The 72089-nt window shown below is 41.3% G+C and overlaps 4 protein-coding genes across 5 annotated transcripts; 3 read left to right on the top strand and 1 right to left on the bottom strand.

The window, feature by feature from the left end:
• The first annotated feature begins 14573 nt into the window (after window positions 1-14573).
• dtx3l1 (deltex E3 ubiquitin ligase 3L1) lies at window positions 14574-20697 on the top strand. Its single transcript, XM_010899035.3, has 5 exons — window positions 14574-15095; window positions 15464-15602; window positions 15736-15890; window positions 19983-20194; window positions 20364-20697. The coding sequence occupies exons 2-5, from the start codon at window positions 15527-15529 to the stop codon at window positions 20431-20433; spliced, it is 513 nt and encodes a 170-aa protein (XP_010897337.1). The 5' UTR covers window positions 14574-15095; window positions 15464-15526; the 3' UTR covers window positions 20434-20697.
• A 16128-nt stretch (window positions 20698-36825) lies between these two features.
• On the bottom strand, window positions 36826-44293 carry LOC117593604. The gene is made up of 5 exons (XM_034289274.1): window positions 43689-44293; window positions 43083-43191; window positions 39826-39945; window positions 39405-39483; window positions 36826-39163 (listed from the first exon to the last, which is right to left on the bottom strand). The coding sequence occupies exons 1-5, from the start codon at window positions 43790-43792 to the stop codon at window positions 39072-39074; spliced, it is 504 nt and encodes a 167-aa protein (XP_034145165.1). The 5' UTR covers window positions 43793-44293; the 3' UTR covers window positions 36826-39071.
• Window positions 44294-44703: 410 nt separating this feature from the next.
• On the top strand, window positions 44704-49514 carry LOC105027111 (metalloreductase STEAP1). Of its 2 annotated transcripts, none has more exons than XM_010899036.5 (6): window positions 44704-44931; window positions 45500-45644; window positions 45817-46165; window positions 47476-47642; window positions 48130-48294; window positions 48553-49514. In XM_010899036.5, exons 2-6 carry the CDS (start codon window positions 45540-45542, stop codon window positions 48838-48840), a joined length of 1074 nt encoding a protein of 357 aa, XP_010897338.1. In that variant the 5' UTR covers window positions 44704-44931; window positions 45500-45539; the 3' UTR covers window positions 48841-49514. The 2 variants fall into 2 exon arrangements, with proteins under 2 accessions (XP_010897338.1, XP_019897204.1); XM_020041645.2 differs by lacking the exon at window positions 44704-44931 and adding an exon at window positions 45299-45391.
• A 2085-nt stretch (window positions 49515-51599) lies between these two features.
• LOC105027113 (STEAP family member 2, metalloreductase) lies at window positions 51600-66663 on the top strand. Its single transcript, XM_010899037.5, has 6 exons — window positions 51600-51839; window positions 55508-55938; window positions 56064-56222; window positions 58305-58832; window positions 63577-63741; window positions 63931-66663. Exons 2-6 carry the CDS (start codon window positions 55558-55560, stop codon window positions 64213-64215), a joined length of 1518 nt encoding a protein of 505 aa, XP_010897339.4. The 5' UTR covers window positions 51600-51839; window positions 55508-55557; the 3' UTR covers window positions 64216-66663.
• The last annotated feature ends 5426 nt before the right edge of the window (window positions 66664-72089 follow it).

Raw genomic sequence — 72089 nt, 5'->3', positions numbered from 1 at the left:
GTCTTCATTTTGCCTGAACCTCTCTAACAGCCTGTGGGTAATCAGAGACGTCTGAGTTTAACCCGGTCTCTGTCGTCTCAAACTTTTATGTTGTTTAGACATAATCCCCATCTATCCCAGTGTCTCGGAGGACCTGCAGAGGACTGACCAGGTTGTGTATGTGTAACACCACAGCGCCTCTAGATAAGGACATGGGGGGAGGGGGGTTACCACTTGTATTTTGAAAACAGCCTATTCTTTACAGGCACCAATTGCCTGATGCTCACCCTCTGTTCTCCACTCGCGGACTCCACAACCCAAATGTAAACTGCTATCCTTTTCCCTACATAGAGCATTACATGAAGCCTATGGGCCCCAGTCACAAGTGGAGCACTATATAGAGAATAATGTAATTTGGGACCAGGCCTCCCAGTGAGATAATGAAGGCAGACCACTGGAAAGCCACAGGAGCTCCGTCGCCTGACAGACCCAAATCCTCCCTGACATTGACTGATCCGGGCGGGAACAAAAACACGCAGCAAAAAACTCCAATTACCCTCAACGGCCGGTTCCCCTCTCTGCCCTCCTCTTTTACATGGACGGAGAGAGGTGGAAAGGGAAAGAGCAGGCTGTTCGTCGGGAGATTGCCCCCCATGTTACACTTAGGGAGAGGGAATGGAATGGACATGATCGCCTGTGGCGAGGCTCTGCTGCAGTTAATGTGACTGCGACCAACTGTTGAAGGTGGGAGGTGTGACTGAGTAATGGCACGGTGTATTCTTACTGTATAGGTGGATCAGGCTGTGTAATTTGGCCCTGTGTTATTGGACCATATTGCCTACCCAATCCTCTGTGATATCTACTGCACATTCAGATGCAGGTGTGTAAGATATGCAGCACAACAAATAATCAGGCCACGGTGGTGATATCCACCATGAACAGGTTTTATGTCAGCGATGACAGACACACACACACACAACCAAAGAAACACCCGTAGCCTTTTCCCGGTCTTAAATTAACTAGGTAGCAAGAGGCAGAGAGGTTGAGAACATTCATGTGATGAGAAGTGACAGGACACTGTGAAACTATTTGGACGGGGATGTGATTCACTTCTCCCCTTACTGATCAAATCTCCCTGAGAACAGACTATTAACTCCAAGCAAATTGTGCCAAGTAGCTTAAAGGGCCTCTTGTCTCTTCTAATATCTTTGATATCTCCATTTGTTGTCAGGGTGTAAAACAGTGCTGCTGCAGATTTGTTAGGTACAGGAATTTGATAGCAAAAAGCACATTTGTCATGGCCCCCTTCATCACCTCGGTACCTCACTCTGTCTCTTTCACTGTCTCTCCCTCTCTCTTTCTCTCCCACACATAGCACACTCCATTGCACGCACGCACGCGCACGCACGCATGCACGCACACACACACACCCTCAGATGGTTTCCTGCAGGGGACTGTTTGCTGCTGGGACTGAAGTACTCTTCACATTACATGGGTGTATGTTGACATTGTTGTGAAATTGTGAACACAGGTTCGTTCCAATTCTTTTTTTCTTTCAAAATAAGCTGTCTATTGTGGAAGTACCGAGAGGACATATGAATAAGAAAAAATCGTATTTATTTTTTTATTTTTTTTGTTGAATCTTTTATGATCCCCCGGGAGGTTGAAGGAACTGGGGTCAGGACGGAAAGCAGAAGCCCCTTGTCCTCCTGCCCTGCCCCAACCACAACAGAGAAATTCAGCACATGGACCACATTATCTAGGCCCTCCTTCCACTGGTTAACAAGTGAGCTATTAGACACGACTTGTCCGTAGGTTGCTGGGAAGGAAGCCTCATAGACCTCTGCTACAACCTGCTTCAACAGACAAGATAATCAGATCCCCACTCCCTCTCCCAGCCCCTCCACTGATTTGGTCAATCTCTGCATCGTGGGCCCCTATCTCTGAGCACCCTGCACTCAGCAGACAATGTTTGTGACTGTAAAATGGGATTATAAAACAGTGGTTCTTCAAACAACTGCATCCCTAATGGATGCGCTGGCCTTCCGGGATGTTGAGAAACACTTGCCAAGTATTGTAGACAGTGAGAAAGGAGTGAGAGTGTGCGTTTGTGTGTACCAACTTACATTGCTAGATATGACCGCTTGGTCGACCTGGTAGCTATTGAGTGAGACAGGTGGTCTTACCAAAAGCCCATAATTTGGTTTACCAGGATCCTGTTTACATTCGGATGATAATGTGTTTTCTAGCATGCAGAAAAAGCCAGATATTGTTGTTGTGGGTAAAGGCCAGAGGTGCTGATTTTGGCAGAGGGCTGCTTATTTGACTATTCCTCAAAGAGTGCTTCACACACACCCCTGAAATACCCGGCCCTCATAATGTAACATATATGATTGTAGCAGGCTGGCAGTACTGAACATTTTGGCATACAAGCCTTTCTTGTAACAAATAGCAAGTGTTAACTGACAACAGAATACACTGAACATATAACACAGACACTTCAGTGATGTTAGGTTACCTCTTTCCTTTTTGTACACAATTCCTCATAACTTATGGCCACCTGATATTGGTGGTTGATAGAATTTGTTCACCACGCCAATATACAAATGTATATTTTGGGGCCATGTATATCCAAGACAGGGGAAGCCACCACCCAAAACATAAATGCACTTTCTCCATTTAGTCAAAGGCTTTATTAAGTATTAAATTGATTCAACTATGCCAACATTTGTCCTTCACATGCCTTTACCTGTATATTTACAGATATATAGGTACATTTGGATCCTTCTTCACATTTAAACTTTGTATTTGCATGTGTGTTTGTATGTGTGTGTGTGTGTGTGTGTGTGTGTGCATGTGTCCATGCTTATGCCATCTGCCACCCGTCCATCTGGGATGAACCTGTCACACACACACAAGCCTTGGATGTCTATCACTGTGGAAATAAGACCATGTATATCCAGGCAGGAAACGAGATGGCAGACTGAGATATTTGAATTCCTCAACACAAACCAATTCTGACACCAACAACACAAGATACCAGTGGACAGTGGAGAGCTGGAGAGCTCTGCCACATAAAGGTGGAAACAAAAAACATGTCCATCTGGAAATATTATGTAATCAAAGATTTGGAGCATGTCTCAACTAAGAGGCAGAAGGAACGCTAATGATCTTATTACTTTTTATAACACTAACATGTTAAGGGCCAAAGAGTCCTGTATGGAAAGGGACCATTGCTCAGTTTGGCATACCATACCAAAGATAAGATTGTGTTTGTCAAGTCCAGGAACAACATGGTAGGGAAGCATCTGAAGCCCCTTACTCCAGTTCACCCAGTAGCCCCATTATGTCACCATGACAACAACGGGGGGTAGATGTAATGGTAATGGTAGAAACAAAGTTGAGTTCATGGTCAACCTTTAGATAAAGATATGTCGACAATAGTTGTTAGTAGGGTTGAGAAGGGAAAAGAGAGGAATAGAATTCAAAATATCCCAGAGTGAAAAAAAACTACCAACATGAGTGATTGTTACCAATGGTCCATGTTTATGAGGAAGAATACATCTCACATAGATGTGTTATGTCAATGTTGTAGTTGTTATTGTGTAGTAAATAAGGAGGATATTCACACTATTCACACTAACAGTGGAAATAAAAGCTTAGTCATCAACACTGAATTAAAGATGTCTTCACTGGGAATCAAACATTACTTGAAGGTTGGTTCACATGTGGTCACAAAGAACTCAAAATCAAGAATCATCAACAACATGTGATTTGGACTGATAGACAAATAATATGTTGCACAAATGTATTTGCCCCCAAATGTATTTGTTTGATTATCTACATTTTAGTATATTTTGACAATGAAAATCATCAGATCTCCAACCTAATATTAGATAAAAGGGACCCTGAGTGAACAAAAAACACAAAGAGACATATTAATTGAATATATTTTTGTAGAAAGATTTGCCACACCTAATATTCCACCTAATGTTCCACCTAATGTTCCCAATAGACAATAACCACTTACATCACCTTGAGCTGCAATAACCGCAACCAAACACTTGCTGTATTGATTAGTCTCTCACAATGCCTCTGAGGAATTTTGACTCATCCATGCAGAACTTCTTCAAGTCAATGATATTTGTGGGTTTTCGTTCATCAACTGCCACAACTCAAAAGAGCTTAGGATTGGTCTAGACTAGGCCATTTCTAAAGCTTTCAGTTCTTCAACCATTCTGATGTAGATTTGTTTGTGTGTTTTGGATCATTGTCTTGCTGAATGACACAGCTGAACTTCAGCTTTATCTCAAGTACAGTATGGGTGGCCTGACGATCTCAGGTAGAATTCTTTATTACAAAGCAGAATTCATGGTTCTCTCAATAATGACAAGGCATTGAACAATAGAGCAATGCATGTCCAAACTCTCACACGGCCTCCACCATGCTTGACCGCTGGTATGATGTCCTTAAACCCCTTTCCAGATTGACTGTCATCGACAACTGAAATGTATTTTGTTTATAGCAGAATGTATCTCTAGAACCTGTGTTCTGACAACTTCAAATCTCAGTATTGAGGGCCAAAAGTTGGTCCGATGATTATTGGCAGGGCTGGCCCAAATCAAGCCTGGTGGTTAACCACAGCACTCAAACAGCTGACCCTAATCATCCCTTTAATTGAGTAGAGTTAACTGGAAAGGGACACACTATTTCTCACTCGAAGACATCAAACAAATGAAAGAAACACGGAAGTTTGGTGCCATTTTACTTTCCACCATCCACTCAGCCTGTTGCTTTGACATGAACAATGTTACCTCTATGTTACAATCAGAATCCGCCTACAAGGCAAGTTATTATTAAAAATGGATGGCCCGTAGTTTCCATTGGTTTGCACATGAACGTCGCCTGGGTACAAAACCTAAACCCAGAGGGCATTGCAGCCTTATGACGCAATAGTGGAAGGGTCCATGGCAGAAGAATAAAAAAAACCTGCCAAGGATCACAACTGCCCACCCTCTTTCTCACCTACTTTCTCAGCAGAAGTCTAGAAATAAAATCGCTGCTTGCGGAAGGAAGACAGATCAATTGTGACATTTCTGGATGGAGCACAAAACATTTAATTAGTGCAAGCAACACTGGTGAAAGCTTGAATCACTCGATAAATCAGCTGCAGACGATGCCTGCTTGGACCTGGAGCAGCAAGGTGTCGGTTGAGAGGAAAAGGAGCAGAGAGAGCTGACCATTTATTTTGCACTTTACCCTAATTCTACACAACACGAGCCAGTAATACTTGACAGCAGTTAACAACTAATTGCAGCCTGGCTGGCGTCTTGATGAAATGGATAGCTGATTACCTGCAATGGACTTTCTAAAATAACCAATTCCATCAGTTAAATGTAACCTCTATCTCCTTGACGTATCCAATTAATCCAGTGCATACAATTTCAAGACACTCAACTTTTAAAGTAATGGATAATTGTAAACTATATCAAGTGAAAGACCAGCGTAGAAAATTAGCCATGAAGTACAAAATGATGTTATCTTTAAGTCTCATCGTTGATCTAAGGTCAGTTTCTCCCTTTTCTTTCAAACATTGAAGGTTCTAATTAGGGTACAGTGCTCACATTTGCTCAAATATTTCTACAGTATTCCCATTATTTTCCTTGAAGTACATTATCCCTGAAAGTTTTTATGACAGTCAATTGGATGCAATATGATCTCTCCAACAACATTTTCTCCGAGAGACATTTGTGTAGCTAGATGTAAGTTCTTAGAGCATCCATGAGGACCATTTAAGGACGTTCTCAGGACGTTCATTTCAACAGGTCTTTGGACATTGCCCAATGATCCCAAGTGAACATTTTCAAGGGGACCACCTTTGTCTAATTCCCTGTTTGTTAGCCTTGTCCCCTGAGAGACAATACCTAAAGGTTATCCATATTTAGTATCTAATCGCCAGTAAGATTGACATAATTGCTCAACACAGAGATTTAAGCAACATAGGTATATCAAGGATTAAAAAGTTTACCATTGTAACTAATCCCATTGCCCAATATGTTCCTTGCTGAAATTTGACAGAATAACATATGTCATGAACATTATGAAGGAATAAATACATAATACAAATGTTGGTATTCATCTAAAGGTAATCTATGGCTTATGGAAAATCCATACTGGGCCCAATAAATGTATCATAAAACAGTACAGTACATAGGACAACAATGTTAATGGTAAATCTAACAGCAGATGTAGCTAGCCAGACTCAAACAACCTCATGACAATAGCGCAGAATGTTTGCTCTTTATCTCTGCTTGGGCGTGTCCACCATAATCTCACAGCCAATACAGCCTGAGCCAATACGGGGAGAGATTGTCAGTTACCTTGTGGCTGGACACTAAAGGTAATCGTTTACAAAGCTCACTTATGTTGTTTTCAAACACTTAGGGTGAAATTAAGCTCATGAATAGTTTGACAATTTACCTTTTATTTTCTGCTTGGTATTTGTAATTAATTCGGAGCAATTTGCAGATTACAATAAAATGTGGAAATTCCGAGTGGGGGAATACTTTTCAGAGCCACTGAAGGTGGGACAACAACACAACCCAGTAATAATAGGTATATTATAGTCAGTGCTACAAGAAAAAGGAAATACAATTACACAAAACAATGCAAGCGATTGATTATTTTAAGTTCTTAAGAAAATGGGCCGGGATTCTGTTGCTTTAAACTTGAAGTGGGGGTCAACATCCAAGCAGAGCACCCCGAAATTAATGGTTGAACCTAGGAAAACAGGTTCAAAATCAGCTTGGGCAGTGCCAAGATCCACTTTGAAATATAAGAGGGTGGTCTTGGTTTAGGGACAATGCTTAAAACCTGACTCATTTAGGCAGAGGGGGTTCATCTGATTTAACTTAAAAAACAGAGAAGGACAATTATCCATTCCTGGAAAGAGTCATCCCAATGACAGTGAATGTTGAGTTCATGTTCCAACCTGTCCCTACATGAACACAACTGGTTCACGTCTGATACAAAGACGAAATCTGAAAATCTGAAATCTGAAAACTGAACACATTTCTTACTGAAAATAATAAGAGGTGATATCTGCCTCTGTCTGCGTAATCAAGTACACAGCCATTGAACAGAAATGTAACTGCTGCTCTATCTGTATGTTTGTATTGTTTGTCTGTATGTATGATATAAACATAAACATTTAAATGTTTAATTTCTTCATGCCACTCATCAGAGAAACACACAGGCCACATTAATTGTTACAAAACATTCATTTTAGTTCAGACAGCAAACCCGATCAACCAATTACTTAACTGGTGAAACTATCCAGGAATAACATTTAAAAACTATAGCTGTTGCACATAACTATGCCTTATTCACTCAACATCATGCAGGTAGACTGAAAAAGAAAAACACTGTTTCATGTTGGACTTTAAAACAATTGTTTTCAACAAGATTGAATTGTTTTCATAGTCAACACACATAGTATACTTCAATATAGTTAAGTTGACATTTCAGGCAGTATGTGTATTGGTGACTGTCTTATTGGTAGTCTCACATGCTGACCTAAAATATGGCCTCAGTTTAACCTGCCTGTCCATACAGGCAGCAGGGAACACCAAACTGTTATAAATGGCAGGGAGGGACAGAAACAAACCTAACAATTCTGCTTTCCAAATGGCACCACATTCCCTGTGTAGTACAACAGTTTGGACCAGATCCATGTGCCCTGATCAAAGTAATACACTACACAGGAACTATTGTGCCAATTGGGCCAAGATAACAAAAGCAGATCCTGTGTCAAGGATGAATGACCAAATTGGTGTTACTGCCTCCCAGGCCAGTAAGTGGTGGCTTTTAACAGGGCAATAAAAAAAAGGCCTTAAAACAAACAAGTTGTCTAATCTTCTACCTTTGCTGAGCTCACAAGGAGTTGCTAGTTGATGCTACAACGCACAAGGAGCTGAGCCGCCACCAGGAGTTGCTACAACGCACAAGGAGCTTAGCTGCCACAAATAGATGCTACAACGCACAAGGAGCTGAGCCGTCACAAGTAGATGCTACAACGCACAAGGAGCTGAGCCGTCACAAGTAGATGCTACAACGCACAAGGAGCTGAGCCGTCACAAGTAGATGCTACAACACACAAGGAGCTGAGCCGTCACAAGTAGATGCTACAACGCACAAGGAGCTGAGCCGTCACAAGTAGATGCTACAATGCACAAGGAGCTGAGCCTCCACAAGTAGATGCTACAACGCACAAGGAGCTGAGCCGCCACCAGGAGATGCTACAACGCACAAGGAGCTGAGCCTCCACAAGTAGATGCTACAACGCACAAGGAGCTGAGCCGCCACCAGGAGATGCTACAACGCACAAGGAGCTGAGCCGTTACAAGTAGATGCTACAACGCACAAGGAGCTGAGCCGCCACCAGGAGATGCTACAACGCACAAGGAGCTGAGCCGCCACAAGTAGATGCTACAACGCACAAGGAGCTGAGCCGCCACCAGGAGATGCTACAACGCACAAGGAGCTGAGCCTCCACAAGTAGATGCTACAACGCACAAGGAGCTGAGCCGCCACCAGGAGATGCTACAACGCACAAGGAGCTGAGCCGTTACAAGTAGATGCTACAACGCACAAGGAGCTGAGCCGCCACCAGGAGATGCTACAACGCACAAGGAGCTGAGCCGCCACAAGTAGATGCTACAACGCACAAGGAGCTGAGCCGCCACCAGGAGATGCTACAACGCACAAGGAGCTGAGCCGTTACAAGTAGATGCTACAACGCACAAGGAGCTGAGCCGTTACAAGTAGATGCTACAACGCACAAGGAGCTGAGCCGCCACCAGGAGATGCTACAACGCACAAGGAGCTGAGCCGTCACAAGTAGATGCTACAACGCACAGAGGCAAGTCAACCTTATTTGAACCAAAAGCGGATGTTGCTGACCCATCATCTGCGAAAGGGATTCAAACCCTTGTCTTGCAAGTACACACCCAACTGTAGTGAAAACTTTTGTTTTCTTCATTTATTTACCCCCTCCCTTCATCACTCAGAGAATCTGAAATCCTTGATTATACTTAGTAGAGCTAATCATTCATGAATCATTCATTTCTTCCAAATGTTAATGAGATCTGATCGCTGTACCTCTGGATTCAGTAGTGACGTGATGATATGAGTGGGCACGGATCTTTTTGCATCTCTGTGTGTCTATATGTTTTTCCTAAATGTAATTTAGCTTTGTGTGTTTGTCGGTGTATTCCATTTATATTCCAGAATTGTTGGTGTGTGTTTGAGTGTTCACAGGTCTGTGCATGTGTGTGTGTTGTTTTAGTGCAGCCTTACTGTAATTTGTATTTGCAGTGTACACTAGCATTGCCCTTTATCCCTGGGCTGTGAGGCTGGGTCAACAAGGGGTTTGATATTCCCCAAAACAGAATGTATTTTTACCTAGAGTTTAAATTGCTCTAACCCTGAGTAACTGGATAGCCCTAAGGTGGGTGGCTGGGAAACTCAATTGATGAAAGGCCATTTGAGAAAGTGATCCCCAGAGATTATAGCCATGCATCCCAATGGCACTTTAAGAAGTGTGTTTGTTTTGATCAGAGCCCTAAGTTCAGCTGGTAAGTAAACATATAAGAAAGGTAAGCTTCCAGCTTGAATCTGTTATAATGTATTATTTACATAATCTTCAACGCTCATGAAGGGAGCTGAGTGTTTTATTAAACAGTGTTCATCTACCTGTTCATCCACAATCATTTCTGCCATGATTTATCGTATATTTAAGTAATTGCATGTCTGTCTGCCTGCCTGCATGCTTGCCTTGTTGTGTGCCTGCCATCAAATGAACCTTCCAGTTGGAAACTGACCGAGCAAACCCTCTTAACCTTTTAGAAAAATAAATAATTTGACAGCCACATGGTGTCTTTCCATCTTTTTTGACAGAGTGAAAATGGAAGAGTGCACTTACTGATATACAGTTTTAAAGATAGGGAGCACCAGGAATAAATGAAAGCGAAAGAAGCCAAACACAGTTGGGAGGACATGGTTATACAGATGGAAAGTACCAACAAGGACGAGAGGTTTGGCATGCTTCTGTGTTAAAAGGAGCTCAAAGCATCACCACTCAGATAACAATTCTACTCCATTAGAGCCAGGCCACCATCCATCCACCCATCTATCCATCCACCCATCTATTCATCTATTCATCCATCTATCCATCCACCCATCTATTCATCTATTCATCCATGCATCCATCCATGCATCCACTCATTTAGATCTGTACACCCATTTATCAGTCTATCCACCCATCTAACCACCCATTTAACCATCAATTTATCCACCCATTTATCCATCCATCTATTTATCCATCCATCTATCCATCCACCCACCCACCCATCCACCCATTTATCCATCCATACATCCTCCCATTTATCATCCATCTATCCACCCATTTATACATCCATCCACCCATTTATCCATCCATTTAACCACCCATCTATCCACCCATCTTTCCACCCACCTATCCACCACCCATCATCCATTCCAAGTCAATTAATCTGTGTACATTACCGTTCAAAAGTTTAGGGTCACTTAGAAATATCCTTGCTTTCCATGAAAACATACATGAAAATTGTTTGAAAAGGAAATATAGCAAAATTAATGGGAAATATAGTAATTGGCCGTTTATCAATCCGCGTTTTTGGTCCGTTCTTGTGTTCTTGTGAACTCGTTTGACGTCATATTTCATGGCCCAAGTAAGGTTCCAATCCAAAGAACGCAAGTTAACAAGAACGACTAAAATGCCCGGATGTGATCCGCCTCTTTTATCGAGGATGCATGGGTTGGTGACTTGTTGGTCCACTCTTGCACCAGATACTGACTGGTTTTCGAATCCCCCTAATACAGTGAAACTGCACATTTTAGAGTGGCCTTTTATTGTTGCCAGCCTAAGGCACACCTGTGCAATTATCATGCTGTCTAATCAGCATCTTATAATGCCATACCTGTGAAGTGGATAGATTATCTCGGCAAAGGAGAAGTGCTCACTAACACAGATTTAGACAGATTTCTGAAATAGGCCTTTTGTGTACATGGATAAAGTCTTAGATCTTTGAGTTCAGATCATGATAAATGGGGGCAAAAACAATAGTGTTGCGTTTTTAATTTTGTTCAGTGTAAGTCATTACAGTACTGGTAGAGAGGGACAGCTTTTTTAGAACTGCAGTTGATATTCACTTTCAAAAAAAATTATATACAAATGTCATACATCATATGATTTTTGCTATAGTGTCCATACAACCTTCTGCCGTTCATCTTCACATTAATATTGTATTCAGGGACTACTGTGGAGGTTACAGCCCTCATAGAGTGAAGGGGGGCAAATGAAATCCTCTTCACTGGGAAGAGGAATTCTTCAAAAACTTGATGGGAGTGAGTAGAGATTATAAAGATTATAATTTTGGCAAACATTACAGGTTCACTTAAATACAAAAAGTCATTCTAGCCATGATAGTTGAGGTATGATGTACATTGTGGTAGCAGGTGGGAAATAGACACCTGCTGCTGCCAGCCAAACGGCATTTTATGTAGAACACTAGTTTTCTATAAGTTCTTTCACTAGTTTGTACCCAATAGTTTTTACAAATAAAGAAATTAGCAAATTACAGATTCAATTGCTTAATATTTATCAGTTTATATTATTAGTTGTCATGTAAATTTACACCGTCCTGATGTGACATCTACTTTGTTTTTTGCAGAGCCTTCTGGAATCAGGCAGAATGAGATATCTCTCACTTCTGGCAGCTGCTGCCCTTTCCCTCAGCTCTTCCCTTTCAGGAGCCTGCCTCTCTCCTCTTCCTTCTCTGCCTGTATTTTGAGGAAGTTGAGGAGTTCACCTGCCCACTGGCTCTCTCCCTGGCAGGGGTAGAGGAGGGGGAACCTGCAGTGGATGTGATGTTTGCAGCAACTACCACGGGCGGATTAATAGAGTGCTGCCCCCGGAGTGTTGCATCCATTGTGGCGTACCACTGCCAGGTGGTAGCAATGACCCCTCCTGCCTCCACCACGTTCCCTGATGGTGGATCCCTCAGCTCCTTAAGGTAAAGGTTCAACTTTAAGTTGCAGATTTGCTAGGAACGTAGACATTTGTGTATGTCATTTTAAATATGAAATCTTGAGGATGTTCCATTAAGCAAAAAATCTAATGAAACCACTCATCTTGTCACAAATTACCTGATATGTGGAAGTGCCAACAAACAAATGGTGTTGGGAACTTTACAATACCGCAATAAGCATCGTCACATCTGACTTTACGGTTGTTGAGGGAGTAGCTATTGCGATAAATAAGCATAAAGTTTTTCAATTGTTGTAAATTACCATGTATTTTTCTTTCAAATTGTTCCACTTTTTTGTGGTTTGTTTGGCTGTTATAAGGAACTCTGCCTGATTCACAAATAATGTAATGACAATACTAAACACAGTGAGTGCAGTGGTTGATTGTCATTGCTATACTGTGTCATTTGTTGTCCAAGATGATTTGAATCTTTTAAAACTGTTCTGATTCAACCTGTGGAATTAGAAACAAGCAGTTGCCAAAAGCAAACTCCAGTAAGGCATTTACTTTGTGAGATGGTTGGGGCTTCTGTTAAGCTTTTCAACGTAAGTAAAATGGTTTGGTGCCAACATGATGTAGCCTTGCCATCCTCCGTCCATTCTGGACCTCTGCATCAGATGCCTTTGCTCAGCTGCCTCCTATATATAAGTGGATGTAATATATATAAGTGGATGTAATATATATAGTGAATGTAATATGTATTAGTGGATGTAATATATAGAGTGGATGTAATACATGCAGTTGATGTAATATTATATCTAATTGGTTGTCTTGTCCATCTTTTAGCTCTGCTTTTTTCCGCTGGTAGCTCCTCATGTGTTTGTGAAATTCACAAGGTACCAGCAGGAAAAACCTAAGCAAAAAAATAGGCAACCGATTGAATAGATAGGCAAAATAGATATGAGGTACATAAATATATCTCTAAATATAGGAGATACAGACAAGGCAATTCACACGGGAACATCATAACACTTTATGTTAAATAGCATTACACAGCCTATGAAATTAGTGAAATGACAAGCACTCATTTTGAGTTTTTCTTTAACTTCGTGAAGTAGGAGCCTACATTAAACCAAAATGTAATACACAAACACAATGCAACAAAATTGTATAAAATGTTACACTGATAATGGCCGTGTTTTATTTTCATGTCGCTGCTGAAATGATCTGAGCCCAGGGTATTGCAATATCATTCATGCAAGGACACTTGGCAAGAATGTTCTTCTCAAGGACACAAGTACATTCTTAGCGTATTTGGAATTGATAAACAGCCATGTACAAGGTTAAAAATAATTATTCTTAACTTTTGTGTCCTTCAAAAGAATCCTCCATTTGCAGCAATAACAGCCTACTTATGTCGGCATGGCATTGCAAGATCCCTTCAAGATCCCTTCAAGATCCCTTTTACCCTGTACAAAACTCCCACTTTACCACCACCAAAGCACCCCAGATCATCACATTCCCTCCACCATGCTTGACAGATGGCATTAGGCACTCCTCCAGCATCATTTGGTTTGTGTCTAACAAATGTTCTTTGTGATCAGAAAACCTCAAACTTAGATTTGTCTGTTCGTAATACCTTTTTCCAATATTCCTCTGTCCAGTGTCTGTGTTCTTTTGCCCATCTTAATATTTTCTTTTTATTGTCCAATCTAAAACATGGCTTTTTCTTTGCCACTCTGCCTAGAAGGCCAGCATCCCAGAGTCGCCTCTTCACTGTTGATGTTGAGACTGGTGTTTTGCTAGTACTGTTTAATGAAGCTGCCAGTTGAGGACCAGTGAGGCGTCTGTTTCTCCAACTAGAGACTCGAATGTATTTGTCCTCTTGCTCAGTTGTGCACCGGGTCTTCTATTTTGGTTAGAGGCTGTTTGAGCTGTTCTGTGAAGGAAGTAGTAGACAGCAATTCTTTGAGATCTTAGTTTTTTGGCAATTTCCTGCAAGGAATAGCCTTCATTGCTCAATACATTTCATGTGTGTTTCCATGGAAAAGTGACCCCAAACCTTTGAACGGTTGTGTATATAACTGTTATGTATATATACATACTATATACAGAGCTGTGGGCCCCCTGAAAAAAATATTTATGGGACCCTGCCATGCCATGGGCCCCGTGAATTCAACTTTTTTCTTTCTTCGGACTATAATGTTGCATGTAGGAGGCGCAGGGAGGACAACAGACTTTTAATGAAAGAGCTAAGATATAACGAAACTGAAACTAAGGCACGAAAATAGAAACAATGTTGTATTGGATCAAAACCTAACAACAGACAAAACAATAAACTATGGAGGAGGAACTTAAATAGGGACAATGATAATGTGAGGTTCTGTTCGGTTTGGTTTTTGTTCTTGACTGTAGCCCCGTTATGGTTGGTTTTTGTTTGTGTTCTTACACGCAGCCTGTCCTTGTCCTTATTGTTTCCACCTGTGTCTTCCTATAGGGAGTTGTTCAGTCATGACTCACTTGGCAATTGAAGGTAGGCACAAGCTCAAGAGCAGTATTGTTAAATTGTATAGTGTTTGCCTTTGTTGCAGTCTACTGTAGCTTTAGGCATCAATAACATCCCAATAGTATTAACCTGAGCCACATGACACTGTGATTCTGGCAGCTGTCTTCCGTCTGGCCGGTATTTCGGTACATTCCAACAATGCCTTTGTACTTATAACGCCACACCTCCAGTTGCGCTGAAGCTTAAAAAGCAAGAACCTCAAGACTGCGCATTAGCATAACAATAAAAGCTCCTGCCACACCCACCCATACACTCGACAGGACGGCCTGCATTATGTTCACAAATCACCTGGTCACAGAATAGTCAGACCGACGCTTGCTAGAGGAGGCCAACTTTTTCTGACCCAGTCCCTAATGGTTTTTAGGATGAGCCAAATGAATGTGATCTGAGCTACAGGAGGACAGAAGAACCACACAAGGACATTGGACCCTTGAACAGAGGCCTCAGGCTGGGACTGACAAAGCTGTGGAGAAGTTCACACAGGTAAGCGTGTGGGAATAAAGCTGAACACATCTTTAGCAACGGCATAACCATCCGACTTAATACAGCTTTACTTGGTTTTGTTTTACACGTGCAAACATTGTGTGTATCCATAAAAAGCGGGGTATTCTTTTTCCCCTCCAGATATGATGGTGGTTAGTGTTGACAAGAACAAAAATCTCTGGTTGTGCCATCGAGCATCATAAATGATTTTGCTGTTCATTCATATTGTCTGTGTGAGCCATGTAGTTGTCTATTGAGCTAATCTGAAATACCAGTAGGCTGTAAGATGATCTCTAAAGCTGGGCCTCTACAGAATGCATGAAACACGCTGTATTTTTGATAGATGCTAGTTCTCTTGGCTCTTTCAGGTTTCAGTTCAATTATTTGAAATCCTACCGGAAGGGGTCTTCATCCATCTGAGCCCTGCCAGTATGGGCGCTCAACAAGAAAAAATGCACTGCAACAGGTACCTGGACGGTCATGGACCTCGAACCCTGATGGACCAAGGTATGCTAGATTCCCACATTGCACTTCCTCCCTCAGTCTGTCTTTCTTCCTCATTCCTCTAAGAATGTTTTCTTTTTTCTTTCTAAAGAATGAACTCTGACCCTGTGTCCTGCTTTTGTGTGAATGCCCCCAGCTAAAGAGGAGGTGAAGGGGAGCTATGCTGTGGTGTCAGAAGGTGACCAGCCTGAGGGCCAGATGACATGGGTGATGCTGCACAGAGACCTCCCTGGATACCCAGAAGACAAAACCCTACAGATCTGTTATGTGTTTGCAGATGGAAAACAAACGGTAAGTTACCGTTTAACCGATTGGATTTGGCCCTTTACGTTTTCCTACTATAGTGATAATAATCCTGATAACTGAATTGTACTCTATCAAATTATAGCTACAGTTCAGATTTCAGTGTCAGTGAGTTTCAAGTGTGTTTGCCTTCATGTGAAGAATGCCTCCATGTTTCCTCATACTGTCCTTTCGAGTTTGTTTCACTTCTGTGTTCTGAGAAAAGAATCAACATATAACACAGATGACATTCCATGCATTGATGATGCTGTGCATCAGGTTTGGCCAGTCATGAGTCATTGAGAGACTGCATGCCATGGAGAAGCACAGAATGAATGGTGTCAAGGTTGGCTTGAGTCGGTCGTAGAAAACCCCATTTCACAGACAAAATAAGGTTTACTGGCTCCCCTCTTGACGGTTTTGTTTATAGGAGGTTGTTCACTGTCCAATGAGAGATGTTCTCTTTTGTGAATTTACATAATGTTTGAGTCTTCCTTAATGCAACAAACTAAATCAAATATAACTAACATTGACTACGATTCTATGTAGACAGTGCCAGGGGGCATCGGAATGCATCTGGAGTCATCCAGACAGGAGCACAGATCAGAGGATAAAACTGTGTGTTCATCACATCTGTTGATATTCTTTGCTACTTAGCAGAGGTGGGGGACTCGAGTCACATGACAATTTTCAGGACTTGTGACTTGCTTGATTAAAGTAAGAAAATGACTTGACTTTGACTTGAGAACAAGTTACTTGAGACTTGACTTGACTTGAAGTGGAAGACTCGACAATGACTTGAACTTATAATAAACAAACAGCAATAAAATTATTTTATATGTTGTGACATCAGCACCACTAATCAGCGTATGTGCCTTTAACGCTGCACAATTCAAACCGCGCCAAACATGGCAGACAGTAACGTTAGTCGAGCTCCACAAATAGTATCGTTTGGATACAAGGACTTTGAACTGGACCGTGTGAATAAAAAAAGATTTGCCAGATGCTAAATATGCAACAACGTCAAATTTCATTCGTTATTTTAAGAACCACAAGGAAAGGTAAGAAAGTAATCTCTTTATATTCAGTTTCACTAAGATCTATAACGATTAAGTTACTAATGTAATTAATTAATCTTTTGTTTGTCATAATTTGGCCTTGGTTGCATATTATATATTTTTTTTTTTCTTGTTAGAAATGTGACCATTATCATTACAGAATACGTCTGGTAAATACATGTAAGGGAATTTGACTATAACAGTGGCATAGCCTGAATTTTAATGTTGATGGGCATCTTAAAATGAGCGGGCATGTATATTATTACACGTAGGCTATAATGTCTGTATTAAATATGGGCATTTTCAAGTGTTTGTGGACTGCGTGTGGAAACTAAAAAGCATTGTGCTTACTCCATAACAGTTAACTTTACTGCATGAAAGGCTAACATGGAGGCGCCGATGTGATTACTAGCACCTAAACATTTCGAAGAGCTTTTTTTTTAAAGAATAATTACAGCGTAATTACATATTGGGCAATTTTTCAGTCACAATAATTAGTTTATAAGGTTGTTATTATTAGCCCTTATTACATGGATTGGCTGAATTCCAGTGCAGAATGCGTGTTATTTCTTGATAACAGACCGTTGCCATGAAAAACAGCGCGTTGCTATGGACGCAGCAGGATTCTAACCAGAGACGGAACGGACTATTTTCTTTAGAGGAAGCAATACAATCGTTTTTAAATCAATAAATTCCTTTTGAAATCAATATTTTCAAATTATAGATTTATTTGGTAGGTAGCCATGTAATAATCGGGATAAGGTATAGCGAGGCGGTTGTTATAGCGAATACAACCCCTTCAGGCTGATTCAAGATCCCTCCGCTTCGTCCCCGCAAAAAATTGCACCGTGGAGGAGAAAAATATTTGATTTTGAAATCGAGCTTCGCACCGAGCGCACGTCAGAAAAAGAGGACAGTGTGTGTGTGTGTGTGTGTGTTCATCTCTTTAGTACTGTGACTTGAAACTTATAAGGACTCGACTTGACTTGCTTAGGGTGAACCCTTGACTTGACTTGACTTGCTTGATTTATCTGAACTGTGACTTGAGACATGACTCGAGACTTGATGGTTAAGACTTGAGACTTGCTTGGACTTGACCATGTGTGACTTGTCCCCATCCCTGCTACTTAGTAAGTTATTAACTCACTAATAGCGTTCATAAAGGACTGTTCACCAAAATTACAATTAATACCTGCAAGCAGTCTTTGGATAAGGTTGGAAAGATATGCATAGACACTATGGATTTATTTTCCCTGCTGCTGTTTCCAAATGTTAATGTGTTCTATTTTTTGGGAGAACTGCAAATAGTGGCAACATATCTTCAAGGTGCACACCAGTCACATGATCATACATCTAGAATCCAGCAAAAAAGTCCCACCTTGCATTTATTTATTTGAATTTCATCATACAATGCAAATAAGTCAGCTACGGAGCCCCCCTGGGGTCAGCTGAGAAAAAAAAAACGCAAACGTGGGCACAGAATAAAAATAAATTCGCTTAACAATAACATGTTTTCAGGTAACTCAACTACCAACTGCTGCTGAGGTTTTGGAGTGAGTGAAAAACTCAATAAATGCAACGTAAGTTAAGAAAGCAGTAAAATGAACAATTCAATTAATCAATATAGCATTACATCTAGCCTTAAATGTAAATATAACTTACTTGTCAGATGCAGACGCTGCTGAAAGTAAGCTACCCCATGCCGTCTTCTCTGGAATGTTACACACTTTTTTCGCGCTTTTACCTGGGCATGTTTACACATTTGTGCGCACAGATTGCAAAATTGTGCGCATAGATTGCAAAACCGTGCGCACCGATTGCAAAACCGTGCGCACAGATTGCAAAATCATGCGCACAGATTGCAAAGATTAGAAAACCGAGGGCACGGATTACGTGGGCACGTTTACAAATTTGTGCGCACAAATTGCAAAACCGTGCGATCTGATTGGAAAACCGTGCAAACAGTTTATAAAACTGAGGGCACCGATTATGAATCCATTCAAACAGATTATAAAATCGAGGGAATGGATTTTTATTCTCTGGCCACGGTTTAGTATTTCTTTTCTCAGCTGACCCCAAGGGGGCTCCGTAGTCAGCAATTTTGACCACAGTGTAAAAGACTGATTAAAAAATGGACTATAGGCTGCATTGAACACCACCAATAGGCTACTATAGGCTGTATTGAACACCACCAATAGGCAACTATATGTTGCATTGAACACCACTGTTAGGCTACTATAGGCTGCATTGAACACCACCGATAGGCTACTATAGGCTGCATTGAACACCACCGATAGGTTACTATAGGCTGCATTGAACACCACCGATAGGCTACTATAGGCTGCATTGAACACCACTGTTAGGCTACTATAGGCTGCATTGAACACCACCGATAGGCTACTATAGGCTGCATTGAACACCACCGATAGGTTACTATAGGCTGCATTGAACACCACTATTAGGCTACTATAGGCTGCATTGAACACCACCGATAGGCTACTATAGGCTGCATTGAACACCACCGATAGGCTACTATAGGCTGCATTGAACACCACCGATAGGCTACTATAGGCTGCATTGAACACCACCTATAGGCTACTATAGGCTGCATTACTGTAGGCTGCAACAATTGCTATTTCTATATAAACATGTCATTTGCATCATTGGTTTTATTGACAGGGAACTCTGCTAAAGTAGCTGCTTGCTTGCTACTGTACCCCTTAAAGTGGGCACAGCCTCTGTGTTCACTGCGAACGCGTGGTGGAAGTTGGACAGAATTCTCGACATTGAACTTTACCTCAGAAATGTGCTGAGTGACTTAAAGCATTTGAGGGACTGACATAACCAGAGAAAATATGAGGAAACTGCAATCTATTGTTCTAAATGTCTGTAAGATCAGACCTCGACTTAATACAACAAATTAAATAACCGCAGTGCATGGTACAGTAGTTTGGCATCTCCTATTTTAGAGGTACTTTCATTCATACCAGATCTTTGCTACTGTATGAATGCAAATTGTTCTGAATCCGACCCTGTTTTTAAGGAAAGGCATCCGCATCCCGGACAGTCATATTTGGGGATGAGGACATTGGCTTATTTACCCGACAACCGTGATGGGAGGCGTATCCTGATGCTTTTAGAAAAAGCATTCAAGCAGAAGCTGATCTTCACTGTAGCAACCAATGAACATGGAATGGATATGGTCACATGGGCAGATATACCCCATAAAACCTCCCCTGACGCAGGAAGAGACAGGTGATGTGTGTGTGTGTGTGTTAGAGGACTGAGGCATTCATGAGAAGCATTTTCTAAATGTATAATTTTCATTCAGTTTTGTGCTCTACTGTGTAAACAGTCTAACCAAGTGTTTCATCAATATCACATATTCATCAGTAAATCAATATATGAATTTTTCTTCATTTAGTGACCACTATCCAGACCCTGACTACCTGAAGACAGTGAGAAAAATACTGAAAGACAAAGGCATGGAATGAAAGGCGAATAATAATAACAATCACCAATAATGTCAGCGTCATCATTGATATGTCAGCACAGAGAAAAACCTGAAAGGTGCTGAATCTTCTACTGCAGTCAATAGGTCTGTGTGGTACAGCAGGTTTAAATATGTTCATATGTTTGTGTTGTTGCAATGTACTGTGTGTTTTGTTTCTTAGGAGAAAATGATAATATATTTGTACTTTCATTTGATATGTCCTTATGTTCCTAAGGTGTCATAAAGTTGATTCCTCTATACTCCCTCTTGTGGTTGTCAGTGTGTTTACTTCCAAACCAGTTCATGCACTGTATTCCCCATCTAATTCACTGCTCTTGATCTGGCCCAATCCCAAATCCTTTCACAAGGGCCCTATCCCTGTTCTCATCCTGTCTCATCTTCAACAAGAAATGTGTTCTCCAAGAATGAACTTAATGTATCATGGCTGGCCTAATGCCAAGACAAGAAATCTTGTCAATACCCGTTTTTATCCTTCAGAAATCTGTGCAAATAGTTACTTGCAATGTAGATATTGTTTTCCTATTTTGTCACAAACTAGTTCCCTTGAAAAGCAAACAGTGTATCATTATATCTGTTAAGGCCCATGTGAGTAACCATCTGTGTCGGATTAGTTCAGTCGCCAATGACTCACTCATGGGTATCGCAGAATGACAAAACAATGCGTGAATAACTGAAAATCCCCATGGATCAGAGACTGCTTCAAACATAAAAAACACACATTTGGCATGACATTTACAAAATATCTTCAAAATAAGCTCATGTCAGTGGGTATCTAATCATAATTATTACAACTTTTAAAACAAAGCTCTGTCTCACACAATTCTTGCCAAACCACACAAGTTTCTTTCAGACACGGTGCTTGTAAAGCAGGCTCTACCTTCGTGCAACAACAGCCTGTGAGACCAAGCCCATTTTACTGAGAACAAGTTCACCCTCCTACTGTTAATGTTTTTCTTTTCTCCTTCCTTCCTCCTGCCCTGGTGTGTTATTGGTCCAGATTGCAGAGTTTGAACTTTCCCAGGGTGATGGCAAGGACCTCTATTCTCTTCAAACTGAATTACAGCCCGGGCTTCATACAGACAATAAAGTCTAATCTCATTGGCTGGTCCCATTAGGACGGTGTCTGTCATCTGTGGGTGCCTCTTAAACCACTTTTCTCCTGGACGTCTCACAGCAGAGTCATCAGTCCCAACTGTCAGGGTCTGGAGCCAGAGCGCATCCACAGCCACCACAACGACAGCTTTCATATCTGTCTCACTGAAGGGCTGATGTAGTCGCCCCCACCTAGGCCCCACCCCCTCCCTCCCTGCCTCACACCCCGACTCTCTGGCACCTTGCAAGCTTTTATCCTCCAGCACATTCTGGCACCCACTGTCATCACCCTTCTCTTCATTTCATCGGAAGCTGCCTTTATTTTTCAGAGACCTATTATGAAAAGAAATTGTGTGCGTTTGCGCAAATGCATATTATGTGTGTGTGTGTGTGTGTGTGTGTGTGAGGGAGACTCAGAGAGAGACCGTGTTTGTGATTGATGGTGTTTCAGTCAGCAGCATTATGTCCCACTGTGACTGTGTCTGATAAGATATGACCGCAAATAACAGCAACCCCTTTGACCAAAACCAAAAAACACTGTTTTATTGGACAAAGAAACCTGGAATCCCCAACTTGAAGAATACATATTTTCTCAGATCTTGTCCTTTCTCTTCCGATCCTGTCTCTGAATTGCTCCCAAATGCCCCCCTATCCTACACACAGTGCAATCATTTTGACCACAGCCCCATGAGACACTGTTACCATCTGGGACGCAAATAATGTCTCTCTGTACTAAGCGGTGTACAGTTCCCTTGTTAGTGATGATGAATGTGCTGTGGGGTTAGTTTCATTAGGGTCTTTAATTTGAACCACAATTAGATGTGATCCCTTTTGGTAGACAAAGCAGATTCACAGACGATTCATTAAAAAACCTGTGTCACGGATGCTGAAGATGGATGTTTCTGGTCACACTGGCCCGGTCTGGGACTCTGGCTCCGGGCCTTGTTTATAGTTTACAACTGAATTGAACACTCACAAGGCAACTTTTCTCGCTTTAATCTGTATGGACATGGTGGTTATTTTAGTAGAAAGAGCAGGTAGAAACACACAAGAAATGGGTTGATGTTGGAAGTACCACACCTGTATAATACGTTAATGATAAGAATGTCACATTGGTGAGGAAAATGACACAAACATTCAGATAACGTTAAAGTAAAATGCTGTTGGCTTAGTGTGATTTCTGCAGGAGTATTAGGTTCTACTGCTTTTTATTATGAGGAGAGTTGACTAAGAAAAAATTCTCATTTCCATTGGAGCAAAACAAATATTTTTGTTCTGCTATCAAATAATAGGGATGTTTATAAAGTTTGACAATGGTCAATATGTCCATACAAAACCTCCAGACATTCAATCAGTAGCTGCGTGCATTATTGATCAGCGACAGACAGCAGAGTGAAGCTGTGCCCTGTGTGTTCAGGGATTTTTCTTACTGTCTTTTAATATCCCCTGAAATATTGTTTCCTTCACAAATAGTACCATATTCCCTGAATCGTGCATTACTTTTAACCAGATTATATTTTTGCTCGGGTAAATAGTGAAGTATAAAGGGAATAGGGGCTAATTTGGAAGACATCCCCTGAGACCGTGAGTCAGAATGAAGAACAACAAAAATAAGTACTCAACCAAGGGCTTTTACCACACAAAGTGCCTTGGAAAACAGCGTAAAAACTGAAGAATGAAAACACAAGAGGACGTACATAGATTTTAATCGTCTGGGCTGTCATCTGAGCTAGTGTGCCTCGTCAGGAAACAGCCCATCCAGCGGCCCCCTGTCTGTCTCTCTGACAGACGTTTGTACTGCATCCCATTTGTGTCACCATGTCTCCTGTTTTACAGGCCCTATAAACCCTCCGTGACAGGGTGGAAAAGAGATGGTAAGCCATCAATTAGACTCAAATGGTGTCCGGAAGAAAACCTGTCTGATGCCACAAAGGTGAGCAGAGTCCATCTTACTAGAAAAATGCTTTACGGTGTGATAAATCCAACCAAGAGATGCTCACGTGCGGCGCCAACATTGTCTCTGAAGGCTACTGGATGTCCCCTCATCTCTCGCCACAAACGAGTTATCTAGCTAGCCCAGACGTCTGACCCAGGCCTCTGACCCAGACCTCAGACCCAGACCTTTGACCCAGACCTTTGACCCAGACCTCTAGCAGCGGGACACTGGTTTCAATGTTTACAGCAAGGTCATCTTAATGGGATGACAGACCAACCAATATGTTGATTGACTTCTTTACTCTCAGAAAGATAACCACCGAAAGGGATATTTGGCCATACCCATGGGAGAACCCCTTGAAGAAACCTTGAGGCATAAGCTATATATGCCTTTCAGTTCTATTTTGAACCCTTCTGGATTCCATGTCGAACTCTTTCCACAGTATTCTTTAAAAAAGGTCTATGTGGAACTAAAAAGGGTTCTACATGATTCTCTGAGGTACCATATTCCATGCTCTCAAATGCCACTGAACAAACCTCTCCTTCCTCATGCGCACATTGAAAAGACAACACCCGTCACAGACCCACTCAATCCCTCTGCCACTGATATCATATCTAGATTCTGGCCCTTTGCACCCTTTCACTTCCCTGTATCTCTTTAAGGCCCTGCACTTTTCATCTCTGACAGAGACCTGTCACACTCTCTGCTTCCCCGGTGGACCCACTTCTTCTGGCCCGAACCGAAGACTGAGAGATGGCCGGCTGGATAGCCCCCAGGCCTATTGTATGCTAAGGTTAGCTAGACACTTCGGTGTGTTGGTATCTTTCTATAGCCCAGCCGAGGAGATTGTCACTGCAGAGATCTACCCCAAAGATAGTTCAGTTAGCCCCTACTCCTCCTTTTAACTCTAACATTTGCTCTTCAGAGAGGCTAGCGATGGTGAAGTATGATACCGTCCTCTGTTAGACCCATGCCATCACGCCTTTGCATTGCATGCTCCCTGGACCCTGTTTAATAAAAGTCAATCGAATAGCATGCAATAAAAAGAATGAAAAAAAGCCAGTGAAATGAAAGGAAACCAAGCAAAACAGATTCTTTTTTAACACATTTGGCAGACCAACCCCATCTAGTGTGTAGGTCTAATAGCCCCTACTAGTGAGAGCCCCTTGCTCTGGCTCGATAACTCGTTACCCTAATAAAGCTCCAGTGCTGTGCTCTGTCTCTGAGATGAGAGCACAGGGACCAGTCAACTCTGCTGGTGGTGTTCTCTGCTGCCATTTAAACAGAACAATAATACAGAGAAAAGGGGACAGATAAAAGGGGATGCACTAAACTAAAAACGAGAGCGGTTTTCTCATAGATACAATGAACTGTTTTACCTAGAGGGAAGCTTCAGGAGGCATTGCACGAACAGCACCGTGAAGTGGAGTAAATGTGCCAAAGACGGCCATTTACAGGGACTTCAAAGTCTGCATTGGGCAGTCAAAGTGAAGTGGAGACAAAACGCAGACACGCCTATGAAATGCAGTCCTACTTAACAATTGGCCACTCGGAGGCCTGGCCTGATCCGGCCCAGATCCGTGCAGCTCCTCTCCCAGCCTTGCTTCTGATCCGGCAGGCCCCTGGGTGCTTCAGCTCTGGATGGATGGGGTGGCCCTGCTTGCTTAGTCCCCCAGTCTCCAGACAGAACAGCTCCCCTCAACACTCGATCCAGTGATTAATGAGCTTTTAGGTGACAAATCGCCCCTGTGGCTCAGCTATGGGACCAAGCACTCCTGGCACTGCGTACGGTGGCCATCGCCTCCCGATCAATCGATACAGCAATGTTTCTCTTTTTTAGCTCAATCTTCATCTTCTCTCCTTCTTCCCAAGTCTCCGTGTTCCTATCTCTCTATTCCCCCTCTCTCCGTCCGTATCGCTCTCTTTGTCTTTTTGTCTCACGGACACGCCGTACGAACAAAGAGTATACACTCATTTCCAACACATGGCAAGCTAAATAAAACTGACAGCATACGATAACAAGAGTTTATAAACGTGATTTTCGGTAGGCGTTCTCTTGATTTCTAAAGAACTGTTTGTGGAGATTTAATATAACCTTTTTGGGCCAAACTCATTTCCAATCTAAATGGAAAACTGAGAAAGACGCCGCATCCTCCAATATTGAAGGTCACTAAATTCACATTTCAGTCCCCTTCCCCTCTGATATCTTGTCAGACCGTTGGTTGGGATTTTCTTTAACCTGACTAATGTTATTTTGCTGGCCATCGAAGGTATAACACAACACCTGTACATCAATAAAGCCATAACCTTGATATTTACCCTTCCCAACGCTCTTTACTATATTTTAATATCCAATATCTATTTGCTCTCTGTGAGATGGTGTATTTTAATACACGGCGTGGGCGAACAGGTAGGCATTGGCAGTGGGGACATTAAAGGCTATTCAAACAGTGGTGACGAGGATGTAATCAGTGTACACAGACAGGCTGAGGTGATCCAGCATGTAAAGGTCAGATCGAAGAGAAAATTGGCTTTTCAATATTGAATAATTAATGTGATCAGCTTCTAGCTGATAGCCCTGCTCTCGTTTGCCAGGACACTCCTTACTGTTAAATAAACAGGAAATGTGATTGTCCCGGGGCAGTAGAGTGTTCTCTGATGTACTGTCAACATTCAACAGAGCATTCGAGCAACATGTTAACTGTTTGTCACATGGCTAGTTGAGCTGAAGACACACATCCCTCTTTTCCTTCACAAAGACGCTGCCATTCTCTTCTGAGACCGACCCACACGCTACCGGGATGAATGTGATACGGCTCTGTGTGTGGCTGCGCCGGGGCAGCGGACGGCCTCTGAGACAAACCATTACAGAGGGAGAGGTGCCACAATGTATGACAGTGGGACGCGGCGAACGCTTCTCCCTTTTATTTCTTAATAAAAGGATTTCTCTCTCCCGACGCCTGATAGATCTCCGCCTGTTTCTGCCAGGGGAGAAGAGGAGGGGAACCCGAGGAGGATATGTTTCCTGACAGTGGTCTGTCTTCTTAATGACGTAGACTTCAACATAACCTTCAACAGTCGAGCGCCAAGCATGGCACTGGGCGCAGACGCCCCCTTCACTGGCAGTTTACCCGGGTCCCCAGGCTCCAATAAATGTCACACACTCATCACTCTCTGACCACGGCCTAATTTAAAACTCCCGACTTAACGGACAAGTCATAAATCTGAAAATACAGACCCCACTTCCCTTTCGCACCCTCCTAGTTTCTTTCTGCCTGTCTGTGTGCGCGCGCGCGTGTGCGTGTTTGACCAGAGGAATTGCCACGTCTCCACTGTAATATTCCATCTTTCTCGATTCTCTCCCTCCATTCCCCACCTCCGCTCCCCCCCCCCTCTCCCTTCATCTCCTCTTCTTTATGGCCAACATTTAAAGCCCTGATGCTCTGACTAAGCTAGCATTTGTCCAGAGGGCTTATTGGGTTTGGAGGGGGTAGGCGGAGGTAATATTTACCATGTGTAAGGAACTTCATAACTCACTACCTCTTTGAGGAGAGATGACAGTCTTCTGATGGGTTTGATGGGATGATATTAGGGGCATCGTACAGGCAGAGTAAAGCAGTCCAGGTGAGTTTGACGGGGTGACATTCGGGTCACTAGAAAATACAATTTGAGATTCATTGCCGACTTATTTGAATATGATAAGAAGCAGTCAAACCTGCGTACTCTCCACACACTAGGGATAAAAAAAAAAAAAAAACATATCACCAAGTTCAAACCGGTTTTGCCGGTTTTGTCACCTGCGAGCCTCCCTTGCACCCGTCCCCAAACAGCACCCTAATCCTCACCCAGTGCACTACCTTTGACCAGACCCTATGGGCTTACGAGGCTCTGGTCAAAGTAGTTCCCTGTATAGTGAAGAGGGAGCCCCTGTCAGTACTTTCTCCCTTTTTCCCTGGTGGTCTGGACCTTGGCTGTCAGAGGGTTGTTGGACGAGCGCATCCTCCTGCAGTGACAGGTATTTATGTGTGATTAATGGGCCAGGACCGGCTCTGCGAGGGAGAGGCAGATGTCCAATCAAACCCGAGAAAATCACAGCAATTAGTGACTGACTGATGAGGTCACACACACCACACTGGTTACTGCTGGGGTTTGGAACATCCTGTTCACCCTGACGCTACCCAACAAGGACTGTCACTCGCCTCGACACAGAGGGGGAGGCTTGGTCATCCTGTCAGGTTTGCGTCGTTCCTGACAAGCTCAATGCGCGAGTTCAGTCTCGAGTCCAGTTCAAAACACGAACAGAGCCTTCGGGGAAAGTATTCAGACCATTTCACTTCCCCCACATTGTGTTGTATTTGTTGATGCAGGCTGATTTTATAACGGCTTCAGTGTCTTTTTTTTTGCCGTTCATTTACACACAGTACCCCATAATACCACCCAAAGTCATTGCTGTGTGCTGAAAGATCCTGAATCAGGAGAAGTGCTCCGCATCCAGTTTTCTGAGAGGACCTCTCTCTCTCTTTCATTCCTGACTTGTTCTCGACTCGACTCGTCCCAGTCCCTGCCATTGGCGCTCCCATGATGCTCCCAACACCATGCTAGTTTGACAAGTTCTCAGATGGACTGAAAATCTTTTTCCTCATGCTTTCAGAGGCCTTCAGGTTGTAAGCCTTTTACTCCATCATAAAGATTGATTGATGGAGTGCTGCGGAGATGACTCTCCTATCTCCGCAGAGAAACTGAAGGTCTTAGAGTGTGAACATTGGGTTCTTGGTTACCTCCCTGACAAAAGTACTTCTTGGCCAGTCATTTAGTTTGGCTAGGATGGAGCTCTAAGAAGAATGTTGGTGGTTCACAAGGATTCAGCCCACCATGCTCCTGGGATCTTTCAGCGCCTAAGTAATTTTTAGCAACCTTCCTCAGATCAATGCCTTAACACAATTCTATCTTAGAGGTCAAAGGAGAGGTTCTTGGATTTTGTCGGACATGCAATGAGAAATGTGAGACATTTTACAGAGGTCTTTGTGTCTTTCTAAATCATGTCCGATCTATTGAATTAGCCACAGGTTAACTCCAAACAAGTTCTAGAGATGTATGAAATATAATCATAGGACGCAGGATGCATCTGAGCTTAATCTGGAGTGTTATGAACCAAGGTCTGAATATTTTCAATTTTAGATTGATGGCAAAAAAAGGTTTATGTAATCCATTATGAATTAAATCTGAACACAAAAAAATGTGGCACCGTATATAGTTGTCCAGATGATTTCCAGTTTATGTCAGTTTACAATATCACAATCTGATCATAATGTGTCTTTAATTTTCTCCCGCAGAAGAATAAATGAACAAAGGATATGTGTTATCACCAAGTTTGAAGGGGGAGTGATTGGATTATAAGAACCCAGCATCTATTGAGAAATGTAAGATATAAGATCCATCCGGTACTCATTCACAAAGGTCCATCTGGAACCATGGAGCAATCTCTTTTCCTGTCATCCATGTTCTGACCATCCGGACCCCAGAGGAACAGGGGACACAGGCGGACCAGGACGCCTGACCCATCTCATTAAATTGGACCGGAACAAGGCCCCTCTATCACCAAGGGTCCGGTGTGATGCACTGGACCCACGACTCTGTGAGACAGCAGCAATTCATCCCTTTTATTCATCCCTTGCTTTGTCCGTCCATACCTTCCAATCCTCCATGCCTCTCTCTCCCTGGGCGAACGTCCAGCCTTCGCCTAGGTTTCCCCAGCCAACCCATCACCACTTCACCTCTCCATCCCTCTTCCTCACATCCACCCAACTCTTCGCTTCCTCAACCTCTCCACAATGACATCACGGAGATGCAGTCATTTCCAAACTCCTTGTGAGTGATACCCAGCCCTAAAGGATACATGTTAGGGTGTTAGGGTATTCACGCCCACGGGTGGCCGGTGATTGATAGCGCTGTGTCTCCGAAGGGAAACTGATGGATGGCCGCTGGACCTCCAGGCAAGAGTTGCTGGGGGTGAGTGTGCATTCAGAGGTGGGAGGATGGGGCCGGAGCCCGTTTGGGCCTGTCCTCCCTCAGCTCGGATCCCAGACGCTCAGGACAACCATGAATACAACAGTTATCTGGAAATGATCAAACAAACCGGTGATATGTGAGCATTGACTGTATGCTACATTGTTTTGAAAAACCTTCTAATTTAATAATGGATCCTGTGATTTCATTGGTTGACTGTCGCTGAAAATCCTGTTTCCTTTTTTGTTTGAGGAGCGACCGCTCGGGGGAAAGATCAGGTGAGAGGGAAGTGGGACCATGAAGCTATGGAACGCTGACGGATTTGTAGTATTATTGGATGTTTTGGGGTCGACCAGATCTGAATAAATGTAAATGTTGAGAACTTAAATTTGAACCTCAATTAGAACCGGAACCTGAATACCACACCGTAGTAATTCCAAATAGAAATTCTTAAGTAGGCTGCATGTGAGTGGGTAAGTTGGCGACATACTTTGTTGGAACTCTTCCATAGCCATAATAATAAACACTTTCACCCAGTTAAAGTGAGTCATGAAGGATCTTGTGTGTGTGTGCTGTCCGCCCATTCACGGGACAATAATCAGACCCATATAATAGTAATTAGGTGTCAAAAGCACCCTTTAGTCCAGTAACCCTCTGGGTGGTATTGATCACTAAGCTGTGGTAAACAACACATGGATTTAATTGTGAGTAAAACAGACTACACAACAACCAGTACAGTCATAATTGATTTTATCCGCCTTAAATTTGCCTGGACAGATATCGACTGGGGCGGGGGGGGGGGGTTGGGGGGGGTTGTAACGCTGTGGCGACTGACAGGTCGTTGTTTTGGAGTACTGTTTTGTCCTGGCATTCGGCAGCAGTGATGCAGTGTCTCCGGGGTAATGCCGGGCTACAATAATGAGTCCCCCAGTCTCTGATCTTGTCTGGAGGAGGAATGTTTACTACAGCTGAGATCTGAGAGGCTGATAAGCCTTGGGTGGTGTTTGTATCAGAGGTTCAGTGATGATTTAGGATCGGTTTTGCCTTTTAGATCACAGTGAATGAGATGACAGAAGCCAGAGGAATCCTGATTCTGGATCAGCCCTTCTACTCCAGGAGGGCTAAGACATAGGTCCCGAGGCCAAAGTAGCGGTGGGACTGTGTTTCCTAAAGTTGTGCTTTTTGGTCCATCATTGTTTCAGCTATATGATGGTTGTTGGTGAGCAGGGAGTGACAAGAAGCGGAAGCTCTTGGAGCAGGGGTAGGAATTTACAAATGGGTCTGACTTCTATGATACAGGGATGGTTGTCCTTCTGGCAGGTACTTCCATCTCTCTAGAGATACTATGAAGCTGTGTTAGAGTGGCCATAGGGTTGTTGGTCACCTCTCTGACCAAAGCCCTTCTTGCCTGGCTACTTAGTTTGGCCAGACAACAATGATGAAGTCCACTGGGCTCCAGGGAACATTATGTTCTATAGCAATTTTTATAATCTTCCACAAATCTTCTCTAAGAGTTCTATGTAGGATTATTTAGGCTTTGTCTCTTGGTTCATGCATTATGAAGTGTGGGACCTTATAGAGGCAGATGTGTTCCTTCCAAAATCATGTGCAATCGATTGAATTTACCACAGATTGACTCCAATCAAATTCTAGAGACATCTTAAGGATGAACAAAGGACAAGATACACCTGAGCTCAATTTGGAATGTCATCGCAAAGGGTATGAATGTTTAAGTACATTTCATATTTCACTTTTTCCATAAAAAAAATTGGCTCAGATTTCTAACAGCACATTTTGGCTTTGTCATGGTCAGGGAATTTGAAGATTGATGGGAAAAACTTATATTTAATTAACTATAAATGTAGTGAATACTTTCTCAAGGCACTGTATCAAACTTATGAAAAGAAGTCAAATGAAATATAAAAACATGTATATTCACATTTATATTTAACGTTATGCTCAAATACCTACAGATGTCGTGATGGAGTAATTCAGTTGCAGTCATTGTGCACCACCAGTTATCGAGTGTAAGTGGGCAGTCAAAAGGTCATTGAATACAGTATAACATTTCAAAATTAATAAGTTAAGTGACATAAATATTCAGTGGAAGAAATATGCACAAACTAAGAAAATAAAAAAGTTCTTCTAAATAAAAAATGTACTCTATTGTAGTATTATTTGGCCATTTCTTATTAATAGGGGAAAAGGAAATTATCCTGAAATGTATCCTGCACATTTCACTGGAAACTAAACTGTCACTTTGTGTATTTGGAAAAATATATATCCTATTATAAAAATATAAATTATTTTACCATTTTAAACCATTGTGTGTTGATTTGTTTATGGTTAGGCTGGTATGGCAAAGAGTAACATTTTAACGTTCAAAATAATGTGTTGTCAGTAAATATAAGTCCTTATAAAATATTTTGAGTATGTACATTTTGAGTATTAACTATAAAAAAATATTTTCTGGCACAGAAGAATAGCATCAATGTTGGCAAGGTTTGGCTTAATAAATGTCCATTTAAAAGTTCAGAGGGTTGACGGTAACAGGGTTGACGGTAACAGGGTTGACGGTAACAGGCTTGACAATGTAGGCATGAACTAACCATTATTAGCTATTAAATTAAGCTAATGAGACCACATTTATGACAGGTTTTAACTAGTAAAGAAAAGTATACATTTAATCATTAAAGTTACTTTTTTTCATTAATGACAATTAGAAGCTGAGCAACGTCGCTGGGGGACAGGTAAAAATACATTTTTGGAAGATTATGAAATTGTTTTAAATACCCAATGATGGCAATACATGATTAGTTTTCACCTTACATAATGAGAAACAAAAAGAAACATGCACTGACACTTGAAAGTACACATGCTTAACTTAAACACAGTTCATATTATATGCAAATATATCAGAGGTACACAAAGGGCATCCGCTTTGTAGAATGACCCTCATTTCACAGAGAATCTTACCCAGGGTGACTTACCCAGGGTGCATTCATCTTACAATCCAGACCCAGACCAAGTAACCTTCAAGCTGAGTTGTCACAGCCCTTTACACTCTACAAGGCAGAACTGACACACACAATCCTGTTTAAGACTAGCACAATTACTAAGAAACTGCAAACTATTTTCTTCTAATTAATTTTGGAATTTGTTTTCAATATTAAGAAATTATTTATGTTAAAGAAATAGGAAACACTTTTAAACCAACATTGGTGAGGCAATCCAGTTAAATCAACCAGTATAATGTGAAATAGGATTAAGAGATGAATTGAAGTTAACTTATAAGATTCAACTGAATTTAGCCCACCTTAGGATTTTTCATAAAGACAAACACACACACACCAACACACACAAATACCCCCCACAAACGTAAAACATTTTACTATCCTTTTGGGGCTCCAAACATTATCAAAAATCAAATTTTTCTTAACCCTAACCGCAAATGTAACCTTTAATTCTAACCCTGACTCTAAAACTAATCCCTCAAAGTACATACAGTGGGGAGAACAAGTATTTGATACACTGCTGATTTTGCAGGTTTTCCCACATACAAAGCATGTAGAACTCTGTAATTTTTATTATAGGTACTCTTCAACTGTGAGTGATTGAATCTAAAAAAAAAATTTAGAAAATCACATTGTATGATTTTTAAGAAATTAATTAGCATTTTATTGAATGACATAAGTATTTGATACATCAGAAAAGCAGAACTTAATATTTGGTACAGAACCCTGTTTGCAATTACAGAGATTCCTGTAGTTCTTGACCAGGTTTGCACACACTGCAGCAGGGATTTTGGCCCACTCCTCCATACAGACCTTCTCCAGATCCTTCAGGTTTCGGGGCTGTCGCTGGGCAATTCAGACTTTCAGCTCCCTCCAAAGATTTTCTATTGGGTTCAGGTCTGGAGACTGGCTAGGCCACTCCAGGACCTTGAGATGCTTCTTATGGAGCCACTCCTTAGTTGCCCTGGCTGTGTGTTTCAGGTTGTTGTCATGCTGGAAGACTCAGCCACAACCCATCTTCAATGCTCGTACTGAGGGAAGGAGGTTGTTGGCCAAGATCTCGCGATACATGGCCCCACCCATCCACCCCTCAACTTCTAAGCCCAATATTGTCTTTGTCCTAGTTGGTTCTGGCTAAAACATTGGGGACAACATCTTTCGACCTTTATTTGTTAGTGTTTACTATATTTTTAGGGGGAGCCCTGGTCCCCATAAGCACTGCTGTTAATCCTGGATCTCTCACACACAAAGACACACACACAACACACACACACACAGACACACACAGCACACAGATACATATACACCAACACATTGTGGCCAGAAGATAACAAATGGCCCCCATCACTGTTCCCCCCATTTCCACACCCCTTCCGACAGTGTTTTTCGAATCTCAGCTTCAAACAAGCCCTACAATTATTTATCACTCTAATCTGTCTGGTCAGACAGATAGAGATAAAAGGATGACGGGAGGCCATGTTGGACAAGAGTGCATGTGTATGATTCATCACTTTGTCCTTTGGGCCCAGATTAATATTTGAATGTAATTATTACTTCCCTAGCCATTAGCGTACTGGATAAATGAAATCATGTGAAATAGGTATTTCATTAAAGTTAGCGCAGATGGGGAAAGGAGAAATCACTGGCAAGGCAATCCCAGCGCTAAATGAAGGATAGGACACGACAAACAGACATGGAACACTCAGGGTTCTAAAGTGCTGTTGTGCATTCTAATACAGAACTGCTATGATCTTAACAGTGTCTACCTTTAAGGTGTCTACCTGTAACTCATTGAGATGGGCATCCCCTCATTACTCTGGCTATGTTAAAGAAAACATAAATCAATGACTGACCTAAATGACTAGATGTTTGGTTTGAATTAGATTTTTATACAAGCATTTCTAATATGTAAATGAAGAGTAATTGAAAAAGGTCTAACAGCTTTTATAAGTATCCTCCAAGCTGTTTTTATGCATATGAGCTTAATTTAGTAATTTTTGGAGGGTACAGATTATTTTAAAAAATCATATTTAACAGGACAAATATAATGTAAAACTAACTGATTTATATTCCAAACAGTGAAACTAATTTATCTTCAATCCAAACTGCTGGCTTAAAGTTCAATATCAGGTGATCACTGAAGGTCAATAAAACATGTACAAAGGTCATTATAAATAGAGAGATGACATATTCCTGTAAAGTGTCTCTGTGTTTAAATGTGTATGTGTTTGTGTGTGTGTGTGTGTGTGTGTAAAATCCCCAAAAAGCTTAAAGGCTGATAGGCATAGGTTTCTTTCTAGCTAACACCCCAAGGGGAATTCCCTCAGTCGACACTAAAGAAGACAACCACAGACCGCTGCTCGCCTCATATTGGATGCTCCAAGAACATCCCATGTAGATAGTGGTTCTACAAAGGAGTGGTTTGGAGACAGTAATATAATAGAATACATTCACACCAGTCACATTTCTGCTGGGTGTTTGTATTTGCACTTCTGCATGTGCACACACAAAACGCGCGCGCACACGCACCCAGCCATCCACATATCGTATGCACACAAACACACAAACACACAAACACATTCGTGCCGACGGACTGAGAATGTGGGGATCTGAAGCAGGGGTGATCCTTAGCGCTAGTGACTGGGTCACATGGTCATATGAAATGGAACCCTCCCTCATGCTCTAGAACCGTACTGGCTCCGTTCTCCGCTCATCCACAGAGCTCATGTTCTGTCACAACTAATGAGAGTCCTGGAACCGGAGTGATGGATCCACTCTGGCATCTTCCTCACAGGAAAACAGCCTTACTCTATTTTGGACGAGTAGATATGTCCACTTCATTGACACCTTCACGAATACGTTGTGTAAATGGATATGATACATTTGTTAAGGGCTGTTATTGGAATAAGATTTAATTCATGTTAGGTCCTTAGGCCGACTATTTTGACCCAATGGTCTGTGACAGTAATGTAATTATAAAATGTAAAATATAATGGGTGAACTAGTACGTCATGTTTAATTGGGAATTATAATACATTGATTTTCTACAACCCCGTTTCCAAAAAGAAGTTGTGATGTTGTATAAAATGTAAATTAAAAAAAACTCAATGATGTGAAAATCATTAAACTATATTCAATAGAAAATAGTACAAAGACAACAAATCAAATGTTGAGACATTTTATTGTTTCTTGAAAAATATATGCCCACTTAGAATTTGATGCCAGCAACACATTTTAAAAAGATTGGGACATCTTTAAAAAAGATTGTAAAAGACTGGAAAAGTTGTGTACTGTAATGCTAAAAAACTAAACCTGGTGGAATATCACACAAGCAATTAGGTTCATTGGCAACAGGTCAATAACATGATTGGGTATAAAACGATAATTCCAGAGAGGATGGGTCTGTCAGAATTAAAGATGGGGAGGGGTTCACCACTCTGTGAAAGACTGCGCGGGCAAATAGTGCAACAGTTGAAGAATAACGTTTCTTAACGTGAAATTGCAAAGAGATTGGGGGGTCTCATAATCTATGGTACATAATATCATTAAAGGTTTCAGAGAATCCAGAGAAATCTCAATGTATGCAATGGACAAGGCTGATAACCAATAATGGATGCCCTTGTTCTTCAGGCCCTTAGGTGCATTAAGAGACATTATTCTGTAGTGGAAATCACTGCTTGGGCTCAGGAACATTTCCAAAAACCATTCTGTGAACATAGTATGTCACTGCATCCACAAATGCAGGTTAAAACTCTACCATGCAATTAAGAAACCATATATAAACAGGATCCAGAAACGCTGCCCCCTTCTCTAATTTATGATGGACTGAGGCAAAGTGGAAAACTCTCCTGTGGTCTGACAAATCAAAATGTGAAATTTGGAATCATGGACGCCGCATCCTCCGGACTAAAGAGGAGAGGGACCATCTAGCTTGTAATCAGCGCACAGTTTAAAAGCCAGCATCCATGATGGTATGGGGGTGCATTAGTGCACATGACATAGGTACCATTAATGCTGAAAGATATATTCAGGTTATGGAGCAATATATGCTGCCCTCCAGATGACATATTTTTCAAGGAAGGCCTGGCAAATTTTTGCAAGACAATCTCAAACTACATTCTGCATGTATTACAACAGCATGGCTCTGTAATAAAAGAGTCTGAGTCTGAGTGTTGTTAAAAGATGAAGTGATGCAACACAGTGGTAAACATGCCCCTGTCCCAACTTATTTGAAATGTGTTGCTGGAATCAAATTCAAATAATAATAATAATACAATTTCTCTGCTTCAACAATTGATGTTTTCTTTGTACTATTTCAATTAAATATAGGGATTAATGATTTACATCATTGCATTCTGTTTTTATTAGCATTTTACGCAGAATCCTAACTTTATGGAAACCGGATTGTAATAGTATAACCAACATGGAAGGTTAGTCTGCAGAAAATTCCAGAAGAGTAACATTGCCTTCAAGAGAAAAGGATTACAAGGTTGGTTCCTTTCTGGCTAGAGGACAACCTGTTTGTCCTTGAGATCATGTCTCCATGCCTATATCTTTTACTCTCCAGGGTGGTTTATAGATGTTGCCGTGCTTCTCAATACTGTTCAAAACATAACATGTGATTACGTGGTCCCCCTGCCAGTTTGGGCCCTGACATAAAGTGTATCCAAAATGGCTGCCTTTGTAGTGCGTTACTTTTTGATTAGCGCTCAAATGGTTAAAAGTAAGGCACTAATGTTTAAACAGCACTAATGGTGCTGTTTATGAACCTCTCCGGGATGGTGTAATTCTGCAGAGTTCTTTAAAAATCAACATTGACTGCTGGTTAGGCTTGAATATTTGACAGATCACTGTGCTATGTTTCTATTAAACCATCTAATTATTGCATGTATTTTCGCAAAAGGGAACAATTGCTAAAGTCCAAAATGATATCCAAAGTGAAATCAAGCAGGAATCACAAAAACAAATCTCTGGAGGAACTGATTTGGGCCACAGTCGAACTCAGCGCCACAGTTGAACTGTCTGTTGCAGTGCGGCCTCTGACAGCCCCTGGGACCCCCAGAGACATTCATTAGTGTTGGGGAGGATTTTGATAGCTTGATATGGTCTGTTTTAAGGGGGAAACTGAACCTAACAGTATAGACTACAGGCTACATTTTTTTCTTGTAAGAGGAAATTCAACACTATTTTGTGCACAGGAAAGGAGAATTGCTGTAATGAGTTGCTCTGTCTAACCGCAGAAAGGTAAGGACACATACGTATGCACCAATGTACATAACAGGATCACTCCAAAATACTTACACTTCAGGTCATCCAAGAACATCCTTCATCCAGAAAATGCATAACGTATAAATGTTTGGCCATGCATAACAGTATTTACATGTGTAACAACATACTTGTTAAATAAGCATCTATTTAACTGGACTGAATGAAATGAAGTGGAACAGAATTCATTCCCATTTGGATGGATGAGAGGAAGGAGCCAACTGTCAGATGAACATAAAACTGTCAATTAAAAATGATCTCTCAGAGCCCATTTTGTCAGTTCCACGACAACCATCCCAATATCCCCAAGTCCTGTTATGACTATGCTGTAAGTGTTTGTTAAAGTGCCATTTTAATACATTTATTACATTAGATAACATATTGCATGTTATAAAACAACCAGTAGATTTATTTAGGCACCTATCTCTTTGTTATATTGCACTTCTACAGAAATAAGAGCTGTGCTTTAATCCAAATATATCTTTCCACTTTTAAGGTTAAGCTGTGAAATATGGGTGCTGGAAAAAGATCTATGTCTTTGTGGAATGGTTGCCCTCTTCTTAATCCACTGTCTATATTCATTGTGAAATCCAAACACCTTTGCTTTGAAAAATTAGCCTGGCTGTGGTTCAATAAGTAATTTAAGTTAACCATAATGAGAAGCTTGAAGACACTGCCATCTGTTGACCGGAGATGAAAGCTACCAGGCCGAACTAAAGCATTGCAATTGTTTACTTCCCAAATGTCACCCTGTCCCCTTTATTGTGCACTATGTTATACCAGAAGCCAATTTGGTCTTTGTCAAAGCTTGCGCACTATCTAGGGATTAGGGCGACATTTGGGAGGCAGTTGTAGACATTGATGCCCGTGGCAATGTGTCTTTTAGCAGTACTCTGAAAACCCTTTCTGTGATGGATGGCAAAGCCCAGCTGAGCATATTGCTGTCCTAATAAAACCTGCCCTGCAATTCACATCACTCGCTGTGTTTTTTTCACCCCGGCACCACTGCTTGTAAGGGAAAAACTGGTTTAGGTGTCAAAAAGAATGATACCCCTCCTCAGACCGCGACTCACCTCAGAGGTATAGAAAAACACGAGAGCTATATTTACAACCCATTTTAGACCAGCTTGAGACAGCAAGATGGACCTCACTGATCAAACTTTTACCTCTTTCTTCAAAGTTTAGACTTTATTGTTAAGCTAGACGATGGACGGTTCTGTACCTAATAACAATGATTTTAATCGAACTCCAAATGATAATGTAGAAGGAGAAGAAACATGAATAAAAAAGAGATCTGAAGATAAATCAGTACACTGTGCAGTTAGCGGAGGAGCGCTGGGTACACAGGAAGTCGCTGGTGATTTCTTTGTATCCAGGGGCGTCTGTAAGTCCGCTTCCTGTTCCAGATGCAAGAAGTAATAATAAGCAGTTGTGTCACAAATGGCAACTTTTAGTTTTAGTGCACTATGTTTGACCAGTGTCCATATGGTTAAAATACGGGAACGTACAGGATATCGGGGTGAAGCCAGAGGGTTATTTACACATTGGCCTCAATTACGATACTCCTGTTATGGATCATGTAGTTGGGAAATAATTGTGTTCAGTGCATATGATCGGAACGAGAGTTTGCCATCTCACCTTCCATGAGATTGTAGAGGTTGCAGTAGTTGGTGCCATGATCTTTAATGGCATACCAGTTCTCTGAGACAGACATGGCCTGCAGAGATTGAGAAAAAGAGAGAGAGTGAAAGAGAGAAGTGTGGATAGAGTGATCGAGAGTACAAGAGAGAAAGAGTGAGATAGTGTAACAAAGTAAGTAAAAAGTAAGAGATTGATAGATGGATGATACATAAGAGAGCTAATAACTCTAGTTAGAGTATGTGTTGTAGCAGTAACTATCATTGTATCTGGATATTAGTGTAAAAACAATGCAACATTTCACAAACAGAAATCTCTATCTGTGACTTTTACTTCCATTTATTTTGTGTTTTGGGCCTAGAAATTGCATGAGTCTGTAAACCAGTATAGCTAGTTAGTTAAAAGAGAATCAGAGTTCTACCGAGACATGACAGTGGCTGGATAACAGGGATGAGACCAGACGGAAGGTGATGTCATCGACAGACTTCTTAAATGGTGTGGTGTGTTTGGCTGCTATGAAGTGGCTAGCGGATGCCTGGAGCTAAGGAACAGAGAATGGGAGAGATAGAAAAAGTGAGAAGCAAAGATTTTCAGCCAACTCTTAGACATCATCATCACAGGTAACTCCAACAAGGTTGTGAATGATCTGAGAAACGACACAAGACAGGCCTTCTGAGCTGTCAAAATGAACACACAACTCCACATCCCAATTTGAATCAAGCAAACTAATATTCAAGTCAGTTATGGATCCCAGTTGTCTTCTGTTATTGTAAGAGCCAGAGTCATGCAGAACTGTGAAGTACGGTGGCGGATCTGTGATGCTATGGGACTGTTTTATTTCCAAAGGCAGAGGAAACCTTGTTTGGATACATGATAACAATGACTCCATCAAGTTCCAGGAGATTTAAGGTCTGCCTCTACCAGGAGGCTAAAATTGGGTTGTTGGTGAATCTTCCAGCAGGACAATGATCCAAAACATATCTCTATATCCACACCAAAGTGATAACTGACCATAGAATCTCAAGCTTTTGCAATGGCCATCACAGTCCCCTGTCCTACAGTGGATATAAAAAGTCTACACAACAAGGTTTTGTAAAAGAATGAGACAAAGACAAATCATGTCAGAACTTTTTCCACTTTTCATGTGACCTATAATGTGAACAATTCAACTGAAAAACAAACTGAAATCGTCGAGGGGGAAACATGAAAATTAAAAACCTTACAATAACCTGGTTGCATAAGTGTGCACACCCTCTTATAACTGGGGATGTGACTGTGTTCAGAATTAACCAATCACATTCAAACTCATGTTAAATAGACGTCATTACACACCTGACATCATTTAAAGTGACTCTGATTAATCACAAATAAAGTTAATTATACACATATAGCAAGCAAAACTTGCTTAAATATTAATCACATTAGCATGTTATAGTGTAAAGGTTATTGTGAGTTTTTTATTTAAATGTTTTCCCCCTCAAAGATTTCAGTTTGTTTTTCAAATGAATCGTTCACGTTATAGGTCACGTTATACAGTGGGGAGAACAAGTATTTGATACACTGCCAATTTTGCAGGTTTTCCTACTTAAAAAGCATGTAGAGGTCTGTAATTTTTATCATAGGTACACTTCAACTGTAAGAGATGGAATCTAAAACTAAAATCCAGAAAATCACATTGTATGATTTCTAAATAATTAATTTGCATTTTATTGCATGACACAAGTATTTGATCACCCACCAACCAGTAAGAATTCCGGCTCCCACAGACCTGTTAGTTTTTCTTTAAGAAGCCCTCCTGTTCTCCACTCATTACCTGTTTTAACTGCACCTGTTTGAACTTGTTACCTGTATAAAAGACACCTGTCCACACACTCAATCAAACAGACTCCAACCTCTAATAAAATTGTAGACCTGCACAAGGCTGGGATGGGCTACAGGACAATAGGAGAGCAGCTTGGTGAGAAGGCAACGACTGTTGGTACAATTATTAGAAAATGGAAGAAGTTCAAGATGACGGTCAATCTCCCTCGGTCTGGGGCTCCATGCAAGATCTCACCGCGTGCGGCATCAATGATCATGAGGGATCAGCCCAGAACTACATGGCAGGACCTGGTCAGTGACCTGAAGAGACTCAAAGAAAACCATTAGTATCACACTACGCCGTCATGGATTAAAATCCTGCAGCGCACGCAAGGTCCCCCTGCTCAAGCCAGTGCATGTCCAGGCCCGTCTGAAGTTTGCCAATGACCATCTGGATGATCCAGAGGAGGATTGGGAGAAGGTCATGTGGTCTGATGAGACAAAAATAGAGCTTTTCGTTCTAAACTCCACTCGCATTGTTTGGAGGAAGAAGAAGGATGAGTACAACCCCAAGAACACCATCCCAACCGTGAAGCATGGAGGTGGAAACATCATTCTTTGGGGATGCTTTTCTGCCAAGGGGACAGGACGACTGCACAGTATTGAGGGGAGGATGGATGGGGCCATGTATTGCGAGATCTTTGCCAACAACCTCCTTCCCTCAGTAAGAGCATTGAAGATGGGTCGTGGCTGGGTCTTCCAGCATAACAACGATACGAAACACACAGCCAGGGCAACTAAGGAGTGGCTCCATAAGAAGCATCTGAAGGTGATGGAGTGGCCTAGCCAGTCTCCAGACCTGAACCCAATAGAAAGTCTTTGGAGGGAGCTGAAAGTCTGTATTGCCCAGCGACAGCCCCGAAACCAGAAGGATCTGGAGAAGGTCTTTATGGAGGAGTGAGCCAAAATCCTTGTTGCAGTGTGTGCAAACCTGGTCAAGAACTACAGGAAACATATGATCTATGTAATTGCAAACAAAGGTTTCTGTACCAAATATTAAGTTCTGCTTTTCTGATGTATCAAATACTTATGTCATGCAACAAAATAAAATTAATTCATTTTCTGGATTCCGTCACTCACAGTTGAAGAGTACCTATAATAAAAATTACAGACTTCTACATGCTTTGTAAGTGGGAAAACCTGCAAAATCGGCAGTGTATCAAATACTTGTTCTCCCCACTGTAGGTGGATAAAGTTCTGACATGAGTCTTTTACATAACAAGAACCTGGCATTTTAACAGGGGTGTGTAGACTTTTCATATCCACTGTACATCCTATTGAAAACAGTTTGGTTGCTGAAGAAGAGAGAGATGAGGACTCTGAACGATCTGTAGAGTGTCTGTATGAAGGAATGGTCTCAAATCCCTTCGGAAGTGGTGTTCCACTTCATTATTGGCAAAGGTAGAGTGTACTAAGGTACAGCACACAAAAAAAACATATTTTTTAATTAATTATTTCTCAATGATAATTTTGTTTCTACAAATTTCTCAGAATAAAAGGTCAGATTCACATGAATATTGGAGCGTAAGACCCAGCTGACACACAACAAATACTTTTTTCACAGCCTTTCTGTTCATATTTACACAGGGTGCCAATAATTGTGGACGTTGTAAACCAAATGTCCATTCACTTTACCTTGCTATTAATACTTTCACCATTCATTGTTACGCAACTGTACATAGCAAAACACATAGCATTTGAAATATTAGTATTAGTTTGAAACTTTTGTTTACTCCACTTTTGTAATATTCTGTAGGCAAAGGATGTAACACATATGTAATTATATCCTTATACCTTATAAACTGGCACACACCATACCTTGTAGAGGCACTTCTGTCCCCCCATGGCACAGCTGGACATAGTCCTCCACTTCTTGATCTGGGTGACTAGGCTCTCGAAGACCTGTTTACAGGGGACACTAAAGTACCTACAGTTGGACCAAGAACATAGAAACACATCAGTTACAAGGCTCCTTGCCCAGGCTTGTGGGGCCATCCTTCCAAATCCTGTCTTCTTGAGAAGCCTGAACAGCTGTGGCTCTCCACAGTAGACCAGATCACTAGCGCCATCTTATGGACATATATGGGTCACGCTTAACTAAAACAATTGTAAAATTGCTAATCGAATACACATGTGGTTGTGATGAATCAACATGATTTTTTTTTTGGAGCCATGTACCCCGAAAAACATAATAGACTATTTTTAGTCGTTAGTGTAATGCACATTGGAGTTTGGCCTGTCCATGGGGTCATGTGTTTTTCTATTTATAGGCAAAGCATAAAACAGCATCAGATAACATCTACAACAAAAAACAACCATCAGCACCAATGACTCATGAAAAACAATACAATGTGAGATCAATACTCAGACTACAGTCGTAAACAATATAAACATTAGTCTCTTGATAGTAAAACTTCAGCTTACCATTCTACTTTGCATTGCGCATGGAAAGGACCCGCTGAAGAGATCTTGACATTTGAGGTCCCAAAAACTAGAGCCACGGCAAGGATCCAACCCATCAAATTCATCTTGTAAAAAGTATTACTATTTTAAGCAGTGTGCTACTAACCCATTTACATCACCAAGAACAAAACTGTGAGGCTTTTTTTGGGATGAAAGATAGAAACCCCTAGGTTGGTCATGTGCATTAAGAGGAAAGGAAACAGCCTAGACTCAATTAACTTGAGAAAAAAGAACATACCATAGAGATTGATAGAGGAAAAAACCCCTGGGAGAGCATAGGCAGCAATTATGAGGACGTACCAGCGCCATTTCCATTTGGAAGTAGTTTGCAATGCATTTTCAGGATGTAGCTGCGTGTATTTGTTGTGTGGAAGCAGGGCTCATTCCCAAAAGAGACCGTTGGTCTCTAAAATTACAAGTATCTACAATTCTGTGATGAAAGATCAAGTGGGGAGGAGGTCTAGCCATCTGTCTATGATTTCTGATTCATTCGAAATGCGTCATTCGCAAAAGAGACCGTTGGTCTCAGCGTGACGTGCCGTGTCAAAACAAAGGCTGAAAAAATAACGTCAGAGACTGGACATTGAAATGAAAGCATCCATTGTAAAACTGAACTGCTTTTTGAATGACCATACATGAAAGTAATCACAGTACATTTCAGGTATTTAAGATTAGGGTTCAATATTTGTTTGGAAAAATGTTTCTAAAGAAAGATAAAACTTGTTTGGAATACTAAGAAATTCAAGGTTATTAAATATAAACCACAGAACATTGATTCTACAAGCATCTACAATTCTGTGATGATAGATCAAGTGGGGAGGGGGACTAGCAATCCGTCGTTTATTTCTGACACGGATTTTCGATTGGATCTGGAATGGGCGTATTCTATTACACACCTCTAGTCAAGAATAGGTGGTACGCTCATAAGGCGGAGCGAATACGAAATTAGGGGCGGGTCTGCGATAGTATTCACGTAGCTGCAACAATTGAATGTGTGGTGTGTAGTCAAAAGATCCAGGGAGGAATATCGAGTTATTGTCGTGGACTGGAAACAGGACCCTATTCTTTTTATTTCAATAACCCCCGTGTCCTCCACGTGGCGAGATTTGTTCACGCAGGGCGAAGTTTCCGTTTCCCGTCAACTTCTATTTGCGTGGACGTGTTGGTCTGCCTGATAAATATTGGTACCGAGACGTGCAGTTGAGTAAGTCACTGTCATGACATTCACAGTAGGTTGACAGTTATCATATGCCCATTGTAGACTCCTGCCAATGTTGTTTGCTTTTGTTTTTCCTTTTTTAACAAAAATATAGGCTGCATAAAGTGACGTTACATTTGTATAGTTTTTTTTATATTAAAAATAGTTGTTTTAGAAATAGAGAAGGAAAGCGATAACATTTTAGGAGGCATCTCATGAACCCGATCAACATTAAATGAATATACCCTATAGCTGCCACATAAAATGTGCCCTATTCTATATTTTACAAAGTTTTGTTTAATCCTCATTGGGATTAATGTTTTAATGCGAGGGAATGAACTCCAAGTCATGTGGATTCTCCCCTCAGATCTCGAGTTATTCACATTCCATCCTGTGTGTTAACCCAGGGTGTTATGGTTGGAACAGAAAAATACAGTTATGTAGATGACTAACAGTTAACTCTGTAGTAAGTGTACTGTCATTTAGTGGGTCTAAAGGATTTCCAGACATATAATTGCAGTGTTTTAAAACCCGGGAGCCTATATAATGATATAATTGTTGTCTTTTGAATCAGGGTGCTTTCAGAATCAAGTCAGGTCTGCCATGCCTTAGGAATGATGGACATAAGACACACTGATTCACAAATTGTGGAGGATCAAGACACATGGAATGAGCTGGTTATAATGGGCCAAGAGGACCAACCACACTTGGCCGAGCAGGTAACTAACACACACACACCTACATGAGATGAGCTATAGGCATTTAAATTGCTTGTGACTGAACAGAATGTGAAGCATTTATAAACTAGAATCCACCAGAGAAAGGCAGCTCAAACGCGGTACTTCACTTGTATGTCGGCCATGCTTTCATGTGGTACCACTGTCCCTGAAGGATGCACAGGACCATAAGGCTTTGGTGCCGACTGGGACTGAACGTCGCCATCTGCTGGTCTCCTTTGCCGTGGAGGAGTTTGAGGTTCCCCCCAGTGTTTGTATAGAGGAGATGTCCCTCTTCCCCGAGTGGCACCTACCTCTCAAATTGACTGGCGTGTTAATGGCGCTGACTTTCCTCTACACTTTTATGAGGGACGTACTGCAGCCTTTTGTGTCCCAGGGAAGGAGTGACTTCTATAAGGTCCCTATACTGGTGGTGAATAAGACTCTACCATGGACGGCCATATCTCTGCTGGCTCTGGTCTATCTACCTGGTGTACTGGCTGGCCTGCTGCAGCTGCAGAGAGGTAGGTTTCACGAACACACTTGAATGGAGGAAGGAATATGGTAGTCATGAGGTAATGACCTGGAATACATGATTCCATGTGTGTCATTTCATAATTGCTGTTATTATTCTACAATGTGCGAAATAGTAAAACATAAATACCCTTGAATGAGTAGGCGTGGCCAAATGTTTGCCTGGTGCTGTGTATGTGTAGATGATTTGTTTTGGATCAAAACTAAATAATAAATATACTGTCAAAAATAATTATATAATACACAATTGTTACAATGTTGTGTTAATAGTGTTTAAAAAAAAATTTAATCCAATTTTATATACTGGCACCTGGGCACAGAGACACACAGGCCAATATTCACATACACGCCCTCGGGTTGGCTTTCCCAGCAGAAAGGACTGTTGCTCTTCCTGGAAGCATGACCTCAAGATGGTGTGTCATTGTGTCAATTGAAGACTGGCAGTGTATTTATAGGTCAGAGCTTTCCTCAGTGCAATGTTATTGGCAGGGCTTTGAAAACATGTGCAATCAGCTCATCGTATCAAGATATTACAGGATACACACATTTTCTTCAGCTGCATTTATTGCTGTTCATCCCAGGATTGTGATCTCCATATATGTCACATTAATGCCTGTGGGCTCTGGTAAATGTAACCCACTATATGTTCAGGGAATACATTTGAGAGGCACAGTCAGATTAGCCTCTTCAAGAATTCTATTGCTCAAAAGTTGCAAAAAAGGGTTGGAGAGCGTGTGCAAATCAGTAATGACAACATGTTAAACCAATCAAAAGCCTTGCTTGGGCAGGACCTAAAACAAAGAATCACTGGCCAATCATTACCCTGGGGTTAGAGAGTTCCCTTAAAGACCAATTGAGTGGTCTGAAATGTGATGAAGATGTGAAATGTTCGAGAGTTATGTTTGATCCTACTGAGCAAATGTTGAAGTCTGCTCAGAGCTGCCATACAAGTTTTCCACTGGTAATTGGTACCCGGTGGTCCGTTTTATGTGGAGATTTTCCATTTCCCACTTGTCTACAAACCTGCCGTAAAACAACAGCCAATGGGAGGTATCAGTATGCGAGACGACAGCCAAATAAAAAGGATGTGGCAGTATGTTAATACTGACTGCTGATCCACCATGTAAAAACTCCTTCACACAGAGAACTATAAGCCTCTTGTAGCCTGACAGTGGGTCAAATGTTTTATTTTTATTTTTAGAAACCCTGCTAATGGAACTCTCACTCTCCTTTTCACAAATTCTCTCTCTCTCTCGTGCACACCCACACACACACACACACACTCACCTCTCCCCGTCAGGTACCAAGTACAGGCCTTTCCCTGTTTGGTTGGAAAGGTGGATGTCTATGAGGAAACAACTGGGCCTGCTGGCCTTTTTCCTAGCAGTACTACATTCCATCTACAGCCTCTGTTACCCTATGAGACGCTCCTACAGATACAAGCTGCTCAACTGGGCTTTCCAACAGGTAGGTAACTACTGGGTACCCCAGGCTGGTGTGAAATATCAGAATACTGCATGTTCTGTTAAGACTGCTCTTTTTTTCTGTAATGAACAAAAGGCAGCTTGTTTGTGAAAAAGGACCTTTATTGGTATATTACTTAATCACACTGTAAAACTATTGTGTGTGAAATGCTGGTTCCAGCTTTTGGTTGTGGGGTGCTTGTATGTTGGCCAAAGTAAAGAGTACAGCCAAAAGATACTTGTGTACTTTTCTCAGTATGAAGTCACATGTCCATAATAACATCTACTATTGAAAGAAAGCTTAATATAAAATACTTTTTTGCTTGCCAATGCGCCAGTTGAAAATCAGCCATTTTCGTTAGAACTTTTAATTGGATGTGTGAACTGCACATATTTGGTGCCAAAGGAATTCATGTTTTTCTTCTTTTTTTTATAGTTGGTTGAGTGACAGGAATTTGTAACCATTCGTTCTTATTTGTCTTGCCCCTCAGGTCCAGCGGAACCAGGAGGACTCGTGGATAGCAGATGACGTGTGGCGTATGGAGGTCTATGTTTCCCTGGGTATAACTGGCCTGGGTCTACTTGCGTTATTAGCCATCACCTCTCTACCATCTGTCACTGACACCTTGAACTGGAGGGAGTTCGTCTGGATGCAGGTGTCTCTCTGACCCGGAAATATAATGAACCTGTCTGTCTTTCTGTCTGTTGATGGTTTAAGTGGTCTGTGTCTGGTCCAGTGTGTATTTATTTCTGTTTGTGCTAGTGCCCGGGCATCTTGACTTTCAACTGAATGCACCCGTGCTTCTTCAATAATCTATTATGTTCTGTTTGTGTGTTAGTGTGTCTCTCAGATTTCTTTATTAGTTCCCTTTGTGGCTGATGTTTACCTATTTTTATGTTTGTCCGCTTTGCAGAGGAGTCTGGGATACGTTGCCCTGGTGGTGTGTACGGCCCATGCTCTGGTCTATGGCTGGAGGAAGTGGGTGGAGCCTAAGCACTTTGTGTGGTACACCCCTCCGTCCTTCATCCTTGCCTCGCTCCTCCCAGCCACCGTCCTATTGATCAAGGCCGTGCTGCTGCTGCCCTGCCTCAACCGGAGACTGGAGCAGATTCATCGGGGCTGGGTGAGGCCCTGTCCCTTAAAGGAAAGGCAAGTGTTGGGAAAGGACTCTCTGACAGATGGTGCCCCAAAAACCCTTTGAAATGCTGGCTGTAGGGCACAGCAGTCCGGTTTCACAGTCATGTCAGTCATGAGATAAGACCAGAAGTATTGGTCTCGGGACCTCAAAGAGATTGAGTGCTACTTAGGCAGCATACATTGTCCACTACACACGTCCTCTGTTCTGGATGTTCTACAGATGGCTGTTTCACTTCCTGTTTATATGGTTGACAGACTCTGTAGTCTGTTCATAGTGAATTTACTGAACTGATGTACTGAACTGAGAAAGCTAAGTTGGTTGCTCAATGTGAAACCAAGCTCAATTGTGTCATATATTTGCACCCACCCTCTCATGATAACATGCAACAGTACTATAAGTAATTATAACTTGGGACATAAAAAAAATACAAAAAACATTTTATTAAAGGGGTATCCCCTTAATCCGAGTTTGTCCTTCAGGCACATAGTAATTTTTTTAAACAATCCATTATTCAGCTCTGTCTCAGTTCAGTCAGTAATTAGCGGTTTTTGCATTGTACATATTCATGAATGGAAACCGTATGTACCCCTATGGCAAAGCTGCATTGCAAAAAAGTACTAAAACACTCTAAGCTAAGACAAGTGTTCATCTCAAAGAACATGACAATGTTGTATTCCTCGAAAAGTTAAATTTTCACAATATAAATTTCCAGTTCAAATAAACGGGTACTTCCTCTGTTTCCTGGTCTGTTTTGTTCACAATTGTATCAATCTACACGTTTGATCAGGGAAGAGTAAGTGTATATACAGAAAAAGGAAGTTAGTATTCGCTAGCTAGGTGTTCAATTTGCCATGGTCTCTTAATTAATTTGAACCCTTCTGTTCCTCACTCAAAACCTTCCTTTTTGACTTTTTTGGAAAAGAAAGGAAAAGGTGCAGTGGTCTCTTAATTTTTTTAAGGGCTGTATATTATGTCTGACTCTGAATACGAACAGGAAGAACATTTTACTTTTTCTAACCATACACAGATGATGAATTGACACAATAGAAGCTTGGACAGCAGCTAAAGGGGGGCAGTGGTGAACACGTTAATCCCCAACCCTTGTCCAGAATATTCAGAGGCGATGTGTACTTCATGTATTATAATATAGCAATCAGAAGTATTATTTACAATCTATCTTGTCTCCACTGGTTGAACTGGGTTACTTGATGGAATTGCATTTGCCTTTTGTCCGCTTCTAGGTGAAAGTGGGTCAGATCCTCTGTATTAAATGTTTCCCGCAAAAATTGTATGCCTCGCTGGCGCAGTTGCTCCATTTATTCTCCCACAATTAGACTCGGGAGAGGCAGAGGTATTGTCCCAATTGCAGAGCGGGTAGAATTTAATTAAATCAAGGTCCACGAGCAGGGAAATGAGCAGGCAGAAGTCGACATCAGTACAAACAAATCCAGGAGTTCAACATTTTTTCATCAAATGCACAGAATAACAGTGCACAATGCAATTCTTGTGACATGGAACACAACATCTACGTAGTAAGAATTAAGAAATATATAAAGCAAAAATACATCCAAAATATAGCAATAATATACATAAGTGTAAACTAGCAGCAATTTTAAAAAGCTAGGCAAAGCAACCTGTCTTCACATAGTTTGAGATTAAAGTTCACGCTCACCTCGATGTCATCACTGCCAAAGGACAGAAGCTGTGTGTGGTGGCTAGAAGAAATAGCTCGCTGGTGCCAGTTTGAATTCAGCCAATCCCAACGGCTATTTCGTCAGTGTACAGTTTTAAAAAACCAATGCTACCGCAACAGATTACTGAATGCAGTTCAAAGTATTTTGGAGTAGTTTTTGACTCTATGTCTCTTCCAGAATAATTATCTTTTCATAAGTGAGAAACCTTGAGAAAAATATGAATTTGGGAAGAACTATCACTTTCAGGCTTTCAAAGCTTACTGTGTGTTCAACAGTCTGTTTAATGTGTTCCTGCACTTGCTGGAATTGAATGTCCAACCACAATGAAGTATTGCATTAAAATGTCAACAATAAATATCAACTCATTTAGTTAATATGTATTCTGAAATCCAGTTACAGATTACTCAATAAAGACAAGGAACATGTAATCATAGTTTAACTGCATGACAACAGTTCTGCATTGACATTGATTAAACTATTATTTTTTTTATGTCACTTTTTAAACGTTTCTAAATGAGTACACTGAGTCATTTTGAATAAGAGTGAACTCTTTCTTGAGTCGGCTCTGAGGAATGTGTTTGTGTCTGGCTGTACACTGACACTCTTGTTTATTATGTTGGCTGTGCACTTTCTTGTTCTGTTTTATTCTGTTTCTGTAATGTTGCTTTTGGAGTAATAATAGTAGATATGTTATGATTAATGTCTCTGTTTATAATTACTTTTATATATTTTATATTTCTTTAATATATAACAATTTAAAAATATTGAAAAGCATGACTTTTAATCAAGCTTTTATAACTGAATAATCCAAACATACTCCACTACAGTACAGCTACAAATGTAGCCACTTTAATCTTTTCAAGTCTATTGGTGTTAATTGAACACAGTCTTTGATCAGTAAAGTCACAGAAAAGTTTGCAGTACCCCAACTTGACTTTACCATAATACTTGACTAGGGTCGGCATGTAAGATTAAACAAAATTGCATTGGCATGATCAGGGTTGATAACTGACCAATGTAGAAGTGAGGGTTAATGAAAAGGTCTGGACCAATGTAGATGTGAGGGCTAAGGAAAAGGTCTGACGGAGTTCCTAGTATGAATACCGTATGGCTTTCTGATGGGAACGAGCTCTGCGCTACGTGCGTTGCCATGTGCTGCATCTCTTCTCCGCGGTCTGTGTGATGCTAGAGCCTAGAACTTGCACTGCCTGCATGAGAGGTATCTGCTCCGTATCTGTATGCGAGACAACGCTGCGGTGCCGAGTCACAGCCACATCCACCTCAGAAAGCGAGGGAGGGGAGTCGGAACTACCGGTGGCGGCTGGCTTGATTATTCGTGCAGTGGTGTCCTTACCAGCTCCATGAAAGGTAACCTTGTAATTTACCCACACATTTTCACCTACAATTGATATGCAGTCTACAGTTCATGTACATACAGCAATGAGTTATATTTGACGCATAATATGTAACCGTATATTGTAATGCGGTCTGAAGCCAAATAATTCATCAGCAATATGAGGTCGACTTGTTATTCTGCACTGACAACAAATCTGTATTGGGATGAGTCATAATTTCTAAACCAATGGCGGGATACTTTTTTCTCTCGTTCATCATTCGTTTTAATGTAAGGACATCTTTAATGTTGAAGATATGGTAAATTGTGGTGGTAAAAAACGAATAGCTCTACAGGTTAAATCGAGCAATTTACGCAATATGCTGCAAGTCCCAAAATGGCATTTTATGACAGATCTGTGTCCTTCAAATATTTTAACTGTGCAGACTATTTAGCATTTCAAATCACGTTATATTTGGTGCAATTATATGCTCTGCGTGATAACAGTCTGTTGGTAACGTTTTTCTGTAACCTAAAAAAATAACGAGGTTATTAATATAGCTGTAATGTTTCTTTCGATGTTGTATGTGCTACATGGTATAGAATTTTACTTTATACTATACTTTTGTAAATCAATGGGAAAACATGTAATCACTGTTATTTTACATAAATCAAACAGTAGTCGTGGTGCTGTTCTGTATGATATGATATGGTTAGACCTGAGCGAATGTAGTACACCGATCAGCCATAACATTATGACCACTCGGTGGAATATATTGGGCAGCAAGGGAACATTCTGTCCTCAAAGTTGATGTGTTAGAACCTGGAAAAATTGGTAAATATAAGGATTTTAGCGACTTTGACATGGGCCAAATTGTGATGTTTAGACGGCTGGGAGAGAGCATCTCTAAAACTGCTGCCATTGTGGGGTGTTCATGGTCTGCAGTGGTCAGTACCTATCAAAAAAGTGTTCAGAGGAAGGAAAAGCGGTGAACCGCAGACCAGTCAGGGTGCCCATGCTGACCCTTGTCCACTGCCAAAAGTGCCTACAATGGGCAAGTGAGCATCAGAACTGGACCATGGAGCAATAGAAGAAAGTGGCCTGGTCTGATGAATCATGTTTCCTTTTACTTCACATGGATGGCTGGGTGCGCGTGTGTCGCTTACCTGGAGAACATATGGGATGCACTATGGGAAGGAGGCAAGCCGGTGGAGGCATTGTGATGCTTTGAGCAATGTTTCGTTTGGGAAACCTTGGGTCCTGCCATTCATGTGAATGTTACTTTGACACGTACCGCCTACCTAAGCATTGTTGCAGACCATGTGCACCCTTTCATGGAAACGGTATTGCCTGATGGCATTGACCTCTTTCAGCAGGATAATGTGCCCTGATACAAAGCAAAAATGGTTCAGGAATGGTTTGAGGAACACGACGAGTTCAAGGTGTTGACTTGGCCTCCAAATTCCCCAGATCTCAATCCAATCGTGCATCTGTCGAATGTGCTGGACAAACAAGTCCGATCCATGGAGGCCCCACCTCGCAACTTACAGATCTGCTGTTATGTCTTGGTGCCAGATACCACAGCACACCTTCAGAGGTCTAGTGGAGTCCATGCCTTGACGGGTCAGGGCTGTTTTGGCGGGAAATGGGGACCTACACAATATTAGACAGGTGGTCATAATGTTATGGCTGATCAGTGTTTTTATCCGAGTTCACTGTACTGTACTCAACTAGTCCTTGTTTGATCTCGAGATGAGGAATTATTTGTTAGCAGGATTTTTTGCCACTTAATTGGGTCAACAGTACCCGATACATTAAAACATTTCAATTCAAATGGGTTGCATTTTCTGGTGTTTGTTTTTACATCTGCGGCCCTCCAAGGGGTTCGTGCAATTCATATTTGTAATGATAACTTGTTTTGGATATAACTAGCAAGATTTTTTCTCAATAGAACTTCAGCTAAAGAATATCAGTTTGTGTAGTACAGTGCATCAAGGCCGCTCAAAGGGCTGTCTGTCTCCACATACTCACTGTCCCTGAATTTACAGATAAAATGAGGTTGACCAATTAAATGGTCATTATGTGGACTGGCATAGTTGAGCATGATAGAAGTGTGTAGTTGTATTCAATAAAACATTTTAATTAAAGATGTGAATTGCAGGACCTCCAAACGGACTGCGGATCTATGGGACAAACATATTTTTTCTCGAATTGACCTTTTCAAGAATATCAATTCAATTCAAATATTTTCGTAAACACTGGAAGCGTGGATCATTCCTCAACTCAAGATCAAATGAGAGTTTATCGGGTATATTCAGCCATCAACAATTTGATTTAGTCTATATTACAAATTACAGGAAGTTTGATTATTTAATATATTCAAAATACCCTCCCTTTGCATTATACTAATTTTACAGAGAAGAGAAGGACTTTTACAGACCAGAAAAAGGACTTTTACAGGGTTGAGATCTGTTGACTGTCCACTCAGCTTCTGTCCACTCAGCTTCTTTCCTGAATAGTTCTTGCATACTGTGAAGCTGTGCTTTGGGTCATTGTCCTGTGGAATCAGGAAACGGGCTCCAATCAAGCGCCGTCAAAGATTATGGTATGGTGTTGCAAAATGGAGTGATAGCCTTCCTTCTTCAAGATCCCTGTACAAATCTCCCACTTCACCACCACCAAAGATCCCCGGACAATCACATTCCCTCCACCATGCTTGATAGATGGTGTCAAGCACTCCACCAGCATCAACATTCTGTTGTTCGTGCACCAGGGCCTCCCACTCCTTTTTCTATTCAAGTTAGTGCCAGTTAACCACAATTATTGGCATCCCTTTGTGTACTTTGTGCCCCCTCTTTTTTCCATGATAACAACTCTGATGTGGTTGGTGAACACATAATATGGGATTTGACACGGTTCCTCAATACAGAAATTGGCCAGATCCTTCAGAATCCTTGGTCCTTGGATGTGGATTGATTGTTTTCTTTGGCTCACCCCACAGTTTTTGAATAGGATTTGCATCAGGGGAATGTGAAAGTCACTGTAAAAGCTTTATTCTATGGTCATTGAACCTTTTTTTGTGTGGATATGGAGGTATATATAATTTAGATTGTGGTAATTCTGGGAGATCCAACAACAAATCTTGGCAGAGTTTCTCCAACTGTGATCCCTTTTTGCCACTTGAACCATCCTTCTCACTGCATAGGGGGAAAAATAAATATGCGCCCTCTTCTAAGCAGGTTCATTCAGTTGTTTTACATTTCTTAACTATTGCCCTTAATTTGGAGAGGGGTATGTTCAACCATGCAGCTGCCCTTTTATAGTCATAGACTAATTTGTGAAGGTTACCAACATTCTGTCTCATTTTATTTGTGTTCTCTGGCCTTTCCCATTTTGGTGGATTACTATCCATGTTTAGCAGACACTGTTATGCAGACTAAAAGGACAGTGTATCCTAAACTGAACTAAATAACTACATTGTGGACCTGTAAAAATGACTAAATCACAATGGATTTGTCAAATATTTTTACTCTCTCAAATCTAACAACTTTCATAAACCATATGCATCAGCATTTGATTGGTCGAGTCGTCTGAATTTCCTGAACCCATCTGACTTTGTGGCTGCTGCGACTGGTGACGACCACATCGTCGTTCCGAACCACAGCGCCATACCATACCTCTAACCTTTATCCCCTATCCTAGAACCTAAGACGTTGGCTTTAATGACAGGAGCTGGAGCCTGAGGCCCGAGAATGGACACCATCTCCATGCTGGGCAGTGGCTGCAGCAGCCCGTCCTACACCAACACCTCCCGCCCCTCCATGTTCCTCCCCAACGGTGGGATAAAGAACGGCCCCAGGGACCCTCCTTCCCATGTTCCCGTCCCCAAGCCCACTGTGGCCATTTTGGGCTCGGGTGACTTCTCCAAGTGCCTGGCCATCCGTCTGCTCCGCTGTGGCTTCCACGTGGTGGTTGGGAGCCGTCAACCCAAACGGGCTTCAGAGTTCTTCCCTCACGTTGTCGATGTGACCCACCATGAGGACGCTGTGGGGAAAGCAGCTGTGGTTTTCCTCGCAATCCGCCGGGAGCATTATTCTGTTCTCTGGGATCTCAAGCATCTGCTGGCAGGAAAGGTTTGTGTGGAGGGTGGGGGTAGGTGGAGGGGGGTGGGGGGGGGGGTGTAAAAGAAGGCATCCTTAATCATTATAACGGACAAAAAAAGAACTGTACTTCAACGTGTTGATTCTTGTTCTCTCAGGTTCTGGTGGATGTGAGCAACAACAGACGTGTGAACCAGTACCCTGAGTCCAATGCTGAGTACTTATCTTCATTGCTCCCAGACTCAACAGTGGTGAAGGGCTTTAATGTCATATCAGCCTGGGCTATGCAATCTGGGCCCAAAGATGCTAGCCGACAGGTAAGCTGGAAGAAGAGCCCTGTGTCAAAAATACCGCCCTGTTCCTTATTGTGAAAGGAGAAGGGCATCTTGGATTAACCTATCATCACAAATCGCTTCGTTTGGAGGGCTGAAAAGGTACTTAGCTCTTCTCCTATGTTCTTCCCAAGGCGAACGGCAGGTCATGGGAAATATCAGAAGTGTAGGATTTAATTCTGAGTGGTTGTTTTAAGGTTTGGGAAAGGCTTAAAACAAACGAAACAGCCCTGGGATTATACCCACCAACCTCAGTGCCAGTTTGGGGTTTAACCCACCCGTCATCACTGTCCCCAAAACATTAGCATGCCACCAACCTGCCTGTTCTTAATATCCCTCACTGATGCCCCTAGTGGCCGGTTGTAAAGGTAACTCTAGTCGTCCTTGAGACAGACTGACATGGAACTGAACTAATGTGAGCAAGCTTGCCAGTTGATATGCTCCAAAGGTTTACATTCAGGATTCTTTTTTACCGCATTTATTTAGGATCATACACTTAAACATGGTCCTGCTATTCATTTCATAGCACATTAAAATTAATTACAAACGTATGCAAACATTGTATTGTATCAATGACATGACTACATCAGCTGTTCGAGGATTTGAGCAGCTGGTCTCAGAATATATTCTGGAGGTTCAGTTTGACCAGTTGGGAACCACAGTAGCCAGAGGAAGTTTTAGAAAAAATAGCTAGATTTAAAATGTGGGAAAATGGATTGGAGTGGACATTAATCTGATGTTGACAGAGATGATCCTGGCAGTAGACAGTGACACCCAAACAGGGCATGCAAAGGTACACACGTGCCAAAATGGTGTGCACACACACAATATGGCCTTGTTTGTGATTTTATGATTATGTGTATTGGTGCTTTTTAAAGGCTATTTATGATTATGCATGATTGTTTATGTCACAAAATGAATAAGACAAATATAATTGATATAACTTTATCTTCATCATTTCATGACATAACAAGCCAACAGACGTATGACTAAGGCTTGAAATCAGACTGCAGCCTATGGGCACTCTGCATTTGAAGGCAGTGTGCCTGCATTTGCTGGGATCCCATCCACGCTAAGCACTGCTTAATGGGAAATTGCCTTTAAAAGCACCAATGTGTAAAAATCTCAGAATGAATCCAGGCCGTAATATGGTAAATACATAGTTGTCTTTTATCAGAAGCGGCACACTAATTCAGACAGGTTTCAGAAGCCATCAAAGTCCATTAATATCTTCTCCGTCTAGATTCCAGATGCACTTGTTTTGGTGCCAAACTGCCAATACAGTAATCACAGATCTGTGATGAAAGTAGGCTGCTGTCTCTAAATTAAAACTCAGCATTGAGATCAGGATCATCTGAATGGCAGCTTATAGCTGTTAAATGAACTGTCCTCGCTCTTTTGTTGCGCTTCCACACATGATTGGCCTCAGTTTGGGAATGTAATCTCAAACAAAACATTGTTGTTAACATACTCTGATTGGTCTGTCCGTTCATAGAGGCGCACTGACCTCTTCAAAGCTGTCACGCCCCTCATGGCACAATGATGTCATGCTTCTTTCCAGAGCAGAATCTCCCGTTGCGGTCATAAGAACCTGTTATTTCTAGGACATCCTGGGTAGAGTAGATGTATAGGAAGGCAGACCAAGCTGACTAAACCCTGAACATCATTGGACTGCGCTTGCCTGAAAGACTAGTATACCTTTAAATATTTATAATATAATATTATAATATTTTGCTCAAGGATTTTTGTGAGACACCACAACGGAGTAGAACGTTCGTAGATGACAGTGTTATTTTGAACATTTTGCTCACACTCCACACAAACCCCTCTTGCCACCTAGTAGGTTATTATGGCTGCCAATGCTCTGTGATGTCAGGCCTACGACAGTTTAAATAAGGCTATGTCGTATTTAATACGTTCAGACAATACTGCTGCTGTCGAACATTATAACCTCACATTTGCAATAATGAAATTGCGTGTTGCGCTGTATATCAGGTTACTGACTGACTGACCGACTGATCTGTTGCTTGCATTAGTTGATTATTTCTTTATTAACTGCTCCTCTAGGTGTACATCTGCAGTAATTCTGTGGAGGGCAGACAGCAGATCATGGAACTGACCAGGCAGCTCAACTTTACCCCAGTGGATATGGGAGCTCTCTCCTCCTCCAGAGAGATTGAGAACATGCCCCTGCGCCTTTTCCCCGACTGGAAAGGCCCTGTGCTAGCCGCTGTGGCTCTCTCCATCTTCTTCTTCGTCTACTCCTTCCTCCGTGACATCATCCACCCGTATGTGAAGAGCAATCAGAGTGACTTCTATAAGATCCCTATAGAATTGGTCAACAGGACTCTGCCCCCGGTGGCCATAACCCTGCTGGCTCTGGTCTACCTGGCAGGCCAGCTAGCAGCAGTGCATCAGCTGTACTATGGGACAAAGTACCGGAGGTTCCCTCACTGGCTGGAGGGTTGGCTGCAGAGCAGGAAACAGCTGGGGCTGCTGAGCTTCTTTCTGGGGTGTGTCCATGTCCTCTACAGTCTATGTCTGCCCATGAGAAGGTCAGAGAGATATCTGCTGCTCAACATGGCCTACCAACAGGTGGGTTAAGGAGGAATGAGGGACAGAGGGAGCGGGAGGCAGCTGAGAGGAAAGGGTCGGGAATGGGATTGGGTAAAAGCTTGAAAAAGCTTGAAGGGAGACTGGGTTTGAAAACAAACCTTTGTTTAAACTAATTTATGTGGTTCTTGAACCGTCATGGCACTATAATCCCTAAAACACATCCTGTCCACTATAGTCCCTTAAACACACCCTGCCCACTATAATCCCTCAAACACACTCTGTCTACTATTAGCCCTCAAACACACATTATCCTGTGTAATCTCTCAAACACACCCTGTCTACTATAATCCATTAAACACATATTGCCCACTATAATCCCTCAAACACTCCTTGTCCACTATAATCCCTCAAACACACATTGTCTGCTATGATCCCTCAAACACACTCTTTCTACTATAATCCCTCAAACACACCCTGTCCACCATAATCCCCCAAACACACACTGTCTACCATAAACCCTCAAAAACACATTGTCAAGTGTAATCTCTCAAACACACCCTGTCCACTATAATCCCTCAAACACACCCTGTCCAATATAATCATTTAAAAACACCATATCCACTATAATCCCTCAAAAACACTCAGACCACTAAACAGACTATGTTCACTGTAATCCCTCAAACACACCCTGTCCACTTTACAACCAACTTTCAATGCGGGACAATTGGAATTTAAATTATCTTCTAAATTGACTGGAATTAAAATAGAATTGTAAGAATTAAGCTGTTTCATATAATGGTAAAAATCCTAAAACAGATTTTCTGTTGTTCTTCAATATGTAGACACAGTTAACTTGTAATGAAGCATGCATCCAGAACACTGGAGAATTGACCCCCAAGCTGTTTTTGTGACTGTACTGTGCTGTGGTATTCTGTACTTTTCTGTGCTGCGCTGTGTTTTAATATGCTCTAGTGTGCTTTGCTATATTGTCCCGTGCTGTACTGTTATGTCTCAACTATTGATTTTATCATTGCACCAAATGTGTGTTGCTTACATTTGTTAAACCACAAATGACCGTACATGCAATCACTTTTTCTGTGAAAAAAGGGGGTTGACATTACATCATTACTCTTTCCTTTGTCACTCATATGTACCAAATCTGTAAGGTCCCTATTTCAATGATTGATTTTAAGCACAGATTGAAAGCCTCGTGAAGAATGACAGTGGTTGGTAGATTGGTAAAATTACAAATCAAACATATGAACTTCTCTTAAGGCATTGTACAATTGCTTAAGAGTTTATGGCATCTAGGATCTGTCCAGTTTGAATCATTTAAAAAAAATATTGGTCTGCAAATGTCTTACAGATACCTCTGTAATTAATATCATAGGTATTTCTAGCGTGTAGTTTTAATAGGAAATATTGGCATGCTTGTGATTTATTTTTTACCCATGTGGAAAATAATGTTCTTCTCACCCCACTGACCAGATTGATGACCTCTCCTTTAGATCATACATTTGATCTTAGAGATATTACCCAGCATGCCCTGGATTTATGTTTGTTGTTGGTACATTGACATCTGATGGTTACTTAAAAGTAACCTCATTGAAGGACAGAAGGAAATCCAGTGAAGTGCTTGTTCAGCATCTGGTTGAGTCATCTGGCACCAAAATACACGCTTTGACCTTGGGATGTCTTACCATAAATGGATCTTTGACTGAAACATTTCCAGTATTATATTGGCTACCGAAAAAGTCCCAGTCTCAACATACCAACACTGGGGGATGACGTGGACAAAATAAGACAAAGCTAAATGTCAAAAGAAGTGTTATGGCAAATACTGTAAGAGGCTAAGAAGAATTTATTGCAAGACTACTTGAAATAATAATACAACAGTCTGCTAGTTAACATAATGTCCACTATAGTTATCCACAACATAACTTCCTTCTTATTTAAAGCTGATAAATGGCTTTAAATAACCGTCTCTGATGACCTCAGACCATTGCATTGTACTGTACCTCCCCCACTATGGTCTGTCCTACGACTGCTTGCACCGCCTTCAACTAGAGACCTGGTATACCGCAGTCAACATTGAAATTCCTGATCACGGTGATGCCACATTGCTGGGCAGTAACTTAGACCACTTTGCCATTCAGGACCCCAACTTATACTGCTTTTAGTATAAGCATTTTGACCAACTTGCCTCACAACCAACCCTGGTCTTACTTTGTTTTGTATATGTTTTATCAGTCTGAAATAGTGACTTAACAAAAATACTGGAACACAACTGCTATGAAGTTGTTCCCTCGGCTAGAGTTCTAGTTTTGATAGTGACGTGCATTGAAGTAATTGGATGTTTAGCCTTTAAGTGTCTCATCTATTTGTGTGGTGTGTCCTGAATCATGCCCATAAACAACATTGCCAGCCAGCTGCACTGAAAAGACTACAGAGGGACAGAAACAGTCACCCATAGAGTATTCATTTCCCACAAAGCACACAGCTTCTTCTCTACAAGGAAATTGCACAACATAATTTCCCGATGGTGTTCTTCCCGGTTTTTTATAGGTGAAACTTTTTCAGCTATGTCCTCGTTGTATTGTGTATTATTTACAACATAAAATATTACTGTACAGTATATATTAATATTCAAAATTAACCAATATTAACTGACTTATGTTTTGGATGTACACTAGGGCAAATTTGTTCCACCATTAAAAGAAAGATTAAACAGATTTTGGCCATGGAATATGTTTATAGAGTGTAACAAATACAATGTCATTTTATTACAGAATTATTGACATGCACATTGACATGTCATATTTTTTGTTTTAAATTTGTGTTAATGCTTTAGAATTGAAGGGCATTAGCTGTAACATCACAACAGCAAATATCTCTCACATCATCCCAAAATGTGTACAATTGAAGGATAACAGAACTTATTGTTGTGTCTATTGTCAAAGGGGTGGGCATTCATGGCCCACTTGGTCCATTCAGTCATGCACTGCGGGAGTTGAAGGGCATTAGCTGTAAAACTCAACGTAGGCTGTTTTTATCTAAGTGGTCTTCGTGTTATGTGGGTGGTTCTGACGAATTCGCGACCACTGAATGGGTCCCCTAGAACCACTGCCATAAGGTATAATGTATCCACCAGTTGAACCCATAGTCTGTGCATTCATGCCATCTCTGACCTTCACCTGTCTACCACAACAACCTACTCCATCCCAGCGTCCTTCACTCTCACACACGTGTGTGTCTGTGTATGTCTTGGTATGTTTGTTACATCTCCCAATCACCTCCGGCTGTGTGTTACATCTCCCAACCACCTCCGGCTGTGTGTTACATCTCCCAACCACCTCCGGCTGTGTGTTACATCTCCCAACCACCTCCGGCTGTGTGTTACATCTCCCAACCACCTCCGGCTGTGTGTTACATCTCCCAATCACCTCCGGCTGTGTGTTACATCTCCCAACCACCTCCGGCTGTGGGTTACATCTCCCAACCACCTCCGGATCACCTCCGGCTCTGTGTTACATCTCCCAACCACCTCCGGCTGTGTTACATCTCCCAACCACCTCCGGCTGTGTGTTACATATCTCATCCACATTCTGCTGTAATTAACCCTAATTGATCCCCAAGTTGTTGCTATAATGAGAATGTATTCTCATTGAACTTACCTAGTAAAATAAGGGTTAAAAAAGGGTAAATCAACATAGATTTTACTATTTAGATAGCTGCATTAAACCTGTGTTTGTTTGTGTGTGTGTCTGTGACACCTCGCCCTGTCAGCCTTTACTTTGTTTCATTCCTGTTAGCCCCATATGCACTCTGGCTTCCTGTAGAATTGTAATTCCTTAATGTGCTGTTTTTGGTTCTGCTTTATTTCACCCTGTGTAAAGCACACAAACACACACACATACACACACACACTCAGTCTGTGCTGTAGAGGTTTTGTTAATGAATAAACACTGCCAAATTTAGACAGACAACTAGGTCTTGTCATTTAGATAAATTAGGGAGAGTCCGTTTTTTTATATTTAACCTTTGTGATTAATGGCTTATGTCTGAGTAGTTTTAGCTCAGGTGTGGGTGTGCATTTGTGGATGTGTGGGTTTATGCATTGAAAGCACTTGCAGGAATTTATTTAATGGCAAATGTCTGTTTACTGATGAAAATTGTGCATGTTTGAGTCTTCATATAATGATTATTTAATTTGTTGCGCTTTTTTGTGTTGTGTTGACTGAGAACACACTTTACTCTTACAAAAACAATGACTAAGTGCCTTGCTCAGGGACTGGATCCAACCACCTTTGAGTTACTGATCAGACGCTCAAACCATCACACTACCTGTCAGCCTTAAAAATACAGTGTGTGTGTGTGGGTGTGTATGTTTGCTTGTTTTTAATACCTTGTGGGGACAAAATGTCCCCATAAGTATAATAAAACCTGAAAAACATGCCTCATGGAGACATTTTTGAGGGCCCCATGAGGGGAAAGTCAATTTCCAGCTCAGGGTTTAGTTTGAGGGTCAAACTTAAAATGTATTAGAGTTAGAATTGGGGGTTCTTTAATATCAAGTTTAGGGTAAAGGTTAGGCATAAATGTTTATTGAGATTAAGGTTAGGGTGAGGGTAAGGGTTATGGTTAGGTTAAGGGTTAAGAAGAGGGCAAGGGAGCATGCAATTTTGTTTTTCTGGGCCCCATGAGGATATAAAAACAAACGTATGTGTGTATGTGTGTGTGTGTACTGAGTACATTTAGCTATGTGTTTATCTGTTCTCTGCAGTTCCATGCTAATGTGGAAAACTCTTGGAATGAGGAGGAGGTGTGGAGGGTAGAGATGTACGTGTCCTTTGGAATTATGAGCCTGGGTCTGCTGTCACTTCTGGCAATCACCTCCATTCCTTCTGTCAACAGTGCCCTCAACTGGAGGGAGTTCAGTTTCATTCAGGTACTTGATTAAACAATGATGAGGATGATGAATACTGTTATAGAAAAGGCCTCCAATCAACAATAGAAGGACTTCTCATTATTAATTAACAATGAACACTGGTTTTCTAAGTAGTCTTCCTTGTATTTTGGTTTGTGTTAATGAAATTGTGATTTCATTTATCTTCCCCTCTCTCTCTCTCTCTTTCAGTCGACTCTGGGCTACATTGCTCTGCTCATCGCTACGTTCCACGCTCTGCTGTTCGGCTGGAAGAGAGCCTTCGAGGAAGATGCCTACCGTTTCTACATGCCTCCTAACTTTGTGGTGGCCCTTGCCCTGCCCGTGTGTGTCATTCTGGGGAAGGTGTTCCTGCTGACACCCTGCGTGGGAAGAAGGCTCCACAGGATCAAACGAGGAGCGGAAAGCAGCCAGTACCGCCAGGGCTCCGTTGGGGCAGCCGCCCATGTCTCACCGGAGAGGATCACCATCATGTAGACGGAGGGACGGGTGGATGTGTGAGTGGATGAACAGACGGTTAGGTGAATGTTGATCCTGAGAGGGGTGATCAGACTGTGAAGTTGGACGGTGAACCCAGAGCCCTGAGGTTTGTTGGGCTACAACCTGTATGGGTTAGACTCTTAACACTGTAGAAGAGGCATAGGTGATTAGCTATTAGTATTCGGCCAGTGCTCTAGCTAGATACCAGGTCCTTTGCAATGGCAGTTTTTTCACTTCAAGTGACACTGATGGCACGCTGCCAAAAACAAAAACATATGGTAGCTTTTCCAACAGCATTTACTAATGTCATTCTTCTGGAGCTGTCTTTTTTTTTTTTCTTAAAAGAGCTGTCAAAATAGAATGTCTGTGTGTCGCCAACTCCTAGAAAATACCTTTGATTGGAAAACAAGAAACATGACGATAATGACACTGTACGTCTGTCTTGAGACGGCATAAGATTCATATCTAAGTATTTCGATTGTAAACAGTCTCTTGTCGCTCGTTGACAACATTAAAGAATCTCGTTCACTGTCCCAACTCATACTAGGAGTAACTGGCTACTAGTGACCAGTCACAACAAGGGGCATTTAAAATAAAAATGTCCCAATATTTTGCTTAATGGTGTACTTACGCAGGGCTTTACATTCATGCTGTTGACGCTATGAGGAACACTGTGTCTTCTATTCTACCATAAAAGTTCTGTTCTGTTTTCTCATCCATGTGAGACCTATTGTCTGTGACCATTTATCAAATAGGAAAACGTAAAATTCAAGAAAACTTAAAAATTCTTGGTAGAATGTATTGTTCGTCTGATTCTGTTTCTTGTGTGGACTTAACCCTGGACTATGGTTTGGTTTGTGCTGCAAAGGGCACAGTGTGATCCTGTGACTGTTGTTTGAGTGTCGTTTAATGCCAGTTGTAAATGTCCTTGTTGTAATATTTAGCGCAGGCTTTATTACAAATACTGTACATACCAATATACGGCCCCGTCTGTACGAGTCATACATTTTCATGAACGGGGGAGAACCTAATAAAATGGCGACTGAGTGTGTACCATGTATTTTGGTAGGGGTGTTAAACAATTCAAATAATTAATCACATTTGTTTTTGTTTTAAATCAATTATTTTATATTTATTCATAAACACAAATGTATAGTATATTCAGTAATAGTCCATGGCTCAATATCTGACTTCAGCAACATGCCTATGAGACACAGAGATTCAGAGACACCGAGTCCATTACATTTCGGAGCCCACAGTAACCATGGCAGAGAAGGGGGATCCTGCCAATGTAACACAACAATCAATTACTGTATGTCTGTGAACAGTAAGATTTAGTAAAGCTGTGCCATTAAACAGTATAATTGGTGAAATTTAGCAACAATTGTGGATTAGCATGCATAAACCCGATTCCAGATGGAGGAGACCTCTTCGGATTCCCAAATCATTTTTAAACTAGGTGCCCTGGACATCATGGGAGCAAAATAATTGGAGTGGGAAATATTTTAATTTGAAATATTCAACAGGGTTTAGAAGATTTTCCAGGTTATGTGCACATTCCCTTTTCATATGCAGCCATGCGATAAATTTTCTAGAGGTTTGAGCAAATTGAACAGGGTTATAGATTTTATTGCCTAAAATTGCATTTTAAAATGATACACAGACCTCCAGAAATATTGGCATCCTGGATGAAGATGAGCAAGAAAGGCTGTAAAAAATAGCATAGGTATTGAGCTTGATTTAAAAAAAAAATAATTGCTTGAAGAACAAGGACGCAAAACACAGTGAACATATTTATAGCAGGTATGGGGTTCTTTTCTACTCATCCTTTCTCATTTCAACTCACAACTGCTGGTGTGCATGGCCACAGAGCTCTGTTTTTACATAATCAAACCAAAGCACTAGTTCCAATCCAAGTGCCAGTGCTTATAACCTCAGACAAAATGTAACCAGGCTATTTGGGTTACACTGGTTCTGCGGTCCTTGTTAGGATCAACAACATTATGAACTGTACCCAGTACCAGGATATTTTGGTCAAAAGCCTGATTGTCTCTGCCAGGAGGAGATTACTGAAAGTCACTGAGTCAAAGCACACATCTAAATCCATAGAGAAATGGTTATTTGATTAACAAAATGTACATTTTGTAATGGCTTTCTCCAGATTTTAATTGCATTGAAACTCTTGGGTTGGAATTGAATAATGTAGTTCGTAAATGCAGACTGAAGGATCTCAAGGGTCCGAAAAAGAAAAGTCTGTGATCCTTTCTGGGGTCTTCTCTGATAACAAAAAATTTGGAGAAGTCCCAGTGCCAATATTCCTGTGAGAGGAGCATGCACAATGTCCTGAACATATTTCTGACACTTCATTTTTTGTGAATCTATACAATACTTGTGTAATTTTCTTAATTTGCCTACACTCATCATTAATAAAGAACTATAAATGTTCACAATAGACCTGTGTTCATTTTATAAAGCCTTTTCTTTATTAAGGATGTCAATTATTTTGGGAGTTACTGTGTAATCAGGTGACTGCTCAATAACTTCAGTCATTTCTTCCAAAGAAGACCAAGAGCAAAGCAGAGTGTGAGAAGCCTTGACATGAATCTCGGCCAGTTACATTTCTGGGTACATGGTCAAATGCAAGAGATTCTCCTATGTTAATACACATCACTGCTCTAGGTGCAAGTGTGACATTGGTTAACCGGCAGTGTGATTTTCTCAGCAGACAGCGTTGAAAGTTTGTTTTCGATGTCTAATTATTGGGAGCAACTGAATGTATCAATGAGCAATATGGGTTAGAGTAGAATGTTTGGAATGCAGAATGATTCTTAATGTCAACATAGAAATGATCGTCAGAGGTTTCAATTGCTGTATTGTGTGAAATCTATTTATGATTATAGGCTATGGGTTTTTATATGTGTTCCCTTTGGACTCTGCTTGTACTGATATGTATTGCTTAAAATTTTCTTTGCAAAGAAGATTGATGGAACTGGATCTTGATCCATTTTTGATTAATTCCCAATAGTCGATGAATTAATGAAAACACATGGATTTAATATAAAGAGAGTATTACAATTACAGTACAAGTATCAAAGATAATAGTTGCAAGAGACCTTTCCCAAACCCTGCTCTGGTTTATATCACAAAACTGAAGTTTTGGGGTTTGGTTAGCTAAAATAAAGATACCAGGATTAGTCCTGCAGAATAAACCCTTCAATAAATTAGGGACACATTCTGATCTGTTTCTGGGGCCATTTCATATAACTGAGTGGTGTTTTCTTGAGGATCAAGCAGGCTAGGCAATAACAAGTAAACTTTTTGGTCCAGCATTCACACCACACAGAAACATCTCTTACCCATTAACATTCCACTGATAGCCTACTAGGACAGAAATACATTATAAATGTATAAATGTCTATACTAAATAATTAAGAATCGTTTAATATGTAAATAAGCATGACATTTAAATTTTTCGGTTCCTTCATGAAAAAACTTCGCTCGGACTGATATCATGTCTAAGTAATACACCCATCTCCTTGTTGATTTATTTCCGCTCAAGAACAGCTTTGCATCATGCTTCCTTTTGCGTAGGCTGGATTCGTCAGAATTTGATACATACTGAGTCATCAACATTGATGGCAACACATTGCGATACCTGCACTGCCTAGGTTGGTAAACTATATATTATTTGTTCTCAAAATCAACACAACTTTAGATTTTTATGAAACTAACATGAGAATAGGACATGATAAGGATAATTTCCCAGTATTTCTTGACAATTGAAACTCCTAAACAAGGACAATGTACACCTTTGCCTTGTGTACTAAGTCAAGACAGATGGATCTTTTAGGAGCAAAATGAAGTCTGCATGCATTCCACCAAAGTTCCAGCTAACAGTTTAATCTACATACAGTAAATTATATGATGGCATCATATGAATAGTGTATGAGATTGCGTATAGACAATAGGCCTAAGACCCTGTTTACTGGTTTGTTCCCACACTTGGAAAAAAACAACAACATTAATTCATACTGTAGGCAGTGACACTGTGTTCAACAGACTTCTTTTACAGAATGAATTCAGTAATATTTTGTAGATTATTGCTAGCCTCAAAGCGTTGCATTCAGGCTAGTACTTCTATTTTTTCACTAGGGGTCAGTGTCTAACCACACTGAAAAGTTGGATCCTCGCCCACTGAGGTAGTAAAAAAGCTACTCTGACTGGTTTCTCAGAGAGAACAGTCAATTTATTGATATCGGCAACCCTATCCCTGCTAAGTGCCTGGGTAACTTCTAGCGGTAATGCTTCATTCCATTTTGTTTCATGCCTGAAGAGCAACTTATCTTCAGACTGGTAAATTATAATGGGCATTTAGTGAAAAACAAACGCTCCTCCAAGAGCCAATAAGGTCAATATTTGTGATGTTTTGCACACATGGTATTCATGCATCAAAACATATATGTTAAATGTAGGCCATGGACCAAGAATATGCTTGTGTCACAAATGGAACCCTATATACCCTATTTAGGACACTTTTGTTTACGACCCAAAGTACTGCATTATATAGCTGAGGGAATAGGGTGTAGTTTGGACGCAACCTACGATTCCAGTCATGGTGGCAAACACAGCCTCTCATCTCATAGACTTTAGTGTCTGCAATGAGTCCATGGAAAATCAAATCAGCAGTTGTTCGTCAGTACCTTTGATAGTCACCATCAACAATTCAACGACTGAAACCAATATCTCTCCAACTTATCCTCCACACACTTCAAGTGTTTTCATGCTCAAAATGGAGAAGCTCTCAACATAAAGTAGGCTGGCGTTACGAGACATGGTGATGTCATTATGCGTTAGCTACAGGGGGCACGCCAACGCCAGCCACCCAATAAGTGCTACTTCTCCAGTTCCATTTGTCATGTAATTGCTCTACAAATCACAAAGACTAGTCTGGAAAAGACATACACACACACACACACACACATGCAAGCATACACACACACACACACACACACACACACACACACACACACACAAGTACAAACACAAGAGGCAAAGACACATGAACACACACACACAATTTGGGGGAGCAGGTTGGATTGAGTTGCCATGGCCACAAATATGCTTCCTGTCGCCGTGGAGAGACAGGAGACAAGATTAGTCTTAATTAATGCTAATGATCAACAAACAACAAGAGTTTGCCTCTCTGCCATCCTCTGCCTCAGGTTATAACCACATACCCAAACTGACAAAAATAATGGCCTCACAATAAAAGCTTGGATGGATGCTTGTCATTAGGCTACATTGATTTCAAAATGCTGTGTTTCAATGGAATTTTAATTGAAAGCGAGAGGAAGCAGAGAACATAGAAAAGAGAGTATCAGGAAGAGCAGGAGAGAGACAGCATGTTATTGTAAATGTCAACATCCTCCTGTTAGCTTTGTTCTTGTTGCTGAGCCCTAAGAGACTGAACAACAGTTTTATTACACACACGTCTGATACCAGTCCTGGGTGATAGAGTGAACTAAAGCAGTGGTTCCCTGGGTACCTGGCCTTACTACAGGGGTACATGGAAGTTCTCATGAGACTATAGACTTACTGGTAATATGAGGGGGTACTTCAGTGGTATTCTAGGGAGAGTAAAATTCACTTGGTCTTTTAGTAATTGAAATAAATCGGGAACACTGAACTGAAGAAAAAAGATTATGGTCAGGACCAAAAAAAAGTGCTTTACGAATACTAAATAACTATCCCTGGCTATGTATTGACTAAAGCTGTACTGGATAAATACTTGCTGGTGGGCTCCCTATAAACAACTGCCAATGTCTGTCTCATTCAAGGTTTTGTTCCTCTGCTTTTGTTTCAGACACTCTTTCTAGTATACACTGTTCTTGTCATTCCGTCTGTCAGTCTGCCTGTCTCCGTCACGCTCACTTTTTCTGTCTATTCATTTCACTTTTTTCGAGCACCCTTCTTTTGACTAACTGTAGTTAATTGTTCAGTTAAGTTGTTTTTACAGCAAACTGTTTAACAGACTGCACTATACCCTTTCAAGCAGAGGCCATTCTGGTGTTGGAGGGTGTTCTTGTTATTGCCCATCCTCTCAATGAAATGAAGACTCCTCTACCTAATGTTATGTGCAAATCCATCTTTATCATGCAGTACATTAAGAAACTTGCCTGTATCCCTCTTCTGCCAATAAAGGCAATCAGAGCGTGGAAAAGAGATGCTACCTGGCTATGAAAAATAAAGACAGAGGATGGGAGGGAGAAATATAGAGAGGGGGAAGAGAACAGGGAAATAGAGAGGGGACAGGAGTGAGAGATGGATAGGGGGAAGACAACAGAGAGATGGAGGGAGTGAGAGATGGATAGGGGGAAGACAACAGAGATGGAGGGAGTGAGAGATGGATAGGGGGAAGACAACAAAGAGATGGAGGGAGTGAGAGATGGATAGGGGGAAGACAACAGAGAGATGGAGGGAGTGAGAGATGGATAGGGGGAAGACAACAGAGAGATGAAGGGAGTGAGAGATGGAGATGAGGATGAGAATAGAGAGATGGAGGGAGTGAGAGATGGATAGGGGGAAGACAACAGAGAGATGAAGGGAGTGAGAGATGGAGATGAGGATGAGAATAGAGAGATGAGGAAAGGAAGGGAGAGAGAGGGGGAAAGACAAATGTTTTTCATAGACTTGTCTGATAACAGGCCCAGTGATGAATTGCACTAAAGAAAAGACTGTATTCTTATTAACAAATGCATTTTAATCTGATATGGAGTTTATCTGAGTGTATATTGACATGTTTTACACATAGGGCAGGTGGGCTCTGTTAATACCCTGGGAATGTAAACACTTTTCTAGGGGGATCAAACGAAAGGCAAGTCCCAGTTCATGTGGAACATATACACTATATGGCCAAAAGTATGTGGACACCCCTACTAAATGAGTTCAGGTGTTTCAGTCACACCAACACATTGACAGTACAATGGGTCATACTGAAGAGCTCAGTGAATTTATAGAACGCCATCTTGGCCACAAGTCAGTTCGTGAAATGTATGCCCAACTAGATCTTCCGTGGTCAACTGTAAGTGCTATAATTGTGAAGTGGAGCAACAACAGCCCAGCCACAAAGTGGCAGACCATGCAAGCCCATAGAGTGGGGCAGTCGAGTGCTGAAGTGCGTGGCATGTAAAAATCACCTAACATTTGTTGGGGGGGGGGGGGCAACTCCATATTAATGCCCATGGTTTTTGAACGTGATGTCCAACAAGCTCATATAGGTGTGACGGTCGGGTGTCCACATACTTTTGGCCATATAGTGTATAGTCTTCTTAGCACAGGACTGAACACTATCTTTGACAACTGTGTTGTTGCGCTTCCATTCGGACTCTCTCCCAAGTCTATACCAGGAATTTTAATTACCAACTGTGGGACCTGCCAGAGACAGGATTATTTAACCTGAAGTAATGTGAAACATCTTAATTGCAAACAGGTGGACTCGATTACAACTAATTGTTGAACTCAAGCTCATTCAGATTTGTCTTAGTGGGGTGAATACTTACAAAATCAATAATTTTCTGTTTTTTATTTGTAATCAATTTACAATCATTTGCAGATTTCATTTTTCACTTTGACATTATGGAATTTTTGTGTTGTTGAGAGGCATTTTTTAAATTTCATGTTGTCACACAATAAAATATGGAAAATTCCGACAAGATGAATACTTTTCAGAGACCCTGCTCCTATGATTTGAACTCCCTCTGAAAGTCAACATGATGCAACCATATCAAGACAAGAAACTGTAAATGCATGTGACTTGTAATATATGGCAGTTATGTAAATGTGAATAAAAGTTGTAATAATAAGCCTCACAT

The sequence above is a fragment of the Esox lucius genome, chromosome 21 (genome assembly GCF_011004845.1).
Source record: "Esox lucius isolate fEsoLuc1 chromosome 21, fEsoLuc1.pri, whole genome shotgun sequence".
Classification (NCBI taxonomy): domain Eukaryota; kingdom Metazoa; phylum Chordata; class Actinopteri; order Esociformes; family Esocidae; genus Esox; species Esox lucius.
The sequence above is the reverse complement of the archived record's forward strand: the minus strand, read 5'-3'. Positions and strand labels throughout refer to the sequence as shown.

What these genes read in the sequence shown, in the direction of transcription:
- LOC117593604 (XM_034289274.1), bottom strand. Translation starts at nt 43,792, where the DNA reads ATGAATTTGATGGGTTGGATCCTTGCCGTGGCTCTAGTTTTTGGGACC. An exon ending in GCGCAATGCAAAGTAGAATG is followed by an intron (nt 43,192 to 43,688) that starts GTAAGCTGAAGT and finishes GTCCAACTGTAG; the next exon opens with GTACTTTAGTGTCCCCTGTA. An exon ending in CCAGCCACTGTCATGTCTCG is followed by an intron (nt 39,484 to 39,825) that starts GTAGAACTCTGA and finishes CAATCTCTGCAG; the next exon opens with GCCATGTCTGTCTCAGAGAA.
- dtx3l1 (XM_010899035.3), top strand. Translation starts at nt 15,527, where the DNA reads ATGGGCGCTCAACAAGAAAAAATGCACTGCAACAGGTACCTGGACGGT. An exon ending in TCGAACCCTGATGGACCAAG is followed by an intron (nt 15,603 to 15,735) that starts GTATGCTAGATT and finishes GAATGCCCCCAG; the next exon opens with CTAAAGAGGAGGTGAAGGGG. An exon ending in TTGCAGATGGAAAACAAACG is followed by an intron (nt 15,891 to 19,982) that starts GTAAGTTACCGT and finishes CCTGTTTTTAAG; the next exon opens with GAAAGGCATCCGCATCCCGG.
- LOC105027111 (XM_010899036.5), top strand. Translation starts at nt 45,540, where the DNA reads ATGATGGACATAAGACACACTGATTCACAAATTGTGGAGGATCAAGAC. An exon ending in AACCACACTTGGCCGAGCAG is followed by an intron (nt 45,645 to 45,816) that starts GTAACTAACACA and finishes CTGTCCCTGAAG; the next exon opens with GATGCACAGGACCATAAGGC. An exon ending in CCTGCTGCAGCTGCAGAGAG is followed by an intron (nt 46,166 to 47,475) that starts GTAGGTTTCACG and finishes TCTCCCCGTCAG; the next exon opens with GTACCAAGTACAGGCCTTTC.
- LOC105027113 (XM_010899037.5), top strand. Translation starts at nt 55,558, where the DNA reads ATGGACACCATCTCCATGCTGGGCAGTGGCTGCAGCAGCCCGTCCTAC. An exon ending in CCAAAGATGCTAGCCGACAG is followed by an intron (nt 56,223 to 58,304) that starts GTAAGCTGGAAG and finishes CTGCTCCTCTAG; the next exon opens with GTGTACATCTGCAGTAATTC. An exon ending in TCAACATGGCCTACCAACAG is followed by an intron (nt 58,833 to 63,576) that starts GTGGGTTAAGGA and finishes TGTTCTCTGCAG; the next exon opens with TTCCATGCTAATGTGGAAAA.